This window comes from Vicia villosa, unplaced genomic scaffold, assembly GCF_029867415.1.
Source record: "Vicia villosa cultivar HV-30 ecotype Madison, WI unplaced genomic scaffold, Vvil1.0 ctg.000685F_1_1, whole genome shotgun sequence".
Lineage (NCBI taxonomy): Eukaryota > Viridiplantae > Streptophyta > Magnoliopsida > Fabales > Fabaceae > Vicia > Vicia villosa.
Genome location: NW_026705307.1, coordinates 42,304 through 114,392, shown reverse-complemented (window position 1 = coordinate 114,392; position 72,089 = coordinate 42,304). Strand labels below are relative to the sequence as shown.

The 72,089-nt window shown below is 32.2% G+C and overlaps 3 protein-coding genes across 6 annotated transcripts; all 3 read right to left on the bottom strand.

The window, feature by feature from the left end:
* Positions 1-4,076: 4,076 nt before the first annotated feature.
* On the bottom strand, positions 4,077-13,022 carry LOC131630471 (uncharacterized). 4 transcript variants are annotated; one of them, XM_058901236.1, is made up of 3 exons: positions 12,758-13,022; positions 11,256-12,522; positions 8,957-9,095 (listed from the first exon to the last, which is right to left on the bottom strand). In XM_058901236.1, exon 2 carries the CDS (start codon positions 12,509-12,511, stop codon positions 11,285-11,287), a length of 1,227 nt encoding a protein of 408 aa, XP_058757219.1. In that variant the 5' UTR covers positions 12,512-12,522; positions 12,758-13,022; the 3' UTR covers positions 8,957-9,095; positions 11,256-11,284. The 4 variants fall into 4 exon arrangements, with proteins under 4 accessions (XP_058757223.1, XP_058757219.1, XP_058757222.1 ...); XM_058901239.1 differs by having other exon boundaries at positions 8,960-9,095; positions 11,336-12,522; XM_058901237.1 differs by having other exon boundaries at positions 8,964-9,095; positions 11,273-12,522.
* A 4,027-nt stretch (positions 13,023-17,049) lies between these two features.
* Positions 17,050-19,372, bottom strand: LOC131630501 (probable protein S-acyltransferase 6). The gene is made up of 5 exons (XM_058901278.1): positions 19,183-19,372; positions 18,916-19,098; positions 18,351-18,653; positions 17,981-18,214; positions 17,050-17,843 (listed from the first exon to the last, which is right to left on the bottom strand). The coding sequence occupies exons 1-5, from the start codon at positions 19,279-19,281 to the stop codon at positions 17,337-17,339; spliced, it is 1,326 nt and encodes a 441-aa protein (XP_058757261.1). The 5' UTR covers positions 19,282-19,372; the 3' UTR covers positions 17,050-17,336.
* Positions 19,373-30,309: 10,937 nt separating this feature from the next.
* LOC131630489 (uncharacterized) lies at positions 30,310-66,733 on the bottom strand. Its single transcript, XM_058901264.1, has 6 exons — positions 66,602-66,733; positions 33,291-33,321; positions 32,451-32,511; positions 32,142-32,370; positions 31,296-32,064; positions 30,310-31,142 (listed from the first exon to the last, which is right to left on the bottom strand). The coding sequence occupies exons 1-6, from the start codon at positions 66,731-66,733 to the stop codon at positions 30,310-30,312; spliced, it is 2,055 nt and encodes a 684-aa protein (XP_058757247.1).
* Positions 66,734-72,089: the final 5,356 nt, after the last annotated feature.

Genomic DNA, 72,089 nt, shown 5'->3' with positions numbered 1-72,089 from the left:
CCCTGACTTCGGAAATGAACTTCCGAAATGCATGAAAAATGTGTTTTCGGAAGTTCATCTCCGAAAGCGCCTTTTTTTTTGAAAAAAATGTCTTATTTCGGAAGTTCATTTCCGAAACTACAATTTCGGAAATGAACTTCCGAAATAAGACGCGTTCTGCAGATTAAGCAGAACTCTCCCCCTCCCCCAAATCATTTACCCTAATCATCATCAAACACTTCCATAGGCGAAATTTCTGCAGAAGCAAGTGTGAAGTAGCCAAACTCTTCTTCCAAACTCAACCAAACTCATCATTAAACACTAATTGGTAAGTTTATCATTGTTTTTTCAAGTTTTAGATCTATTTGATTAAACTATATTAGGGTGTTTAGAATCTGAAAAAATGACATTAAGATAGCTTAGTACTGATATTAGGATGTTTAGTAGGCAAAAAAATGGATTTGGTTTAGGTTTTTGGGTCTGCCATTGGAGGTTGCAGAGAAGCTCTGCGTGGGGGTGTTTCGGAAGTTCATTTCCGAAAACACCTCCATCCCAGTTTTCGGAAATGAACTTCCGAACTGTACCAGAAGTTCATTTTTTTTTGTTTTTTCATTTGTCTCGCATATTAATCGATTTCGATTGTTTACAGGATCATGTCAGACCAGCCAGCACGCATCAGACAGGGGAGAGAGTCCTAGACTGCGTCGGCTAGACGCGAGCGGGCGGCGGCGCATCTGGCGTCGACCCAGGGACGGGGGCAGGGACGGGGACGCCGTGTCCGCGTTCCACAGGACTTGGTGGAGAGTTCATCTGCTTCAGGCTCTAGGAGTAGGCTGGCTCGGGTATCTTCTTCCCGCCAGCGAGAGGAGGAGGATGAGGATGAGGAGGAGGAGGAGGTCATACCGGATGTTGACCCTCCAGTCGGGGAGGAGGAGGAGCAGGAGGAGCAGGAGGTGGATAGCTTTCCGGGAGGGCCTTTTGACACTTCCCTGCTGATTCACTACCAGGATCACGTCGCTCGGCGGATCTGGGAGGGAGAGGTATTTTTTTTTAACTTAGCCGTTTATTTGTCACCATTTTTTATAATTTTACCGTTTATTTCTCGCTTATTTGTTTTTTTTTGTAACAGGAGAGAGAGCCATTGAAAATGGTGAACCACTCCAGGAAGATTTTCGGTCTGTTTAAACCAGCAGCTCAGTGGTTTAACGACCATGTGCGAGGTTCAGGGCTTTGCGGGCTCTGCATGACCGGGTACACCACCATCAGCACCGGCATGCAGGGGGCATTTGTGGAGCGCTGGCACAAGGAGACGTCTTCTTTCCACTTGTCGGTGGGGGAGTTGACGATCACCTTGCATGACGTCCAGTGTCTTCTCCACCTGCCTATTAGGGGGCCGCTGTTGGACCACTCCCGGATCCAGAGGGTCGAGGCCATCGAGTGGATGACGCTTTATCTGGGCATGGAGGAGGAGGTTGCTCACTATGAGTGCGTCACGACATCTGGGCCTCACATCCGGTTCACCACACTGAGCGCTTATTTTGAGCACCACCTGGACGCGGCGGCCGATGCCGGGCAGGAGGGTGACGAGCTATTCACACAGTACCACCGCGGCTGCGCTCTCCGGTGCTGGTACATGCATGTGGTAGGCGCTGCATGCTTTGTGGACAAGAGTGCCAGGTACGTCGACGTGGCCTACCTCCGCTATTTCATGGACCTAGATACCGTTCACCAGTGGAACTGGGGGTCAGCTACTCTGGCATATCTCTACCAGAAGCTGAATGAGGCCTCCAACAAGAGGACGAGGCAGTTGGTCGGATCCTGCACACTGCTTACGGTACGTTTTATTTTAATACATTATCGTATTTATTTATTTATATATGTTTCGTATTTAATTTTAATACATTATCTTGTTTCTGTTTCAGAGCTGGATCATCTTCTACTTCTCCCGCATCCACGGCTTTCACATCGATCCTGCGTACGTGGACGCCATGCCCAGGGCCGCCAGATACGCTCTCCAGAGGGGGAACGATGCGGTGGGACCATACCGTCTGTACTTGGACCGCACGATGCACGACGACGTCACCTGGAGGCCGTTCGTCGACTACGCTCAGATTGTCCCCTTTGACGGCATTGCTCTATATTCAGGCTGGTTGGCATGCGGGACCGGCATCATGGTTCGATATCTCCCTGAGCGGTGCATGCGTCAGTTCGGATTCGTGCAGCGGATACCCAGGTCACCCTTTGAGGCTGCTCCCGACACTGTGACCCGAGTGCAGCTCACTGCCATATGGGCGGAGTGGCAGCAGCATGTGGTACCGCAGGAGTACCGTCTCACTCGGGTCACACAGGACTGGCACAGTGAGGAGGGGTACGTCACATGGTTCTACCGGGTGTCACATGCTCTTCTGAGACCCGACATTCCCGGCGCTCCTAGGCCAGCACACGAGGAGATCTTGGAGAACCAGCAGGCCGAGGATGATCACGCCATTGATCTCATGCCGATCTGCCAGCGGATATCGATGCTTGGGCGGGACGCGTTGGATCGAGGTATCGTGGAGCGGGGCGGTCCAGAGGCAGTCGCCGTGATGGAGATGATCGTCACTGATGCGGACCGTGCGGCGACATACAGGCGGCAGAGGAGGTCTCAGGGGGAGAGGTTTAGGCACACCCAGTAGTGGTCGGGTTTATATATTTTTTGTTATCGGATTGTATCTTTAGCACACTATTTTTATTTTTTTTGGTTTGTATATATTATTTTCATCGGATTAGGATTTTTTTTTGTTTATTTATCATATTAGTGTTTTCAGTCTATCTATTGTTTATTTTATTTGCCGGTAACGTTTAATTAAAATGCGGTTGCGTTTAAGAAAAAACATTAAAAAAAAAACACAGTTTCTGCATAATTCGGAAATGAACTTCCGAATTCACCCCCCATGAGGTGTTTTCGGATGTTCATCTCCGAACGCACCCCCCATGAGGTGTTTTCGAAGATGAACTTCCGAATCAAGGAAATTTTTTTAAAAAAAAAGCGCTTCGGAAGTTCATTTCCGAAGCAGGGGTAGTTTGGGAATTTCGCTGGGGTGACCCCCCATAGGGAGGTGGGTAAAGAAATTTTCTTAAATATATTAGTTAGGGTTTCGGTCCAACCGGTTGAACCGGCTAGTCCGGTCCAATTTTATTACCATAATTGATAAAGAGTGATTGTGTAAATATTTAAAATGTTTGACTTTTATATTAAGTGGCAGTGGATTAACTTAAAAAATTATCATCCACGTTAGAAACTGCATTAACTTAAAAAACTGTCATCCACGTTAAAAACTCTGATACCGTATGTCTAGAGGATTTAGTTATATGTCATTTCTCTCATATTGTATTGGTATTTTAACTGCTATCTATAAGGATAACCAACTTGGAGAAGTTTTTTTTTCCAAATTATAAATCACTATACAATTCCAATGAAACATTGATATAATTTTTTTCTAATATACCCTTTATTATTATTATTATTATTATTCTTTTTTTATACTCTATAAATTTTGTTTTCCAATATAATTATTAAACAACATTTTTGTAAAATTATACATCATTCCACTTTTTCATAAAATAATAATTGCATTTCTTAATTTCTGTAAAATATTCAAAACGTCTTATAATTTGAGACAAATGTAGTAGTATTTTCATTTCTTTTCCATTAAGATAATGAATGGTTATGTATTTTTAATATGTGCATTTCAAACATTTATATCTTATTAATGAATTCTATATATATATAAAAAAAAAAAAACAATATTGCTAACTAAGAATAAGATCAAATGATATCAAAATTTTTTTAAAAAAATGTTAATTTGACATAAAATTATAATCGTTAATTTTATTTAATCTAACCGAATACTGTTGTATATCTATGATACGTCGTCAATTCATCAATTTCAACACTGTATCTAAAGCAAAGTCAAAATTTACCCTGTGATGCATCTTGGGTTAATTTATGTCAAAAGACGGTTCAATGAAGAATGCATGGATATATATGAAGTGGTTTTGAATATACATCTTTAAACTAAATTTTGAAAACAAAATCCTGTATATAACTTTTTCAAAGTCAACCGAAATTTTTTAAATTTTCATTTCCAATATTTTAAGTGATATAAGCAATTCCCTTCTTCTAAAAAATCAATTAAGTCATTTAAAATAGTAGCACACAGATTAAAAAATAATAGTTTTACGGTTGACTATTCACTCTATTTTAAAAATAAATATCATTTAAAATTGTAGCAAAAAGATTAAATATAATACTCCCCTGGTCCTATTTATAACAAAAGATTCCCTTTCTATATACATTGAATAAATAATGTATTTGAACAACATATTGTCCGGATACATTACTTATTCAATATATCTAAAAAGAGAATCTTTTCTTATAAATGAGACAAGAGGTAGTAGTGATCAAAAGAAAAAAAAATCTTTGACTAAACTAACCTTATAACCTACTCCCTCCGTCCCAAAATATAAGAGAAAAAATAAAAAACACACTTATTAAGAAAAAGTAAAAACACAATAATTTAGATGATGATTTTTTTATAACTTTCTTGTAATAATTGTCTTGGAAATATGTAAAAACAATTCTAATTGGTGGTTGCCTATAGAAAAAATGAGAGAGAAAATAAATTAAATGCAATTTGTATTTAATTTCATCTTGAAAAGATGAAAGTTAATTTTTTTCCCTTATATTTTGGGATAAGAAAAATGTCTTTTTTTCTCTTATAGTTTGGGACGGAGGGAGTATTCATGAACTCTAGAAATGTAAAACTGAGAAAAAAAATGCATTCTTTCTTAACAAATAATAAAAAATAAAAATAAAAACTAATTAAAGGGTCAGCATTCAGATATCATAACAATTTGGGTGCTAATTAATTTTAGGTGATGGTAACAAAACCACATGAAAGACTCTCGGTCAGTGTGTCTCTGTGACCAATCTATGCAATTAGAAGGAATCATAGAAACAAGTATATGAAAGATATACAAGACATGATATAGAAAATTATACGTTTCATTAAGAATTTTTGTCTTGAAAGGCTATGTAGCTATTATATCAAAGTAGGTGTTAAATAAAGATACAAAAACATAAAAATTTAGAATAGTTTACTTTGCTTACGATTTGCAAATTGCTGCACATTGGCACTGCCAACAGTAGCAGGTTTCAAAGATGGTTTTTTTTCTTATAAGGTCCAAAAAGGCAACCGACTTCAAAGATGGTTTACTCCTTATAGGGTCCAAGTTCTAGATTATCAGCTGCCTCGAGATTATGCGGTCCACATTGACACATTGACACTGCAGTAGCTTTCAAAGATGGTTCCTAAAGGACAACAGGTGTCACGGATTCCAAATTGGAAGCATGATCAACAATCGCAGCCTTCAGCCTTCATATTAGAAGCAAGATCAACAATCTCATCATCCTTAAAATTGGAGGCATGGTCAACATTTGTAGCTAGTCCCAAGCTGCTGATTTTGTTGTCATCGTACTCCAAATTGAAGGCATGTTCAACATTCAAAGTTAGTCCCACATTTGTAGCATGTTCAACATTCCGATCTTGTTGAACATATTTGCATCTAGTTCGACAAAAAGAGGGGTAGGTTTTGTCATTCTACTAGATCTCCTTTTCTTAGGTCTGCCAACAGTTTTGATTTTCACTTTTGTTTGTTCACCGACAGTTTGTTCAACATCTTCGGCTTATTCAACGGCAGCTTGTTCAATCTCTTCGGTTTGTTCAACGGCACCTTGTTCCAAATTTGAAACAGTAACATCATTGCATAATTATTGTTTGTCACGAATCATATTCCAAATTGCAGTAGACATTTTGTGATTCATATTTTTTTACTTCTTGAAAGAGATGGCTAGTAGATCTTGAGATATTCGACGATTTCTTAAGTTCATGTGACGAGCCATCCAAACAAAGAATGGTAGATGAAGTGAAGTTGGCACGGAATCTAGTTTTCTTGAGACAAGTTGGTATGAACATGATATCGCCATTCATTGAATTATAACATTCATTGAATTATAGTTGGTATGAACATTATCTTTTTTAAGATGATATTTTTTGTTTGTATTTTTTTGCAAATTTCGTACGGGCATCTAATGGTTATAAGTTGATCGACAAAAAAACATAGTTATAAGCTGATCGACAAAAAAGCAAAAAGCAAGAGAAAAATTAAAAGCTCAAAGATCCTTGCAAATTGCTAAGAATAATGCAAAAAAATCCACGCAAATTCGCGAATTCGTAAAAACATCAAACAATTTTCTGCATCTCAAATTGATTTTTTTGGGAAGCCTAAAAAAATGATACTTGGTAGCCTTCCATTGATACCGAAGACATTACCCACAATAACATCTTCGGTATCATTTTTTCTACTACCAAATATCATTTTCTTAGGCTTCCCAAAAGATTTTTTTTGAAATGCAGAAAATCGTTCGATGTTTTTACGAATTAATGTGAATTTCCTCAAATTATTTTTAGCAATTCGCAAGGATCTTCAAACTTTTAGTTTTTATCTTGGTTGCCTTTTTTTTGTCGGCCAGCCTATAAACATTGGATGCTCGTACGAAATCAAAAAAAAAAAATACAAAAAATTAATATTCATACCAACTATAATTCAATGAAGGTTAATATCATGTTCATACCAACTTGCCCTGAGAAAACTAGATTCAATGTCAACTTCACTCCATCTACAATTCTTTGTTTGAATGGCTCGTTACATGAACTCAAGAGGTCGTCAAATATCTCAGATCTACTAGCAATCTATTTCAAAAAGTAAAAAAATATGAATTACTAAATGCATTACAATTTGGAATATGATCAGTGAGAAACAATCCTTTTATGCAATTTGGAATACGATTCGTAACAAACAATCATTTTATTCATATGATAGCCGATAGTGACAGCTAACTAAATGAACCAGATGCATAAATGCAGAGACATACTTAATCCATCCTTCCCATATAGAAGAAAGAGGTAACACTGTTCTGAACTTTCTGAACTACAAGCAGTGTTATCAAATAGTGGCTTCATGGATAAATAGAAACATAAATACTTATTGTACCCAACAAAGATAAATATTAAGATTACCAATGAATATATTGTACCAAGAAACCTAACTATGTTGGAGTACTTGGCAATGAAATTAGACCGTTGGTGTGAGGCCTTACTTGATCACCCATGGAAATGCCCTCAATCTTTAGTTTTCTAGTCTTGACATTGTAACTAAAATGCAAGTTGTTTATTATCCTGGCTAGATGCCACTTTCTTTCTTTAGAGAAGAGACTAAAGAAGATTTGGTCGTGGATCTGGCAACAAATATCATAAATAATAAACTCATGACCAGAAGCAACCACACAATCAAAATGTCCCACATCATGATAAAGAGACCATTTTCCGACTCAAAATCCAAAAGGTAGATTTTAAATGTTATCAAATCTTTAATCACAATGCAAGAAAGCTGATTTCCCATCCATAAGAGCTATGTATTCAATTTCGTGAAGAATGTCTCAACATCCTCAACAGCACAATACATGGGCACAGGGGGAAGTGAAAAAATTTCGGCGGTAATTTCCTTGTCAACATCCACCACGGTTACTCCATGGTCTCCGCCAGTTATCCAGTAAAGATAATTGCCTCCTCCATAAAGTGGTTGCCAATAACCATTACCATTTAATAGATTCGTTAACCTTTTTGAAATATTCATAATTTTAGGAACCAATTTGGTGGTTTACTCGATGATAAAATACACCTTCGATTCAATATAAGTTTTTCTAATTCCCAACTCAAAAAGAATAGAAACTTGCCTAGCCTCACACAAAGTGGAACAAGAAAGATAAGTGGTTCGGGAAAAAATAAGTTATTAACAAAATAGAGTTATGGACTTTTCAAATTATTTATACAACTCAATATGATAAGAGAATACTAGAAACTGAAAAAATGCCTCTACATTTGGTTGGAAAAAGGGGGTGACCAGAGAACTAGATGTTGAATGTTTTCCCTCTCAATCCCTGGACTTTTGAAGTAATTAAATGACATGTACTTGTGTCAATTTAACAGTGTTGTCGATGGCGGTCTATGGCGGAGAGCCAAAATCCCGCCATACCAGCCGCTTTGTGGCGCCGCTATTGCGGATTATGGCGGAAAAAACTGCAATGGCGCCCTATATTTATCATTGCGGCGAACCCAAAAACCGCCATGTATATCCGCCATAGCGGCCATGGCGGGGCAATTTGATAACACTGCAATTTAAAATAGCGGTTCAAAAGTTTGCAACAAGATTCTCCTTCATGCATAACAATGATTCACATAGGATATCATTATCACAAAACTAAGAATTAATCTGTGAACAAATGAACATATACAAAAACAATATAACTTCCATGTCAATGTCTGCAAGTAAATTAATGTTCGAGGCAAAACAAAATTACTTCAACTAAAAGTTCCCAATTTACTCTCATCAGATATTGGCGCTAACTTAACATCTAAGACAAAATTCTTTCATCTCAGCTAAAATTCACATATCACTATGCTCACGAGATTGCACTTTTGTTATCTTCTGATGATAGAATGGTCAAACAAGACAGGAAATATGAGTATTAGAGAGAAAATTATTGTAGCTACAATTGTAATAAAACGATAAAAACATGTCTTTTTGGTGCAGGCACTGTGACCTGAATTTAGTGATGATAACGGCATAAAGTTTCTTATCAAGGTGCATCGTATTCTATATTTTAAGGCATGAAAATCAGTCTGATATACGAAACAATTACCTGACTTTCTTGATCATAATAGCCTTGAGTTTCCTAGCAAGATCCTGTGATCGAAGCCTACGCTGCAAATTCTTTTGTGCCAACACGCGCTTCTCCGAGTTTTTTATATGAAACCTCTGTTCAATCTTTATCATCCTCTCGATCCCACTCGATGTCATCTTACGTTGCATCAATGCCAATGCCCCTTCCAGATTTCTATTATACACCTGCACTCGTATGCCTCTGCTTTGCTGACGCTGAGCAGTAAGAGGCTCAGTTCCGTAACCTGACTGCCTGAATAACCTCGATATGCGTCTCGCAACTGAGTTCATATCTAGTGAAATTAAAATGAAGCGAACACAATTACAAACTCTTCTGATTCTGAGAACAGCTACAACAGCAGAAAAAGAAAACTCATTTCTCTAAAAACACAGGCAAATATTAATGCTTAGTTTGCTCTAGAAGAAGTTGCATTGCAACGAAAAAAGGAAGGTCATTTATAGTTTGTATCCGTGATAACTACATTAGAGTTCGCCTACAAATAGTTATTAGAAAGTTGTTCAAACCATGATGGCACTGCTATAGCGCCGCCATAGCGCCACTATGAAAGCGCTATTAGGAGCACGGATAATATACCAGACAAATTATAATTATAATTCAAAATGTCAGATTCGAATTGACCAAGTGTCAACGAGATATTTCCACTTTCAACCAAAGCAAAGACCATCTTATTATCCAACTCGATTGCACGGCCATAAGACTTATGGAGAATCAAAGTAGAGAAGTAGTTGAGGGATCAATCATCTAAACATCAATTCTTATATATAAAGGTAATAGAGCTGCGCAGCCGCTGATAAGCAACTTCATGTTGATATCGTGTATAAACCCTGTGTACCACTACTTAAAAAAGGGAACCTAATGTGTGTACCGTATCCACACCACCTACCACATAGTATTGCAAATGCGGTAATTATGTTGCAAGTGTTTGACAAATTCCATTGTCTTCCCAACTTCAAGAATATGGAAATGGGATATTCCTTTTGAAGTTGATATCCTATAACATTTAATTTTTAGATAAACAAGACTTGTTATTATTAGATTAAGTTCCCTCCCTCCGATTTTAGAAACTAAACCTTCCCTTACATACGTACTATTCATAGATCATATTTACGATCTTATTTATCTTCCAGCAGTGCCACACTATATTGACTGATTTTACTTAAACATTCTTCTATGAACCCATTCCTCAAATATACATCTACAATTCGTTAAAATTGGGTTTCCTAGGCTGGAAAATAATATAATTCAATCCAACTGTTAATTTATAATATGACTATTAAATATGAAGGTTATAATGAATATGCATGTGATTTCTCTTCATTCATAAGGCAGTTGTTGGCATTATAGTTAACCAATCATTTATATTCTTAAACCTTACCAGCACAAAACATTCTCCAAACTTAATAGATGGTGGTGTGGTAATGTTCACAATTTTTGTCCTTGTCAAAACCATTATCATGATTCTTAGAAACTCAGGTCTTACAAAAACAACACAAATCAAATTTCAGAAACAGTTTGGTACTACTATTCACTATTGCAGTTGCAGAGATAAAATTATTGAGTTATGATAACATTACTACGATGTTTTGTTTCTTCAACATAAGCATACTTTCTAAGTAGAATAAAATGATCACTGCTAACACTAATTGAATTCTCTCAGTTCATGCAAGATAACAAATAGTAGCAGATTGCCTCTCAAGCCACAATATTCCTCTGAATTTCAAATAAATTTATTTGCTTTGTAGGGCCAACAAATTTCAGAGGGCATGAAAACTTAATGAGATGTAAGTAGGGAGCTCTCTACTTAGTGCATGTATGGAATTTAGAGTTGGCCAATTTGACAGTTGTACAGGACCCGCGACACCCCATTTATTCATCTTTAAAGATGAATTCCAACCACATGGCTATTTGACCCAAAAAACATTATTCCAAATTATAAAATTGTCTACCATTACAATTTACAAGGAATCAAACACTAGCATAACACTTGCATACATATGATGAATAATAATAAAAATAACCTTGAGCAAATACCAAACTCCCACATTGTGATTTAAATTATATTCTAGGCTTTTGCAGAAAAGAAAAGAAATAGAGAGCCCAACTAAGTCATCATCAAACAGAATAAGCAAGGCTAAAGAATAATAATAATAATAATAATAATAATAATAATAATAATAATAATAATAATAATAATAATAATGATAATAATAATAATAATAATAATAATAATAATAATAATAATAATAATAATAATAATAATAATAATAATAAGTAGACTAACTAGGTAAACACCTATGTAATATTTCCATCTTCAAGTTAGATAAATAAATTAAAATAACCATCTTAAAAATTAATCTGGCCAAAGCCAACATTCATAACTAAACATAAATACTTGTTGTACCCAACAAAGATAAATAAATATTAAGATTACCGGTGAATATATTGTACCAAGAAACCTAACTATGTTGGAGTACTTGGCAATGAAATTAGACTGTTGGTGTGAAGCCTTACTTGATCACCCATGGAAATGCCCTCAATCTTTGTTAGTTTTCTAGTTTTGACACTGTAACTAAAATGCAAGTTGTTTATTATCCTGTCTAGATGCCTCTTTCTTTCTTTAGAGAAGAGACTAAAGATGATTTGATCGTGGATCCAGCAACAAATATCACAAATAATAAACTCATGACCAGAAGCAGCCACACAATCAAAATGTCCCATATCATGATAAAGAGACCATTTTCCAGACTCAAAATCCAAAAGGTAGATTTTAAATGTTTTAAAATCTTTAATCACAATGCAAGAAAGCTGATTTCCCATCCATAAGAACTTTGTATTCATGTTCGTGAAGAATGTCTCAACATCCTCAACAGCACAATACATGGGCACAGGGGGAAGTGAAAATTTTCCAGCGGTAATTTCCTTGTCAACATCCACGACAGTTACTGCATGGTCTCCACCAGTTATCCAGTAAAGATAATTGCCTCCTCCATAAAGTGGTTGCCAATAACTACCCCCGTAAGGAACTTTTTTTCTATCTATTTCTCTCCATGAGTTACCTATTCCAATTGTTAGGACATAGAAAACATAATAATCAACACCTGAAACATCTTGGATGTCTAGGAAGAAGAGCTTGAATTTGGCAGTATAGGGGACACACACTAAAGTCGATTCAAAAAAAAGTCGAAAAGGTCTTTGTGGCGTCCTGGGTAAAGGAGGAGTTCTAAAGCAAGACTTGGTGATGGGGTTGACGAGACAAGGTTGTATTTGCTTAAGACGCTCGTTCGGTAGTAGAAGCAACAATATGCCATTACAAGAATCGTAAATGACAACTTTTCCCAAAATTGTTACCATACCAGTCCTTTCAAATTCAAACTGACCATTCACACAATCTTTAATATCCAAGAAATAAGCAGTACGATGTTGATGATTTTGAACGAAAAGACCGGGTTTAGAATGTGTTAGGCATGCTAGAGCAAATTGGGAGGTTCGAATAGTAGTGGCCCAAGATTTGCAAACATACCTTGCAGAGTTAATAAGAGATTTGAGAGGAAGCAAAGTAAGAATATGAAGCAGCAAGTCTTGAGGAAGCAGCACCTTTGAAATCACTTTACATCTCTTGGAATTTGAATCGTCATTGCAACTGGTTAATAATTTAAGTCTCTGGCTCCTAGTAACTACTCTTCCCATTATCAGTGATCCTGCACGGATAATATAACAGACAAATTATAATTATAATTCAAAATGTCAGATTTGAAAATCTGAAACAGCCAATTGGTCGTTGTCTTCCTAGTATGTAAAATTGAAAAAATAAACACAAAATCGAGGATTTGAAGTGATGTTTTAGTAGCATTACTAGGTAATTTTGTTGAGATCTATACACATAACAGAAATCGAATCACGAGTAAACAGATTGCAACAACAATTTGCAGTTACCTTGGTTGATTTGGAAGGAGAGGAATGAAAGAATTTGAAGTTACTCCGGTTGATTTGGAGATTTTTCTTTGGAGAGGGATATATTCTGATGCCCTAGCCGCCGTCACAACCGCACTTTTGAGTATGTTCCCGGCGTTGCTGTTTTTTACCAATTTATATCTGTTGGGCTCAAAGTCCATCATAATTGGACTGTTTTTTCTTATATCAACGTTAAAATGTTGAATAAAATTCGCTGCAATTCTAGAAATGTCATTGAGAAATTGGAAATGCATTTTCGGAACGGCATAAGTTTTTTATGTTAAATTTTAGTAATTATTTTTGGGAATGCATTTTCGATTTGAAATCGAAAATATATTTTTGATTTTGCAGCATATACATTTCAGTCAACAAAATTTAATTTTTGTAACTTACAAATTTACCATTAAAGATCAAAAAGATAAAAAATAATAATTTTATGTTCTTATTTTATTTTTTCTACTCCTCTAACAACTATTAAACCTATTTTATTAACCCCATTAGCTTTTACCTCACAAATTACCTGCCCATTAAACCTTCAAAAAGCTTTCCCGTCTAAATTAGCCTATTATACTCCTCCTCCTTCTTTATCAAAGTCAATTACCAATCGTTAGTTGGTCTAGTGGTAATTGGCGCTGGATTCAGTAGGGACAACCACGGTTCGATCCTCGCAATTGTGATCGGAGGGGGCTGGAACCACTTGATGTCAGAACTGACCCAAACCAAAAAAAAAAGTCAACTTTCATTACTAAAGATTTGTGCTTACCAATATTACTTTTAGAATTGTACTCCAAATTCGTCCTTATTACAATTGTCCTTATTACAAAATATTTCAAGAATGGACCAGAAAATTCTACGAATTTATCTTTGTTGATTATGAGTATATTACTTTTACCCATCAAACATATCAAGTTAATAAATCTAAAATTAAGTTATCTAAATTCAAAATTAATAAGGTTTTATCTCCTTCTGAGTGGAAATAACCTCCGTCAGAATTAATTTTTTTTCTAGAACTTTTATTCCACGGTACTATTCTTACTTTGATTACATGGATACTTGGTTTGATTTTTTGTTTGTTGAACCTTTTAACCACACTTGGTTTATATGCTTTAACAAAGATATTAAACAAAGCTTCTCTAATTGGTATATTTAGTGATTCCAATTTGTTGGGTCAATTTTATAAAGAGGAGGGATCAAATTACACCCGAAGAGTTACACCACGAGTTACACTCGTTCAATAACTACATCTCGAATTAATATTTTATAAATTCAACCGTTGGATTGAAACATAATATCATATAGATCATACCTATAAAGTTTGAGCTTAATCTATAATGATTTACTATGTCATTGAATTACATTAAAATTAACGTTATATGAAAGCTCTTTTTGACGTTAATCTTTGGATATCTTGATGATATAGTAAATCATTATAGATTAAGCTCAAAATTTATAGGTATGATCTATATGATATTATGTTTCAATCCAACGGTTGAATTTAAAAAATATTAATTCGAGATGTAGTTATTGAACGAGTGTAACTCGTGGTGTAACTCTTCGGGTGTAATTTGATCCCGCCTCTTTTATAAATATTTCCTGATTATGCCTCTAAGGCCTTCAACAGTTTTACAGAAAAAAACTATTTGTCCTCATTATAAGTCTATTATCTTTTTGTGCTGTTTTTGGAATTACATGGATTTCATCATGGACCTTTTCAACTGAACCATTATAGAAAGGGTCCTCTTCCACCCAATTAGTAAATAAATGTTCTGTTAAATGGTAGTCAAAGTTTAACCCAGAATTACTTTCTCCATCAAGATTAGATACTTGGTTCAAGTTTCATCCTAGTCTTTATAAAGAAAAGGCCATCTCTCCAGAAGATACATCTTTCTTGTTAGATCGATCAAAATTACTTGCCTCGTTATTTGTTGCTTCGAGTCATAAAGAATTTCTAAGCAAGATTAAGGAGGTTATGATTGTATTATCTAAAAGTGATAGTGCTCTTCTAAAAATATTAATAAAGATGACTGTTATGGAATTATAGACCTTTAATAATTCTGATTCCATAAAGCATTCAATTATTTCGAAGATAAGTTCAAGATAAGATTATGAAGATCACCCTTGTCAACATTAATTGAAGATAAGATCAATTATATTGAATATAAAATCAAAAGGACAACTTTGCCCCCCTTGTTGGCCTCCATTATCTCCCATTCAGACTCACATTTGAATTATTGTCTTTACTTTATTAAAGTTTTTTGTTTTATTTGAATTATTCAGGCCATGTGGGTCATTATCTGTTTTAAAATATTATGCTTAAGTTTATAATAGTTTCAAGTCCGTGTGGGTCCTCCTTGCTTATAAAAGGATCATTTGTATGTTGTAATAGGCATTCGAGTTTTCAGTCTCAGAACTTGGAATGCTTGATTTGTCATCTGCTTTGCTACACCATTCTGCTGAGGTGTATGAGCAAATGTAAATGGTCTCATTATACCTTATTCCTTGCAGAATTCCAGAAACTCACCGTTTGTATATTCTCTTCCATTGTCTGTCCTCAAGCACTTAATTTCAGTTTCAAGCCTAACTAGTGCTTTGAAATGCTTAAATATTGATAACACGTCTGACTTCTCGATTGGGCATACCCATAATCTTCTGGAGTAATCATCAATGAAATAAAATATGTTGCTCCTTCCAGGGACATTTGCAGTGACTGCCACACATCAGAATGAATCCAGTCAAGTATGAGTTTGCTCTTAGTAGTTAATCTATCAAACTTCAACCTATGTTGTTTGCTTATCACGCAATACTCACAGAAAATGTAAACTTACCGATTTGAGTCCGAGTAAGAGATCACGTTCCACAAGAACTTTTAAGCCTCGTTCTGACATATGGCCTAGTTTGGGATGCCACATTGTCGTTGAGTTTTTTCGATTAGTTGATGAAACTGACACATCACCCTCTTGCAACGTCTCTCCCATAAGTATGTATAGATTTCCTCAGCTATATCTTCAATTACTGCTAAACAATTATCCTTCCTCAGGATTGTCTTTATCTTCAGTTTCCACAGGGAGAAATTACTCCCATCGAACTTCCTAATCTCAAATTTTGCTGTCATGGTAATTTCAGTTGAACCGACTTGCACAATTACACCGTGAATAACAAAGTATACGTGGGCAATTTGTATTATATAACAAATTTAGTATACGTTAACAATCATTGTAAAAGTATACAATAACACATATGAATAGTAACTGTGAATAATATTCGCATCGAAAATATGGATCAACACCAAATGCTCTGATACTATTGTTGGGTACCAAAATAATATGAAATAACACGGCTAAAATATGATAAAAAAGTATAGGAATGAAAAGAAGTACAATTAATTCAAACTCTTGGATTATTATAGGATGATTGTAAAAATTACATTATGAGCACTCTATTTATAAGAATCTCATGTACTATAAATATTTAGTGAATTCTACGAAAAATTCTCTTCGTCTTAGAAACCAATGATTCTTATTACATTGAGATTTATTTTACAAAATAAATATGACTTGATGTCTTCACAATCTCCCCAATAATACGTAATAATCTTAAGATGAAGCTCATTCATTGCACAAATCAACTATCAGCATATAGTTGTGTTTGAAGCAAGAGTAAGTTTAAATAATTAACTGTAATTCAGTGTTATTTAGACACGCTGCATTTTAAAATCCCAACAAATTACTTTCTTACTATAATTTCATCAAACTCAGTGATTTCAAAACACACAGAATAGGTAATTAACTATCAACCCAATGCACTTGACTTGCATACTCTTGTACATTCACCTCAATTTAATGGTTAATAATTCAGAGCCAATTTTTGCATTTCTTTTCAAAGTAATCACAGTCAAATTCTTTATCATTGAAAATCTATGGAGTTGCCTCAAAGCAAGAAAATCTGTGAAACTAACATATAATGTTATTACATGTGAAACTGAGAAAGTAAATATACGCACTACACAACTCTCCTTGGCAAGTTATCAATAAAGCATCAGAGTTTAAAGCTCCCAAAGTCAAAATTCAAACCCTCCCTACGACTATGAATAAAACAAAACATACAACAATCTTACAAACAATGGGGACATCAAATGTTACTATAAATAAATAAATAAGAAACATGATATACAACATTGCAAACAATGCTCAAATGTTATCAGCAATGACATTCTCAGAGCAATATAAGGACAGAAACAAAAGAAATGAAGGGAAAAAAAAGGAAGTAACTGAACATATTGGAAGGATCACTTTCTACAATTTCTATTCATCATCAAAAGTAAATGAACACAGTGGAAGGATCACTTTTCACAATTTCTATTAATCTTCTTCTTTACACAAATGCCACATTTAAAAGAATTGTATGTATAACCACAGAATAACTCAGAAGAAAAACTAAGCTGCAATCAATGAACAAGATCCAAGGACAGTTTTTAACCAAAACAATAAAACACAAGCCATTCCGCCCTACCAAATCCCAGCCTAACTAACTCTGTCCCTCACCCCTTTTTCTTTTTGTAATTTTATTGTTCTTCTTTGAGTTTTTCTGCAAGTGTAGATGTTTTTGCTGAGTTGTCACCAGGCTCATTACTACTATCACCGGTGATCCGATTTGATTCCATATCGTGTATCTCGTCGAGAACTTCAGGATTTACTTCCCATTTTTTGCTACTTCGTTCCCACAAGGAGTGCTTTAGAAAGGAAGCAACTTGTCTCTGCCCACTTTCGGTGTGAAGCATCCTGCTTAAATCCACGGATGTTTCACTTAAATCACTACCCTTTCCATATTGCTCATCTCTATAATTTTTTTCCATCTCATCAACCTCATTGTAAGCTGGAATCATAACGGTATCAACACCCTTTCTTCTTGATGATTCCGAAAGTTCTTTAGGAATTGGAACTTTAGACCTGAAACTGTTTTTGGATGGTGGAATGGAAGAGAAGAACACTTCTTTGAAGTTCTGAATTACCCCTTTGTTATAAGGGTTGACTTGTCGATCATAACGGTATCTAAAATTCTCATAAGTAGACTGCAAATTAAACAAAAAGAACTAGCATCAACAATCGTTATAAAACAAACTAGAAAAGAACATTAGTATTTTACAGATGAAATAACGAAAAAGTCACATTTAAGGTAAAGAGATTACGAGTTAAATAGTGTTCCAACCTGGTTTGTACTGATTAGATATGTGTGAAAAACAGTGAGCCCTCCGACAAACCAGACAGCAATGAAGGAGTATATTATCAGTGCAATTGAAGCAGGGGTTTTGATCATTGCTTTCCAAATCGATATATCCTCCGAGTTCTGGATCCTCTTGATGTAGACCCAGCAAAATCCATGAACATATAGGCAAAGAAGCGTTGCAGAGAAAACAAACATGTAGTAGAACCGATAATTTCTCTGTCGCCACGTACATACAAGAAAAAAAGGGAAAAATAAGCAGAAAATTCTACTAAAATTGCTTGTGCAAGAAGGTTTAAAACATAACACAGATAACAAAATACTGATACTATATGAACTAGTTAATGGCCATTACCAATCCAATACACTGACCCACCCACGGGCAGTGATGATCAAACCGCTCCACGCAATTATCGCACACCGAGCAATGAGAACAGCGCGGAGGTCTATATAGCATACAGGTATCACAATATTTCACTTTAACAGTTATTCCATTGATAATCAGTTCCTTGAACCGTGGTAAATGCGGCGGTAGATTATGTTCACCAACACTGTTGATACTGACACTTCCATCATAATCTTCCGGCACCGGAGGATGAGAATTGCGAGGCACTATGCCAGGATCTCTTCCTGAGGTCAGTACAAGCGCAATCAGAACCTGACAATACGCGTTACAAGTTTAGGAATAAAGCAGCAAACATTAAACATAGTGCTGCAACCGATTTTTTTTTACGAAAACAAACTCAAATTCATATCATGAGAAGTAAGAATAACTGATATATTAAATGACAACTCATTTATAATCATGATCTAGTATAAATAAAACATTAATTAGGGACCATAAACAATTAATGAATACTAATAAGGTTTAATTAAAAAACAAACAAAAAAATCAGCAAAAATAAAAATGAATTACTTACAAAGATTGTGTGAAGAATAACTAGAATCAAAATTGAATATCCAGAGTGATGAGGAAAATCATCCATCAATTTTCTAGCTACTAAAGCGCAGAAAACAGCAACAGGAGCAACGACGAGAAACACTGTTGTAATTATAGATTTCACATCAGGTCCAAATATTAACCTTCCTCCAAGAAAAAATACCTGAAAAAATTGCAGTAGAGAGCTGAATTGAATTGAAACAATAGAAATAAGATTGAAAATTGAAATTGATTAAAGTTGACTTACGTTATTGCCTTTCCAAGCTCGATAGGTTCTGACCAGAGAGGGATCAGTGGTGTTTCCGGGAGTATCTCCGACGGAGTTCACCGTCGCCGGAGGACGCATTTTTTCGGGTTTGAATCAAGTTGAACGACTCTTAATAAAATGAATGAAAACTTCCACTTTTAATTTTTTTTTTTTTAATTTTAAAATAGGTGGTTTTTTTTAAAGGAGGAATCAAATTTTAATAATTCATATAAAAAAAAGCTAAATAAAGAAAGAGAGTAAAAAATAAAAGGAGGAGTTTGTTGACTTTAGTTATAAATTGGTTGAAACGTCAGACATCGATTGAGAGAGATAGTATTAAATGGGAATTAGGCCTCGCTGCTGTAGTTTGTTGAGCCGCCAGTCAACTATAATTATTTAAGGATAAACTTAGTCAATACCTTGTGAGTTGCGATATCATCCCAAATAGTACTTTAGTAAATTATGAAGAAAAAAAAAAGTAAGGATATATTCTATTTCCTAAAAATTTATTATTATAGTTTTGTGTACATAAAATTAAATAGATAGTAAATATGTATCACATATCTTAAAAATACAAGTAATATATACACAAAATTATAATAGTGGGAAAGAAATAAATTTAACAAATGGAGGAGATCCTTACTCGAAAAAAAAGTTTCAGAACTCAATATCCTCTCCATTTTTTACCTTCTCCATTTTGTATATTACTATTAAAATTTTAAGAATATAAATGTAATAATGTAATATTTAATGGGTCACTTTATTTTTATACACTACAAATGTCTTCAAAACCATAATAATGGAGAGAATAAATAGAGACATAAATGGAGAGGATTAGGTGCACTATGAAATAACTTTACAATGTTGATCAATAAACTATGTATATTTTACCAAATCACCTATATATTTTTAAAAGGTTTAAAATAAATAGTTTTTTTATCCTGATAAGTTGACGAGTTTTTTATTTTAATCCATAAATATTTTTGTATGAGTCCCTATATATTACTTTCTTGTCGGTGTTGGTCTCTGATGTCAAAGTTCTATTATAAAAAGTCTATGTGGCTGACTTGGCGTTTGTTTTTTCATTTCTGTATATTTGACTCATTAATACACGTGGAATTGCAACATGAGGGTTAATAAAAGGAGGGATGAAATCCAGAAAAATTATCATTTTACTGACTCACTCTCTCTCTCTCTCTCTCTATCTGTCTCTCCATTACCATTACTTTCCTCCTCCTCTTCCTCCTCTGCAGCTCCATCCTCCATTCATCCATATTTTCTTTATCAACTACAGACATTAATCTGTTTCAAGTGTCAGTCTGTGATTGCAACCAATCAATGAAATTGTTTATATCAAACTCAAGTGAAAACCCTAAACGTAGATATCAGAAGTATCAAAATTCAGGATTAATGTTTAGTTACAAGTTGTTCATATGGGATGATGAACTTGGACGAAACACGTCAAGTGAACCTAGAACTTCAAGTGGACGCAATTGCTCATAGGTGTTGAAGGATTTATGTTGCATTGTTAAGAATCTTGAGATTATGAAAACAAGCAAAGATGAAGATGAAGTTGGAAAAGGAAAGGAGAAAAGTCAATTTGTTCAAGTTTTTGTTGATTATGTCACGAGGTTTGTTCATTGTGTACCAAAATAGGTGGTGATTCCTATTTGAATGTGTTTGTACTTTTTTTTTTCCATCTTTATAACAAGCAGTCATTATGAATTTCTTCCCTGTACTATTTAATGAATGAATATTATGTTTTGATTTTGGTCCCTATATGTTTGTGATTTTATTGTTATCCTTGTTTATTAATGATCTAAAATAAGATAAGAGGTAAAAAGACATAACAAAGATACAACAAAGGTACATCATAAAGAAAAAAAAGCCGGATATTACCAAACCATAATGATGGTTAATGTATCTAAAATACATATAATCAAATGGCATAATACATCATAAGAAGGTCATGTGTTGAAATTGTTCATGACTTAAAATACAACATAACATAAATATATAAATCCAAAAAAAGCATAACAGAAATACATCATTGTAGCAACCTGCCCTAAAAAATATAGATTAGAGTCGCCACCTATTCTACCAAGGCGAATAGGAAACCTCGCGCAGTTAAGAGATCAGGGTAAGATACTATATTCAGGTCGAGGGAAGGTGTTAGGCACCCTCAACCCTTTCCTATGTCTTGCATTTTAATGATCAGGGTTTGTGGCAAAAGATAAAGAAAGATGACAGACAGTAAATAGAGTTAAAGGCTAATTATTTGAACATGATTAGAGTTTGGAAGAGGGGGACTCGCCTTGTTGCCAAGTGCCTACGTACCTCCTTATGGAGGATCAGAGTCAACGTAGTTCGGGGAAGGGTTGTACGCCTTAGGATTAGAATTGAAAGTGTTTGAAATTGTTTGTGCTTTGAAAAGCGTTTTTGAATTGTCTAATTGATAAGGATGAAAATCCATAGTTTAGTACCAGTAGTTTGAAAAGGTTTGGGAAATGTTTTAGGATTTGGGCGTACAACCCTGATTTTAGTATGCACTATTAACCGCAATAATCGATTGATTCAATTACCATAGTTAACAGATTTGAAGTTGTATCGTTACCAATTTTAATCAATTGATTTGATTATCACTAATAACGAATAATAGTATTTTTTATAATTTTTGATAATTGATTTGCATCGTTACCCCTCGCAATCGATTGATTCGACTAAAAAGAATAACGAATTGGAATGAGGAATAAAAGATTAATCATCGCGACTAATAAGATAGTCGAAACCATTTAATCGAATAGAAATTAATTATATTTCAATTAAATAATCATTTTAATTAAAATTGTCATTGACCATAGCGATTAATTGATTTAATCGGAACGAACAACGAATTAAAATTTTAATATAAATATTATATACTAATTTATTTAAAAAAAATAATTATTATATAATAAATAACATATTAAAAGACATTTTAATTTAAATAAACAAATAATCAAAATTATTTAAAATTATTAGAGGTTATGATCATGTGTAGCTGCTATTAGGGTATATAGTATGGGTATTCAATCTGGGGTGTTGGATCAAGCTGAGTGGTGATTTAATGGTTCAGATCAGAGGGTGTATGGTGGACATTATGGTTGGCAGCGCATGGGATAAAGGACATAAATCCAGAAAAATAAATGAAAGGGCCAGGGATCGAACCCTGGACCCTTGGGATACAAACCACACACGCTTGCCATCCCAACTAAGCTAGTTAGTCGTTTGTCAATTTCGCCCAAGATATTATATAGATAATCAAGAAAGACCAAATAAAACAGGCGCCAAATTCAAACACGCCAATAACGCCCTGACACCTCATCGTCTTCCTCAAAGAAGACCTGAGTTTCCGGCAACAGTTTGCTACGATTTCGCTACAAAAAATCCTTCGTAGCAACAACACCAAAAAATAGCGAATAGCCCACGTTTGAATGTAAACCTTTCGCGACCTATCGATCTTCCTCGTCTCTCTCACGCGAACTTAGCTGTACCCCTTATTCGTCCTAATTTAACCCTAAGAGAAAACCCCCAACTTGTAAACCCTAGAGCTTGACTCGGCCTCCCATGGCCGATCCCATCATGATGCACAGAAACCAAATTAATACACCATGAACGTGCCAGACAATTAGACAAAGCCAAATATGTGATCAAAACATCATAATTATGCGTGTATCATGCAAACCGATTCAAGTTTCAAGGTAACTTACTTTGGCTTATGGGAGAGTATTCTGGGGGTGCTGATGAAGCGTTTTGATCCAGACACGTTCAGAATTCTTCAGTGAATCTTTTGCAATCCTTAAAACTCCTTGAGATGCCCTTAATCCTTGAAACCGAATTTGGTTTTTTTTGGTGATTTTTTGTGTTCTTGATGATGGTTTTCTCTTCAGAATTTCGTCCCCTAATTCTATGCCATCTATTCACTACTTATAGAAGAGTGAATTAGGTTAAATATTGAAGCCCAAGGCCCTTTGAATCCACCCTTGCCAATTTGAGAAAATTTGATTTTATTCTTTTATGGAAGCTTGCTATTTTGGCCAAAATTTGTATAAATCTTTTCCCATTTGGTTATGCACGAAAATTGCAATATATTTTACCATTTATGTTGATTGGGATTGGCCTATATGAGCATTTTAACATAATATTTGATTTTTCACTTAATTAAATCATTAAGATGAAATAAAAAATTATATTAAATCAAACAATATGTTAAATTTCGTGGCTTTTTGTTATGGGCATGCTAATGACTTGTGGACTAAGTTTGTATCATAAAACCATGGGCCCATTTGCAAGATTTCTCAATTTGAACCCTCTTTATTTCACATTTTGCCTCCAAAAATTGCTCAACTTTGATCAAGCATATCTCACTCAATTTTTAAGCTATGAGGGAGTTCTAAGACTTTTTGGAAACCTCAAGAGGTCCTCTATAAGCCACTTTGGAATATATTTTTCATTTGGAGCTTTTATCTTGATCATATACTCTTTGACAAAAACTGCTTTTGGAGGATGCCTGAAAATGACCTGTAATCTTTTGCACTGTATCTCTCAAATGAATCATTTCTAGCCCTGGCTTGTGAGAGACAAAGTTGTAGGGAGTCCAATTTACTCCAAAATAGGCTTTGAGTGGGGAATTTTTGATGTTCCATGTAAAAGTTATGCCCAGTCAAAGTTGGGTTGACTTTCTCCTAAGAAACCCTAATTTGAACCTTTTTGTACTTGTTCATCTCTGAGTTTCTATTAATGGAATCATGATCATTCTTTGATCAAATTATGGTTATGCACCTCTATACTTGATGTTTGACTAATGATCATAGGTTTGAATCATGCTTTGATTGTAGTTGGCCTTTAGGATTGGATCAGTTGACTGTGGATCTTGGGATTGTTTGAGCCAAGCTTTGGGATTGAATCTTGAACTTTGAATCATTGTAAATGGAATATGGAAGACAAATTTTGGGGTATGACAATCATTTGAATTCATATTTGGGGTATGACAATCATTTGAATTCATATAAATCACTACCACCATTACATACCAATCTCAACCGACATCTAGATCAAACACAACATATTCCTCCCATTTACCAACCCACTTTGAGTTTAGAAACTAAACCTGTCATGTGGAGCCAACATAGTATTTTCAAACAAAACCATTAACACTACGACCTTCACATACATGTTACAAAATATCTCATACCTTGTAACCCAGTGTTTTCACTCAAAGAATTAGAAAAGGTCTAAGGGTGATGGATACAATTCTCTTATTAAAAATAATACACGAGAATTAGTGCCAAATACACCGTATGTTAATGTTATTTGATCGATGTGAATTTTTACACAAAGAAAAATCAATCAATTATTTTGATAGGTATAAATCCTGACTTTTAGGTGATAGTGCAAGTCAACAGGTTGACATAGATTGTGGAGATGTGTTCATCCCAATTGATAAAACATAAACCATTTGATATGTGCTCAGTCTTAATTTCTATAAAGCATGACTCATTCATTAGTTAAGTGTTAAAATTAATTTCCTACATGGTGAATTTGAAGAAATAATTTATTATATCATTTCCTAGCTATGAATTTTTTTTGAAAGATTTGGGACCCCTTAGTTATTTTTGGGGCATTGATATCACTCGACATGGTGATGGTTTAGTCCTATCTATTAAAAGTATGCATATTAAGTTATTGAACATGCTGATATATACTCATATAAGCCACACCTTACCCCAATTGATACAAACATAAACTTAACACAAAAACCAACACTTCATATGAAGATCATCTCTTTATCAGAGTCTTGCAAATGCTCTACAATATCTTATATTCACAAGACCAAACATCTCATATGTGGTCAACTGGTTTATTTATTTATGCATAATCTGATAAATGTTCACATGCACACTCTTAGGTGTATATTATGCTACATTAAAGATACTAATTAATTGGGACCACATCTTTATGCATCATCCATTCCATATTTAATTTGATCTCTTACATAGATTTAAATTGAGGAGGCTTCCCAAATACTGGGAGATCCACTTCTGATTTCTGCATGCTTCATGATGACAACTTACTTTTATGGTCCTCTAAGTGCTAATCTACATTGTTCCAATCTAGTGCTAAAGCATAATACAATGGTGTTGCAAACATGATATTTGAATCTTGTTGGTTAAGTAACTAGAATCTAGAGTTGCATTGTCTTACTTACAATTTTTTTTTGTCAAAACGAAGAGTTTCTATGAGATTTTAAGAGTGGAGGAAAAACAATCCAAACTTTGTTGCTTCAATGGGCATTGGATAATAACAAAGCACCAAGTGCACATTTGGTTTGACGAGTTTTATCAAAAGGCAGGAAGCGTTGCACTTTTTATCCCTGTTTTAAACTATTACAATTATAAAAGTAGAAAAATGTTCAAAACAATATTAATATTTTAAATATTTGGATTGTAGAGAAATTTTCACTCATGAGCAGTGTCGTCTTTGAAGGCATACAGGGGGAACTATCGTACTGGATTCAAAATTTATCACAGTTAAACAATGACTTAATAGGACCTCATAAAATATTGTCATGGTTGAATCGTAGTTGATTAGAATATCTATTTATTTTTTTATGGCTAAACTGCAACTAATTTACACACAATTTTTAAAAATTTGAGACGACTATTTAATTTAATTTTTTTTGTAACGAGAAAAGAGAGGAATAACAGTGTCTTCTTTTTAGAATTTAGGTGAAAATACTGAAAATGAAATTGGAACTTTGACATCATAGTAGAGTGACTACGTGATAACTTAACTAAGTTTGAGGGAGATAGATACAGGTTTATGTGAGGGTATCCAAGAGGAATTTCTAATTCAAAACTGTAAGGGTCGTATGGCCCATTCAATTGTGCTCACTGAGAAATGGCCCAACAATACTGTTTTTTGTTTTAAAATTAGAGTTCATACTTCTCCCTTTTTTTACCTATACTCCCAAGATTCTATCTTCAAAATACCCTTCATTTCACTTAAAAATCAAGTCTAACTTTTTATTTCTAAAAAACACATAACCCGAAAACCTCAATTTGGACGTGATCGGGAGAAAGTATCATACAACCATGTTCTCTACTTCAATTCACTATTAGAAAAAAACCAAAAAAATAATTTAAAAATAACTTAAAAGTTCTTTTTTTAGAGTTCTAGTTTAGATAATCAAATCGAAAATATTAAAACTTTCTATTTGCATATTCAAATCAGAAAATATGCATATTAAAACATTTAGTAAGAAAAGAAAAACTCACTTGAAATTTTAAAACTTTGATTATTAAATTTTGGAAGAAAAATATTGTGACAAAATACTTAAATTTTAACAATTTCTTTATAGACCTCACCGACTTCTTAACAACCCGTGGAGAAAACCCCAAAATACTATATATTTTGTTTTTAGAAAAAAATGATTATTTCGAAAGTGTATATCCGAAGAGACAAAAAATGTGACTTCGGAGATGTATTTCCGAAAACATTTTTTTTGGGAAAAGAGTGTTTTCGAATATACATATGAAAGAACTTAATACTTATTAAATATTTTTTAAGTAAACAAAATATTCGAAAAACACTCATAATTTAAATTTATTATTTATTATAAATTTATTGAGCTGATATAAAATTTATAGTAAGCAAATATTTAGAAAATCGTAATAATGATTATATTTTATTAGAAATATTAATGCATTATCTTTTAAATAGAAATTCAAAATTTTGAGCATAAAAAGACGATAGTAAATTAGTAAGATGGAGTTTTAATAATTAGTACAATAAATATTTTATTCTCTTATAATATAGTAAATTAGTAAGATAGAGTTTTAATAATTAGTACAATAAGTATTTTATTCTCTTATCATATTTGATTATTATAACTGGAATAAAATCTCATATAATTTCGAAAATTAAATAAAGATATTATCATCGTATATTAACTAAATGATGTGTTTTAAAAAATTCATAATGAAAGTGAGAATGTATTTAATTTAATTTTTTATTTATTAATTAAAAAATATTTCAAAAGTAGTAAGAATAAATAATACAGTGGTTCAAATTCAAATAATACTGTGATTACAAATTCGATATAGTTCATTCCTTCCCGCCTAAATAACAAAACTTAAAATTTAATAAATAAATGTGACAACTTTATATTTTAAAAAGTAAATAAAATCCAAATAATAATATAAATATCTAAGATAGTCACGTGCTTTTCGTGATGAAAAATGTGGGAAAGCAAAAATTCTAAGCTTTATTTTCACATGTCTAACTTATTAGCATGAGAAATCAGTCCAGTCATCCTATGACAAAAAGATTACCTAAAATAGAAAATTTAAAATAGTAAGGTGTCTAAAATACTAACACTTGACAAACTTACCCAAATTCTCATTTTACTTTATTATATTGTATGATTTCAATTTTCCATATATTATCTTAAAAATAAAAATATTAGTAACATAACTAATTAAAAAATAATACATTTTTCTCGTGTTTGAATTCATATATTATGTTAAATATTTTTATTTTTATTTTTTTCAATTGAAAAAAAATGCAATAACCCGTAAGTTCGCACAAATTATGATCTGGAAAAATGTTTAACTAAAAAAGTTTATTATTTAAAAAAAATATTTTTTATTTATTTATATTTAGAGCATAAATATAATTTTTCCATATATACAAATATTTGGATCAACCGTATATTTTCTCATATGTAACATAAATAAATACATTTTACTCGTGTTTGGATTCATACATTATTTAAAATATTTTTATTTTTATTTTCTTTAATTATACAAAAAAATATAATAACCCGTTGGTTCGCACGGATTCTAGTAAGGATATTTGTGCGTTCGTACGGATACTGGTGCGTTACGCGCATATGTTTCTAAAATATAATAAATTATTTAACCAATAAAGTTTATTATTTTTAAGAGAAAACATATTTTTATTTATATTTTGAGCATAAATATAGTTTTTCCATATACACAAATATTTGGATCAACCGTATATTTTCCAATATGTAAATATTAAATTTGTTTTGAAATTATTTATAAAAATATTTATAAAAATATTTATGCAATCAGTTAGTTTTATAAATATCAACTAATAACATATTATTTTAAAATATTATATTAATTAAATAATTAAATATTAGTAACATAAATAAATACGTTTTCTCCGTGTTCGGATTCATATATTTTTTAAAATATATTTACTTTTATTTTCTTTAATTGCAAAATAATTACAATAACCCGTGGGTTCGAATAGATTTTGGTATGGATACACATGCGTTACTACGAATTCTTATGAATTACGCGCATACGTTTCTAAAATGTAATAAAAATAAAATATGTTTTCAATCTCTCTAAAATATTAGAACTTTTATTTTTAATTTACATAAACTTATAAAATTATAAACTAAACATATAATAAATTTTTATTAATGATATATCATAAAAAAATGTCATTAAAAATATGCAACATAAAATTTATTATTCAATCTAAATAATTTATTCTTTGTTATATGCATAAAAAAAATTGTTTCAACAATACACTTTTTTTCGTTTATAAAAACAATTGTATTAACAATATATTTTTTCCCGTTTATAATTTGTATCAACAATACACGAACTTTTCCTGTTTATCAAAATATTTGTATCAACAATACATTTTTTCTGTTTATAAAAAGATTTATATCAATAATTTTTTTCCTGTTCATAAAAATATTTATAACAAACAAATATTAAAATTATATTATCTCATTCACTAAAATAAAAACTACATTAGCCTTTAAAATCATTTACTACCATAATCAAAAAATTACTCTTATGATATTTGATGATAAAAAATTAAACGATAATAAAATAGATCAAATTAATTGATTATTCTTTACTAGGCATAGTAAGAAAATAAAAATTGTCCAAATTTTACCATATCAAAACAAATATTGTAGACTTTACTTATTTCAGTTATACTTTTTTTAGTTTACTATTAAGTAATTAGAAGATTTCAATTCACTTAATTAAAATATTCGAATTTGATAATATATAATTAAATACTTATTTAAAAATATTTTGATTTTTCCCATGAAAAACAAAAATAATTTTTATGAAAAATTTGTTTGATCCAAAAAATTAATCATAGTGAAAAATGTTAATTTTTTTGATTTTATTTATTTCTCTAAATTTCCTAATATACTTGTCTACATGTACATGTAATAATTAATCTTTGTTATTTAATTAATGCATATAAAAAACTTTTAAATCTTATTATTCATTATTAAAGGTCAATTTTCATCTATCAATTCATATCATATCTTAAGTTAAAACTATCAATTTCTCTAAATTTAGATTTTTTTTACTATTTATACCAATGGATAACTAATTAAGTTAAAACTCTATGATTAATGCATATAAGCAAAAAATAAATTTCTTCCTATTTATAATGAGTAATTATCTATCTTTTCAAATTCTTACTTTGTCATTAATATCATATTAATATAAAAGTTAATATAAAAAGTTTTACTTTTTTTTTAACCATAAGAAGATAATATTAAATAAAAAGGAGAACAAGAAACACAAGAGGGAGACCAAGGCAAAACCTCTTAAGAACAAAGCCTAAGCCTAGGGGTTCTTTCTTGCCTAACAAGTAATCCTTACTAATGTCCTTATGCACATAACTAAACCAAGATACCGTTTTGCTCTTAAACCCGATATTAGCCAGAAAATCCGCATAAAAATTGACTTCACGAAAAATGTGTGTGATCCTAAAATCAATGATGAGAGTGTAAGTCTAACACTAAGCCAACGAGATTTGATTTTCCACGACACCAAATTAATATTAGCAAAAGCCTTCACCACCAATTTACAATCTGTCTCAATCCAGATTTTAGTCCACTTCAACTGCATAGCTTTTTCAATCGCATAAACTGACACAGTGAACTTGGCCATAACCGGAGATCCATCACCAAGAAAAGCACTGAAACTTAGAATGTGGTTAGCTTGGGAATCACGAAAAATCCCTCCACAGGCTGACATAGAAGGAGACCCGATAGCCATGTCGTCAATATTACATTTAATCCAACCATTGAGAGGAGGGCACCTTATAACATCCATGGTAAGTAAAAGGCACACGAGGCTCCACAGAAACGCGCAAGCACTTAAGGAAGGAGAAACTTAGCATACAATCATCATTCTTCTTCTTAGTTAAATTTCCCACAAGTTTAGCTCTAACCATGATGTTAATATTGTAGTTCTTCCAATGTGTGCTTTTGTTTTCAAACCTCTGCAGATTACGCGCCTGCCAAATCAGGTAAAAAGTGTAAACCAAACTAGCCTTCACCACAACCCTAGCTTGGGGATTCCAGGCCTTCTTCAACACAAGGCAGCAGTCAGAGAAACAATTGATAGGCATGGGAAGTGATATAATTGCACTTAGCCAATTCCAAATGGAGACAGCAAACTGACACTCAAAGAACAGATGTGTAGAGGTTTCAATATGTCCACAACATAGAGAGTAATGCGAAGGGAAGAAGAAACCTCTTAGCTGTAAATTCTCATATGTGGGCATTTTGTTGTGTAGGAGTCTCCAGCAAATCATTGAATGAGCTGGGGCAGAGTCAATGTCCCAAGGGAAGGAATCCCATTTTTCAGTGACAGCATGTTTCAAGAAACTATAGGCATGTTTGATTGTGAGAATGCCATTTTCCAAATTCTTCCAAACCAAGGTATCCTCCTTGTCTAACTCAGAAATGTAAAATCCTGAAGTTGAAGCAAGTAGATTAGGCCTTGCAAGGAGAATGTTATCATGAAAAGTCCATTGGTTGTTCATCCAAAAGTCAGCCACCTTAGGAGTGAGGGTGGCATGAAATTTCTCAGGAATATTAAACTTACAAGCCAGAGGCTCTCCTGTCCAATCATCAAGCCAAAAATTCACTTTTTTGCCATTGCCTAGGGTCCAGCATGTGTTGTCCTTCACTATGTGATACTGCTCTTTGAAGCCTTTTCAAAGGGAAGATTTGATGTAATATTTGACCATCTTGCCATTTTTGAACATTCTACCAATTAACATATTAGACCAAGCTTTATCCTTGTTAAGAAACTGCCAGCAAAGGTAAAGGTTGGTGGCTTTGTTATAGTGATTCAAAGAGATGATACCAAGACCTCCTTCAGTTGTTTTACTGCAACACTTCTTCCAAGACACAATAACTAGCTTATTTTGATCCACATTTTCACTCCATATGAAATTCCTTGAGCTGGCTTCAATGCTTTTGATGACACTAGATGGCCAGTCATAAATGGCAATATTGTGCACCATCATGCTTTGGATTATAGTCTTCACCAATAGCACCCTGCCTGCCATAGAAAGGAGCTTGGCCTTCCAAGAAGCTACCTTCATCCTGATTTTACCTGCAAGAGAAAGAAAATGAATTGCTTTAGGTTTGCCTACAAAGATAGGAAATCCCAGATAAACAAAGGGAGGATAAGCTATGGTAAAACCAACTATCTCAGCAAGTCTGCAATGCCTTGCCAAAGAGAGTCCACCAGCATGAATAATGGACTTAGAACTGTTGCAAATCTGGCCAGAATTGATGTCATAGTCTTTTAGAAGAGAAGAAATAGAGTTAAGAGACTTAATGTCCCCTCTGTAGAAGATCATTATATCATCTGCAAAGAAGGTATGAGAAGGAACACAACAATTTCTGTTAGCTTGGATGAGATTCAACTTGTTGTTGGAGACAAGCTCAGTTAAGCCTCTACTGAGAACATCTTCAGCAAGGCAGAATAGGAGGGGTGAGAGAGGATCTCCTTGTCTCACCCCATTAGAGCACTTAAAATAACCAACAACTCTGTCATTAAAGCTTATAGAGAGAGATGCAGAGGCAAGAATAGTTTTAATCCATTGACATAATTTGTTATTAAATCCAAGCAGTCCAAGGTCTTGAGGATAAAGTCCCAGTTGAGGGTGTCAAAAGCTTTGGCTATATCTATTTTGAGAGTCACATTCCCACTAAAGCTTTTATTACCAAGAATGTTTATGACCTCAGAAGTGAGACAAATTCCATCCTTGATGTTTCTGCCAGCAATAAAATCTTTTTGCTCTTTAGAAATAAGAGAGGGAAGAATAGTAGCTAACCTGTCATATAGAATTTTGGAAATGATTTTAAATTTAAAGTTAGCCATAGCAATGGGCCTAAACTGATCAATGCTATTTACAAATCATGCTTCTTAGGGATCAACACAACATTGCTAGCATTGAAGTCAGGAAGAATCCAACCTTGCAAGAAAAATTGAGTAATAGCATTGATAACATCTACTTTGATGACATTCCAATAATGAACATAGAAAAAAAGCCCCAAATGTAAAAATTAAAATAACAATAAACTCTATTGGTCGTATTTTGTTAACGAATATCTAAGTAAAAAATTTAAACTTCATTATTTACCATTTATAATAAATAATTATTTATAATCCAAGTTTTTACTATAATTAATTTCCAATTCTAATTCTACATTAGTGTATATTAAAAAATTTGTTTACTACTTAGTGTCAAAGATTATATATCAGTACAGTTCTAACTAAATCAAAACATGCCAAATAATTTTTTTGATCATTTCAAATGTGATATCTAAATAGATAAATCGATCATGCTCATAAATAAATAAATAAATAAATAAATCTACCTATTGTGTTCTTCCATATTATTATTGAATGTCGTGCAAGTATTATACCTTACATTAGTAATTTAAACATGAAAGTCATACAAAAAATTATATAATAGGTGAATTTATATATTTATGAGAATTAAAAATTCCAAATAAAAATATAGATAAATTGTACATAAAAAACATAAAATTACATCAACAACATTACTTATAATGTCCTCAAAAAAACTTTCATATTACTTATAACATCCTCAAAAAACTTTCATAATAGTTGTATCAGCGTATAGAATCTGAAATATACACCAATTTTACTTCTACTAAAGTTTAAAGTAGCCATATTCTTCAAATAAAATAATGACCGGTGAAGTCCAAAGCAAGCATCTTAACTAACTTTCAGCAAGTTTTACATTGATTCCATCGACCTGGAAGAAAACATAAAAACAAATATTAACGAAACTTTAATTCTTTACAACCACTTCTTACTTGCTCCTCTCTCGATCTGCATACTTGAATTTCTAGGTACGTGGGTGTTAGCCTGTCGGATATAACTCAATCGATGCGGTTCGTCCCCTTCCTCCAGCCCCCCCTTCCAGCACTTCAGGATGACCCTTCGTACCCGTATTCAGAATTCTACCTCTGCGGATCTCCCCTCCTTCTCCAAAAGCTTTACGAATCAGACAGGGCAATTCCTTAATTTCACTTCAGAATCTGGTACTTCACCTGGGGTTAGGCTTTTCAACTGGGCCAAGGGGAGAATGAAAACTTTAACTTCGGAAGGAGGAATGGCAAGTAGAGTTCCCACTGCAGCAGTTTCCGAATCAGGGATGTGAAATTACTTTTGTCTCAAAATTAGACCCATTTGTTACCCTTTTTGGAATAGTTGGGACAGAAATGTAAGAAATAATAGGCTGCTCTTCAGATGCATTTAAATAAAATTATAAAAAAGCATAACACATTTTAACTAAATAGAATGAATATAGTACATGAAGACTACATGTATTGTGAAAAATAGATAGATCATTATAACAAATACATGGTGTATTTACCCACATGTCAACTCTTAATTAAGATGTGCATTTATGTCTAATTGAATAGCATACATAATTAAAAAACAAATTGGAAAATCATCAGAAGTCAAAACCATGGCCATTCATCTCTTCCTTTCTCTTAAGATCCACTCTTGAAAAGCAACAAATAAATGCAACATAAGGAGCCTTCTCATATCTAATTACTGCAGAAGACACATGGTAACTGATACAAAAATAATCTAACACAACAGTTGATTTATGTAGCATCAAAAAGGTTTTCTATAGTCGGTCCCCCGGTTCGAGCAAATAACTCCATAGAAGTACCAATAAATAACCATCAACAACCCTGCTAACCAACAATAATAACGATCAAACTGCCTAGCCACGCCGATACAAAAGCAGGTATTTCCAACACTGAAATCCATCGCCAAAATTGCATTCATGGAAGCCGATATATGGTTATTTTAAACGAATCTAAAAACGATGCTTACTACAACCTGCACTAAAAAAAAGAAAAACACGAGTTAGCAGAGTGACAGCGAAATTAGAAATCAAGGACAATATTGAAATTGAAACTAAAAGAAGATAAATTAGGGATTGAAAACAACAAATAACTCAAAAACAAAGAGATATTGGAAATAACGAAAAAATATTAGGGGTTAAGGTTTATCAATTTCATCTCTATAAATTAAAAGAGCAATAAACCATAAACCATACCTAAACAAAACATAAACATTAGGGATTTGCGAATCTGAGTGTGATAGTAGCCAAAGGATATGCAAAAAGCTTAATGGTGTGATAACATAAGAGATAGGATTTTATAGGAGATGTGTGATATTTGAAATCACCATAAACATGCTTATATTTGTTGGAGAATGAATCCATACATTGCATATGAGCACATGATATGAAAAATTTAACATTGAAAATAAAAGAAGCAATAAATAGCCGTACACAAAAATAATTAGTAGGGTTAACATTTTTAGTACTTGTTTTACCCCAAAAAAGATAATTGACCAATCAGAAAAAAGGACTCAACATCTCTAAAGATAAATATTGAGTTCTTCAATAAATTTATTTGGTCATAATAATTAATTAAATATTAAATAATAAAAATTAATTAAAGATATTAATAAAAACTATTCTATTATATTAATTCCCTTTTATAGCATAAATAAAAATAGCAGAATGCAAGAGAGGCTGACACGTGTCAAACTTGCCAAAAAACTCATCTTTCTTTTTTCTATTGTATGATATATATCACTATAATCAGTGTTTTACAAACCGGACCGGACATCAAACCGTTGAGGGTACTGGGTAACTAGTTTATTGGTCGAACCACTAGGTCACTGGTCGAATCGCGTGACTAAACCGGGTTAAATCAGATAACTCGGTTGAGTAGATCGGTCGTTATAACAAAATTATATAGGTATAAAACCTATCAAACCGGATGATTCAGTCTTTACAAAATATAATTATACTTAAATTTTTTGAAAATATCATATTATAAATTAATTTACAAGTTCATAATCTAAATTCAAATTTTAAACATAGGTATCACACATAATAAAATTGTACAAAATTACAAAGTATAATTGCAAACAAAGTTTAATCGCAATATAATCTAATTGAATAATCAATAACAAAATAATTCAATTGTCTACTAAATTTAATTTCAAGAAAGGAAAAATTGTTTCAATGTTGGGATCTCTTTCTTTAATATTAAAATCATTAATAACAAAATCGACCGAATCTACAACATTTTTTTTCTTTTATTTTTTATTTGTATTTTTCAGTAAAATAATCAAAACAACGTCATTTTAATTTTTTAAATTAAAAAATTAAAAAATGCAGTTAAACCGCTGGTTCAGAAAAACAGTCGGTTTTAGCGGTTTACACCAGTTTTGACCGGTTCACACCGGTTCAATGACATATCCGATACAGCTATTGAACCATATCGGTTATCTGACCGTAATAAATATTAGCCTAATAAATATTTAAATCAACACCTTATTTTTATAATCAAGATATAATAATAATAATAATAATAATATTAGCCTAATAAATATTTAAATCAACATCTTATTTTTATATATATAAGTGATAATAATAATAATAATATAGATATTTATTTATTTATCATTTTATTATTTTTTATGATATAAAAAAAAATAATTTCATAAACTAATTTTCAAATACAATTTTATAGTTAAAAAAATTCATTTTATAAACAAAATTTCCAAAACAATTTTAAAGTTAAAAATCATTTTATCAATAAATAATTTTTATCATAATTAGTTATTAAAATAATTTTTATATTTGTAATTTTTATTTATTATTTTGAAAAACTATGTAATTTAAAATTTATATTAAATAATAAATAAAGTAGTAAATAATTTTATTCGTACTTGATCTCTTTTATTTTAAATTTCTGTTGAATAATTATTAATGTATTTATTTTTATATAATCATGTATTAGTTATAATTTTAGTAATTATTAATATAAAATTTATAAAAAAAATAATAAATTTTTTTATGAATTTTATTTTTATATTTATAATAGGAATTAGAATAGAAATATGAATAGTATAATTATCATTATTATTTCGTAACTTATAAATTATATCAATTTTAAGATATCCGAATTAATCAATATTTCAAAATTTTCAATTTTTTAAGAATTTTTTCGGATATGCAAATCCGAAAAAACCTCTGACAATTTTTTTGGGGTTTTTTCGGATATGTATATCCGAATTAACCAAAATTCTAATTTTTTGGGGTGTTTTCGGAGATGTATCCCTGAATTAACCAAAATCATAATTTTTTTTGATGTTTTTAGAGATACATCTCTTAAGGATATTTTGAGATTTTGAACATGAATTTTCACTACATAGAAATCTATAAAGAAATTGTCTAAATCTTAGGGATAATTTTAGAAGAGTTGGCTATAAAAGATGGGCCCGAAAATTCCGCAAAAAGCTCAAATCTATCACGGACCAAGTTGAATTGGGTCTGATAGCCCGTTCTACTAAATTTTAGTTGAGGTCCAAGTTTTGGGATTGATTATTACACCATATATATTTGCATATCATATAATAACTTGATTTTGATGATTACACCATATAAATTTGTATATCATATAATAACTTGTATTTTTTTTTAAATTATCTTTGGGAAACGTCTTTATTTTTAATTGGATTCGTTTGAATATATGTCAAATTCCTTTAGGCTATGTTTGGGAGTTTGGAGGGGAGGGGAGGGGAGGGGAAGGCTTTCGAAAACGAATTTTTAAAAAAATATAGAAAAATATTTGACATTTTTTGAAAAATTGATTTTGTTTAGAATGATAAAAGAGTTATTATCATTACAAAATTTTTAATTTTCAAAATAGTATAACAACCTAAAAGATATTTGAATAATTTATGTAAGCCCTCCAAAACCCTCTAAAACCCTCCTTCAATATAATTTTTGAGTTCCCTCATTTTATGGGGTTTTTGGTGTTATGAATAAAACCAAACCCTCCAAAACCCTCCTACCCAAAATCATTTTATTCTTTTCACCTAATTCTTCCTATTTTCCAAAACCCCCTCCCTTCCCCTCCAAACTCCCAAACATAACTAGTAAAGTCAAATGAACAAGAAAGACTAATGGGTGTATCTAGAAATTAGTTTGGAAAAACTCCTTTTACTACCAAATGAAAAACAAAAGATATTGTGTTCGTCAGAAAGTTATTTTTATAATGAAAGTTATCTTCTAAACACTATTTAAAAAATAATTTTCAAATACACCTTTTTCACTTTTACTACATGAGACCAAAAGAACGTCAATATAAAGGTGCGGCCAAAATATAATCACTAACTTACTTTAAATTATAGTTTATGGCATATATATTAGATATAATTAAACCTTTTAAGAATTCCTTAAAAAACCCTAAGCATTTCCTTTAGAGTGTGTTTGGATGAAGCATTTTAATGAGGGAAAGTAATTTTTTGAGGGAATTTAAAATGATTTGACCAAAATCCATTGTTTGGATACAAAAATGAAGAATTGTTAAAATGATGAAAATTTATGAAGTATTTCATCTAAGTTAAATTTAATCATTTTGAAATGACACTAAAAATCAAAGAATTTGAAATTCCTCTCATGTTTCATAGAATGTATTTGTTATTATTATTTCTTCAAATTTTACAAATTGGTCCTCATATTTTCCAAAATTATAAAATTGACCCCAAAAAGTTCAAAAAATTGCAAATTGGTCCTTAATAATTTTTGAAATTTACAATTTGATAACACGAAAACGTATCACATATTTGGCTTGATTTACATACATTATTTCCCTATTTTATCTTAATTATGTTGCTTTATATTGGTATTATGCTGGTATTTTCATTGTTTTAGGTTTTATGTTCGTTTTGAGGACTATTTGTGAAAAGGAAAGAAATGGAGCTAAAATCACTACTATTTGTGCCTAAAAGATGAAAAATAGTGCTGAAATGAAAAGGGGGTGCAAATAAGGCTCAACCATGCTAAAGGAGACCCAAAGGCCCAAAGACACAAAGTCAGCCCACGAAGTAATAAATTGTGCGTGGCCCAAATCACACAAGCAAGTGGAGACGCACGTCTCCAACGATCCATGCCACGTCACCAATGAGGAGACGCACGTCTCCAAGCCCTCCTACATTTCCTCCACTTGAGACGCACGTCTCAAGTCGTGTGCTGGGTCACCCTGAAGAAGTGGAGACGCACGTCTCCAAGGAGTTCCCTATTTCCACGCATTCCAACGGCAGAAGCTCCCCTATAAATAGAAGCAGTCACATCAGTTCTCGGTGTGCAATTTCCGGCCAACGAAGTGCTGCCGGAATTGTACCGTGCTTATTATTTTCTTCCTGCTTTCATTCAAATAGTTTATTTTCTCACAACAATTTCTACACCGGAAATTGTTGTGAACCTTTTATAAATCTACCCTTACGTTAGATTTATCGCTTTTACTTCCTTGTTTTAATTACCGTTTAAATTCTGAAGAACGATCCAGCCAACTTGTGGTGGAAGTTCAGTACTCGAAGATTCAATTGCAATTTACATTATTCAGGTTTATTATTTACCGCCTTCATTTATATTTATTTGCATGATATATTATATGCCAATTAATATGCCTATCATTATGAACCAATTTTATTTATGCATGTTTAACCATATTAATATGTCTGGCTAATTTATTTAGATGTCAGTATGTAAAATAATTTAACCGTAGGGATCCGAAATAAATTGGCTTAATTATGGTTGATTAAATATCACTTGTTTTTGGTTTGTATGCCTAATTTAATCAGTAAGTCTTAAAACCAATAGAGCGAAAGTTTGAGGGCTTAAGACGGTCAAAGGTTAAAATCAATAGAGCGAAAGTTTGAGATCTTTAACTGGATAGTAGACATAGGACATTGGTTTTAAGGATGGCGAAAGCGTATTAGAACTAATTAGAACTTATTTACTTTCAAAAAGTGTTTTTATACCCGCGCGGGATGGCGAAAGCGTACGTTAGGGATATTAGCATGTTCCGAGTCAACAGAGCGAGAGTTTGAGATTAGGAGATTTAAGTAGATAACGACTTCATAAAACAAGCATTTTATTAACTATGTTGTTTTCAAAAAGCGTTTCTAAATCTGGTGGGATGGCGAAAGCGTACATTAAGAGTTAGGATCGTAGTCTGAATCAATAGAGCGAGAGTTTGAGAGGAGGACTTTTAAATAACATAGTTAGTAAAGATCTTTGATTTAATTAGAATCTGGCCAATGGAACTTCGGATCACCTAAGTTAGATGAAATACATACTGATATCCGCTTGTTATTATATTTTACCTAGATTTAAGATTTTAGTTTCCCCATTTATAAAAAACCCAAATATCATTAGCCTTAGCTTTACATAGTAACTTTAGATAACGGTAGGTCGATTTATAGTCCCTGTGGATTCGATATCTTTTAAAACTACACGACACGACTGTGCACTTGCAGTTATCCCGACTAATAGACACGTAAAGTCGCGATCAAGTTTTTGGCGCCGTTGCCAGGGACTATTCAAGTCGATATCGTAACTCGCTGTTACACCGTAGAGACTAAGGCATTTTTTTTTTCTTTCTTTTCATTTACTACTATGTATCACCCAAACTTTTTCTATAACCCCCACTCCCAGTATTTCGAGGAATCACCTGGATCCTATAAATCCGATCTCGAAATACTATTGGAGAATTTCAATGCTGCGCCACCAATTCATTCTCACCCAAATTACCTCTGCAACTCCCAATCTCAACATTTCGAGGAACCACAAGAAACCTACAATCCAAACCTCGAAACATTAATTGGGGATTACAATTCGACACTAGCTTATCCTCAACCGAATTCCCTCTACAATCACCAATCCCAACATTTTGAGGAACCACAAGAATTTTATAATCCCAACCATACCTATCCTCAACCGAATTTCCTCTACGATCACCATAATCAATATTTTGAGGAGTCTCCAGAACCCCATAAATCCGACCTCGAAATAATAATGGAAAATTTTAACGAAACATCTATGATGACAAGGAACTTTGTGGAAACACAAAATGCGACGCTAACCTACTTCGAGGAACCACAAGAATCCTATAACTCTAACCTTGAAGCATCAATAGAGGATTTCAATGCAACGCAAACTTATCATCAACCAAATTTCCTCTACGATCACCATGCCCAACATTTTGAGGAGTCTAAAGATTATCCTAAATCCAACCTCGAAATCATAATGGAGGAATTCATTGAAGCACAAACTCTCTCTAGGCTAGAATCTATGATGACGAAGCACTTTGAGGAAACGCAAAATGGAACGCAAGATCCCTTTGAAGAACCTCAAGAATCCCATAATTTTAACTTCGAAACATCAATGGAGGATCCCGACGAGACGCTAACTCACTCTAGATTAGAAGCCATGATGGAGCACTTTGTAGAGACACAAACCGTCCAAAACCAAGAGTTTATCAAACAAAGTCTTCAAAACAATGAAACCCTTAGGCAACTGACCACTATGGTTGAGTCCCTCGCAACTCACAACATGGCATTAGAGACTCAAATCTCCCAACTTGAACAAAAGCCATTAGGAGACTTACTTGAGGAGTATATTGACACAACCATTAGTGAAGAACAAATTGAAATTCATGAGGAGAGTGATAATGAGATTGAGGAGAGTGATTATCAGATTGAGAAGAGTGATAATGTGGTTGAGAAGAGTTCTAGCGAGAAAAGAGTGGAGATTGAGAAAAATCCACCAACACCAACTGAAAGGGAGGTTGTAGAAGAGGTAGAGAAGGAAACACCTATTGTTATTCCTCTTCTCTATACCCCACCGATTTCTTTCCCGCAAAGTTTTGTGGAAGCTAAGGTAGACTCCAAATCCATAATGTATGTGAAGATATTGGAAAATATCCACACTAATGCACCCTTATTTGAAGTCTTGCATAAAAAGAGAAATTTAGACGACCATGAAACTAAGGATATCATTAGTGATAAGAGGGTAAGGTTAATCTTTGAGGTGGTGGATAATATCACTAAGCCCGAACTTGAAAAGCTGATACTTAGGATCGACCCAGAACCGCCACCACGATTTCAAAAGAATGAACCACCCCACAGAAGAAAGAAAAGAAAAGGTGAGGGATATGTGAGATGGCTTGATAAGTGGCCATGGAAAATGAGGTTTGCTAAAAGTTTAACCGAGGATTCATTCTCGAGAGAACCACCTTGAGTGCTTGCACTCTTAAGCCGTCGAGCTATCGACGTTAAACAAAGCGCTGTGTGGGAGGCAACCCACGAGTTTTCAGTTTAATGTTTTCCTTTTTATCGTTTGAATTTGCAGATAATAAAGATATGGATCGCCTGTCACGTCTCGATCATATCTAGGCGAAAAACCTATAGATGATCATCTCAAAGATGAGAGGGTCTCCACGCACATTCCTACGAGTGTTGCTGCTGGTGGTGACATAAATTGATGAGTATGATAAGAGAAGGTATTTCCTCCGGACGCGGAGTGGATTTGGTCGTGATAGCCCGCCGGTAGCATCCATACAGGTTCTGTTTTTCCTTCTCCACTTTGGATCGAAACATTGAGGACAATGTTTGGTTTAAGTGTGGGGGAGAAGCTTTACCGCTTTCATTTGTTTCTTTATTGTTTTCTAGTTATGTAGTCAAGTATTTATATATGATTTTCTGTTGTTATCAAATTCCCCAAAAATTTGAAAAATTTCAACCTCCAACAAAAATTTGAATTTTGACGCATGGCATACACACTCTGAAAGTATATAGGTTGTCACATTTTAGGCATTGTTAGAAAGACTTGGAGATGTTTCAACAACATCGATACCGTCTTGACACCCTAAACCTCCTCATTATGTGATATCAATTTGGATGCCCATTATGCCGAGACCTTAGGCTCAAGTTTTCAAAGTAGCTCTTAAGTAGTTTATATTAGCAGTCGGCACCATCTTAAGCACAAACTACGTAGGGAGTCGATGAATATAAGTGAATGATCCTGTTTTTAATATATAAATGTTTTGATTGAAAAATAACCTTCTAAGTTAGGTGACCCTCACCCGGTCATTTAGCCCAACGGTTGTTAAGCCAATAAGGATTTAATAATTAGCACCCACTGTTGGTTGGCCTAGAGGTCACTGGTACTGGGCTTGGTAGGGTGGACTACGGTCCGATCCCCCGCAACCGCAGTTGGGAAAGATGGGGCTTCGCCATTTAAAAAAACCAGAACCCCGTGCTAAAGAAAAGAAAAGGATCATAGTCGCTAACCGATTTCCCCTACTATGTGAGTGTACGGATAACGGGCTTAATGTGATTGCGCTTGAATGAAAAGGAGCGAAAGAAAAACGAGAGATATAGGTTGAGTTATAATGGCATAATTCGAATTGGTTTGTATAAGGAGGGAGTTTTTGAACATTGTGTCGTTACGGTATCCTTGGTGTTGATATCTATTACCTATCGATGTAACATTTGCCTAACACAAATATGATTAGGAGTTGTGTCATGCCCTTGTTTCGAATCTTGCTTAATCATTTTCTTTTACCGTGTGGTTGATTGCTTGAGGACAAGCAATGGTTTAAGTGTGGGGGTATTTGATAACACGAAAACGTATCACATATTTGGCTTGATTTACATACATTATTTCCCTATTTTATCTTAATTATGTTGCTTTATATTGGTATTATGCTGGTATTTTCATTGTTTTAGGTTTTATGTTCGTTTTGAGGACTATTTGTGAAAAGGAAAGAAATGGAGCTAAAATCACTACTATTTGTGCCTAAAAGATGAAAAATAGTGCTGAAATGAAAAGGGGGTGCAAATAAGGCTCAACCATGCTAAAGGAGACCCAAAGGCCCAAAGACACAAAGTCAGCCCACGAAGTAATAAATTGTGCGTGGCCCAAATCACACAAGCAAGTGGAGACGCACGTCTCCAACGATCCATGCCACGTCACCAATGAGGAGACGCACGTCTCCAAGCCCTCCTACATTTCCTCCACTTGAGACGCACGTCTCAAGTCGTGTGCTGGGTCACCCTGAAGAAGTGGAGACGCACGTCTCCAAGGAGTTCCCTATTTCCACGCATTCCAACGGCAGAAGCTCCCCTATAAATAGAAGCAGTCACATCAGTTCTCGGTGTGCAATTTCCGGCCAACGAAGTGCTGCCGGAATTGTACCGTGCTTATTATTTTCTTCCTGCTTTCATTCAAATAGTTTATTTTCTCACAACAATTTCTACACCGGAAATTGTTGTGAACCTTTTATAAATCTACCCTTACGTTAGATTTATCGCTTTTACTTCCTTGTTTTAATTACCGTTTAAATTCTGAAGAACGATCCAGCCAACTTGTGGTGGAAGTTCAGTACTCGAAGATTCAATTGCAATTTACATTATTCAGGTTTATTATTTACCGCCTTCATTTATATTTATTTGCATGATATATTATATGCCAATTAATATGCCTATCATTATGAACCAATTTTATTTATGCATGTTTAACCATATTAATATGTCTGGCTAATTTATTTAGATGTCAGTATGTAAAATAATTTAACCGTAGGGATCCGAAATAAATTGGCTTAATTATGGTTGATTAAATATCACTTGTTTTTGGTTTGTATGCCTAATTTAATCAGTAAGTCTTAAAACCAATAGAGCGAAAGTTTGAGGGCTTAAGACGGTCAAAGGTTAAAATCAATAGAGCGAAAGTTTGAGATCTTTAACTGGATAGTAGACATAGGACATTGGTTTTAAGGATGGCGAAAGCGTATTAGAACTAATTAGAACTTATTTACTTTCAAAAAGTGTTTTTATACCCGCGCGGGATGGCGAAAGCGTACGTTAGGGATATTAGCATGTTCCGAGTCAACAGAGCGAGAGTTTGAGATTAGGAGATTTAAGTAGATAACGACTTCATAAAACAAGCATTTTATTAACTATGTTGTTTTCAAAAAGCGTTTCTAAATCTGGTGGGATGGCGAAAGCGTACATTAAGAGTTAGGATCGTAGTCTGAATCAATAGAGCGAGAGTTTGAGAGGAGGACTTTTAAATAACATAGTTAGTAAAGATCTTTGATTTAATTAGAATCTGGCCAATGGAACTTCGGATCACCTAAGTTAGATGAAATACATACTGATATCCGCTTGTTATTATATTTTACCTAGATTTAAGATTTTAGTTTCCCCATTTATAAAAAACCCAAATATCATTAGCCTTAGCTTTACATAGTAACTTTAGATAACGGTAGGTCGATTTATAGTCCCTGTGGATTCGATATCTTTTAAAACTACACGACACGACTGTGCACTTGCAGTTATCCCGACTAATAGACACGTAAAGTCGCGATCACAATTTGGTCCTTCAAATTTTTAAAAATTGCAAATTAGTCCCTACTTTTTTATTTTTTAATTTGGTACAAAAAATTTAAATTTTATAAAAAATGACACCAAAAGTCTAACAATGAATTATCTTAATACTCCATCCAAACAAAATAATTTAAAAATGAATGGATTTGAATTATTAAAATTTCAAATTACCCCATCCAAACACACTCTTATACTAGTGAAAAATCAAAACTATTCCTAAACTTCAGAAATGTATCTCTGGACGTACCACAAACATATTCGTTTTTGAGCCAGATTATAAGACTATGCCAAAAAAAAATACAAAAATGCATTTATGTGGAGTTTAAGAATATACATCTCTAGAGCCAGTTTTAATAAAAAAGGCTTCATACCTTTGTCTTTCCTCACTTCTCAAAATACACTATCAAAATCCAAACTCTCCAAACCCCTAAACTCCCCAACTCTCTCAACTCACTTTAAAATTCCTACCATCAACATTCAATCGATCAAACAATTCTCTCAATATCAAACTAAAATCACATTTGGTAAAAAAAATTATTTTCCTATACTTTTTAATTTCTATACATTTGTAGAAATTGCGTATTAGGTTATGTAATAGATAACTTAGATATGTTATTTAAATGAGCAGTGTGTATGATAGATAGTTTAAATGATTAATGCATTACTTTGGATGTTGGAATGGGCTGCATTCCGCCATATTCGTGATTTTTAGTTACAAAAATTTACGAATATGCATCTCTTGATTATATGGAGGAGATGCCGAGGGCTGCCATATATCTCCCCCATAGAGGGAATCAAGATGTGCTTTCGTTCCGGGTGTATCTTGATCGAACTGTTCATGATGACATCCTATGGACGTCGTTCGAGGACGACAAAGAGATTATTTCATTCGACTCCATCTCTTTGTACTCCAGGTGGCTGACATGTGGGACCGACACTATGGTCAGGTATCTGCCGGAGCGATGCATGTGGTAGTTTGGCTATGTCAAGACCATACCCAAATCTCTATCTCAAGCTGCTCCCGACACCATTTTTCAATGGGATCTCAATGATATCTTTGAGGATTGGGAGCATCATTTGGTGCCACAGGACTACCAGTTGATGCATGCATCTAGCAGTTGGCATTGTGTAAAGGGATACATTACATGGTTCTACACAATGTCGCACCCTATAATGACACTGGATGCTCCTGGACGTCCATCTAAGCTAGCTCATGAGGAGATTTTGGAGAACCAATAGATTGAGGATGACCATGCCACTGATATCTTGCCGATCTGTCAGCGGATACAAGCGAATGGGCAGGATGTTTTGGACTTATGGATCATTGAGAGGGGATGACCCGAGGCGCTGGCCATCATGGAGAGGGTGGTTAGTGAGGCAGCGACTGCGGTGGAATACAGAAAGCAGGGGAGAGACCAGAGGTGAGGATTATGCATACGAAGTAGACTATTTTTATTTTTTATTCCAGAATAATTTATGAACAATTTATGTATTATATTTTGCTATTTTCAAAACAACATTTTGTGCTTGTTATCACTTTTTATTTCTTATCATATTATCGTTTAAATCTAATTCCATATCGAAACTTTGTTGAATTTAAAAAAAATTACTGTCAGGAGTGATTTAAGAGTTCTCCGAAACATATTTCTCACGCATTAAAGGTGACTTATGAGATGTATTTCTGAAAAAATAATTTTTGTGGTGCGTTCGGAGATGTATATACGAAGAACATTTTAAAAAATTTCAAAATTTTTTCACTCCTATAAGGCGGAAATTTTTTTCCCAAAAGAATCATGGAGTTTTTTACACCATGCATATAGTTTTTTTTTTCCTGTTTATGTTTTCAATTAAAAAGAAAAGAAAATATAATAGCAGCATTGTTATATATCGTAGTCACTACCTAAATGATGATCCATGAAAATTGAAAGCAATAGTTCGGGAAAAATGGAGAAAGAACACAAAGAACAACACTATCTAACAATTTGTCTTACTTTTTTGTAACAACAATTTTCCTTAATATTAATAAACAATATTATGATAGGAATCGCCTAGATCCATATTTTGGCTTATTATACTCAAAATAGAAAAACGCCATTAAATATTTGTCTCTAAATTTCAAAGACTAGCCACGAATGCAAAGAAAATATGTGGACTTGATTGTACTTAGAGTTATCATATACATTAACATTATATCATACAATGTGTTAGCCTCATCACCATCTACATGGAAAGATAAGATCAATAGATTTCATGCATAATCGAACGTGGCATATTTATTAATTCCCTCTGAATGTGACTGCTATTCAACTCTCTTTCTGAATTTCAACCATGGAAGAAACCAAGAGTCCACAATTTATGCTGAGAATGAAAAAGATGTACTACAAATTGCATGCATCGTCCTTGAAGGATTTGAACTAGCGGTTATAGTAAATTGCCTCTGCCTTATGCCAAAAGTAATCTAATTTATTAAATGCTACCATCACTCTCTACCAACTATTACTCACTCAGCTAACTCCTATCCTATGAACTACATATATAAGCAACCGTATTTATTCTTCATATGGTGGATATCTCTATCTAATTAATGAATACTAGCATGTTGGAGTATTATATGTATATATATAATATTAATGTAGGGTATGTAGACATTATATGTTGAATGTTCAAGAGGAATTGAGAAGCAGCAAAATGATAGTGGTTCTTCTGGACGTGGTGGGCTTCAAACTACGTAGTTAGAAGGAAAAAAGTATTGGATATGATGATCTTGAAACTTGAAAGAAAGTGATATGAAGAAACAAGTTGTGATGGATTGTGTATACATATACGCGCGTATTCTAGACGTACTTTTAACATTTTTATATATTTTTGTCGTTTAGTGTTATTTGAATATTCTTTTAATATTGAATCATAATCGAGCTCATCAACATTTTATAGAATGAAAATAAATATAAGTAGTAACTAGTAATATGTTAATTTTTCAAAATAATATATCGTTAAAACATATGTTCAAGTTGTTAGTCTAGACAAGACTAGATTATTTTAAATAAATAAAAATTAACATTTTTTTTATAAATTTATTTAATTAAAGATTGAAAATTTCTTTACCCACCTCTCTATGGGGTCACCCCAGCGAAAACCCCATTTTACCCCGCTTCGGAAATGTATTTCCGGAATATTTTTTTTCTAAATTTTTCCAGACTTCGGAAGTGCATTTCCGAAAAAATCCCAAAAATTGAGATTTTGACTAATTCGAAGATGCATCTCCGAAACAACAAAAAAAATCTAAAAAAATCCCAAAAATTAATTTTAGAATATTAATTAATTCACATATCATAAATTTGATATAATTTATGAGTAATGAATAATAATAATTATATATTTTGATATAATTTATTAGTTATGAATAATAGTTATTATATATTTCTATCCTGATTCATCTTTTAAAATTTAAAATAATTTTAATTAAAAAAATTAAAATAATTTCACTTACAAAATAAATTATAATTTTTTATTTATATATTTATAATAATTGTTATATATTTATAAAAAAATTAAAAAAATGAGTGTTTTAATTTATATATTTATATAATAATTATAAAAATTAAAAAAATGAGTGTTTTAATTTATAATAATTATTATATATTTATATATTTATATAATAATTATTATATATTTATATATTATATATTTATATATTTCACTTATAAAATTAATAATTATGATTATATATTTATATATTTCTATTCTGATTCATAATTAAAAATGAGTTATAATTTTTTATTTAGTTTAAAAAAATAAAAAAAAAGATTTTGTCTTAATTTTATTTAATGAATAAATTTTATATTTAAATTCATATAATTTAAAATTTACTTATGAAATTAAGATGTTTTTTTATTTATATAAGTTAGTAAAATAATTTTAAACTTTAAAATTGTTTAGGAAATTTTGATTCACCTTGATTTTATTGATTCACCTTCATTTTATTGATTCACTTTCATTTTATACCTATTAATTGTATTGATTCACCTTGATTTTAATTTTTTAATAATTATTGAATTCTTTCGAAAGTGTATATCCGAAACATTCCAAGACCAATTTGGTCTTGGAATATTTCAGATATGCATCTCCGAAAACACCCCCTCTCCCAAAAAGGGGTTTTCGGAAATGCATCTCGGAAAACTCAAAAAAGGGGGTGCATTTCCGAAAACACATTTTTTTCGTGTTTTCGGAAGTGCATTTCCGAAAACACATTTTTTTTCAATAAAAGTACATTTTCAGAAATGTATTTCCGAAACAAGGGGTATTTTGAGAATTTCGCCTGGTGTGACCAAAAAGGTTAGGAGGTTTGTTAAGAAATTTCCTAAAGATTTCATTTTTCAAGCCACTACATCTTTTACAACTGACAAACGGGTTTATTAATCTTCAAAAGCTGGATTGTGTAGTGTCTTAGTTGGTGGTAACAAAAGTTTAGGAGTGGATGATTTCAACTTTCTACTTCCTAAAAAGGTTATGAAATTTGTTTAGAGAAGATTTAAGCTTATATTTGAACAATTCCATTGTTTTGCATCTCTATCGTGTAGTTTTGTATTATATTTTGTGACTATGATTCTTAAGGTGAATTTTTCATTTTATTTAAGAGACTTTAGCCAATTTTTTTGTTGGTTCTTGTACAAACTTCTGGTTAAGGTGTTAACTATTAAACTTAAAGCAATGATGGATAAGCTCATTTTCACTAATTAATCGGTTTTTTAAAAATAGAGAATGTTGGTTGATGGAGGGATAACTGTCAATGAGATGGTTCATTTTAGGGGTGACAAATGGGCATGTCTTCCCTGCAAATGACCGCAAAAAGTGGGACAAGGTGGACATAGTTAAGGATGCGGATCTAAAATCATGATCCACCCCGCAAAAAAGTGACAGCAGGATGGGGAATGCCCGTGGACTTTGAACCTTTTCGGCCTAAAAATATAAAATTTTATGTTAATGCACGTGCCTGCAAAAGTCCGAAAAAAATAGAGCGGAGCAGGACTTGCATATTAGAGATTGCGAGCCTATATTCTTGGTCCGCCCCACAAGAAAGTGAGGGCAAAACAGACATGTTTAACGGGCCGGACCCGTTTTGCCACCCTAGTCCATTTGGCTAAGAAATCTAAGAGAGTTTGTCTCATTTTTAAAGTTAATTTTGAGAAAGCGTATGATTCAGTTAGTTGGAGCTTTTTGGATTATATGCTTATCATATTCGAATTTGGTGAATAATGAAAGTCTCTGATGAGAGTTTGTGGTAATCTTGCAATGCTAGTAAATTGATCTCCAACTCAAGAGATCAACATCAAAAAGGGTTTAAAAAGAGGGGATCATTTATCTCTCTTTCTTTTTCTTCTTGTGGATGAGGGGCTAAGTAGTTTAGTCACTAGAGTTGAAGAGATATGTCTTTACTTTAGATTTAAGGAGTGCGCATTTGGGGTTGGTGGCACTACTACAAAATATACCTTTGGTAACATCATAGTAGTACGACCATTTGTCAACTATAGTAATATCTCATTTTTACTTGCTTAATTTTTTTTATTTTATTAAAAGACTTTTCATCACGGTTCCTAATAACAATCGTGGTGATAAATTAAGGGTTACAAGCTTAGAATCCCAACATCAACATTTTTTTAAAATATTTTTTCTATAAAAAAAGCATGTGTTCCTTAACTTGTATTATGATCTAAAAATTAAAAAACAATTAACTATAGTTGTTTTTATCAATCGTAATTATATGTAGGGGTGTTCAAAACCAAACCGGCCCAATAGAAAACCGCAAAACCGAATCGAATCGAACCAAACCAAAACCGTAAAAAAACGTATTTGGTTCGGATGTGTTTGGGCCATTTTTATCAAACCGCGCGGTTCGGTTCGGTTTGCGGTTTGTATTTTACAAACCGAACCAAACTGCATTATATTACAACCCTCCAAACTTCAATTAACTTATATCTAACCCAAACTCAAACCTATTATGCCTTAGCCTTACGATTACGAATGATTTTCTCTTCCTCACACTTAAGGTTTTAGTTTAAGTCTTCTTAAATCTCTCCTAGAGGTATTGCACCTTCTTCTCATCTTCTTTTCCAAATACATATCACATATTCTTTTCTAGTCTTTAATCTATTAAGTTCTTTCTTTTTCATCCTATTATTTTTATTCTAATGTTATCTCTTCCAATTACTTTTTTAAGGTTCCTCTTCTTATCTAATCGCATTTCTTCTGCTCTTTCTTTTTCATCTTCTCTAATATTTCATCTCCTTTTTTTTTCTATTTCATTATAATATTTTTGATATTATTTTATGCTACTATTTTATATTTTTATTCCACTTTTATCTAATATTATTTTTGTATATTAAATGGAAAGTTCTTATTCAAATATGGTGAATTTTGTTGTTATTCGATATCGCATAAATGACTAAATACAAAGTTATATTGTCATCAATATGTGTATGTATGGCTCAATAAATTTTTGTAAAAAAAACCGAACCAATCCAAACCGCATTGGTTTGGTTTGGTTTGGTTTTATTGCTAAAAGTCAACCGAACCAAACCGAACCGCACACTTTTTCCTCTTGCGGTTCGGATGATTTTTTACGTCAAAACCGCCCAAACCGCACCACGAACACCCCTAATTATATGTGTCATATTTCACTACAGTTGGTATTTGCAACCGTGGTAAAATTCTTTCCTGCAAAATTAAAATATAACATGTTCTTTATTTCATTCATAACACATGCCCCAACAAACCAGGCGATAGCGATAGCAAAATCGTCATCTTCACCATCTTCATTCATTTGTTGGAATGTCCAATCTTTACCATCTTCATTCATTCGGAACGTCCAATATTCTTTCTCTTCATTCATTTCTTGGAACAAAAATTATTTCTTGGTTTCTTCCTCCTCTTCAAAGTACGGTACATTACCTTTTTGTGTTCATTGTTCACTGTTCATTTCTTGGTCTCTCTCTTGTGGTGTGGTGAGGTTTTCCTTTATCCAGTGTGGATTTGTTGCTGAAAATTATCGATGACTTTGTGTTTTGGTTTTATTTAGATTTTGTGATGTTTTTTTTCTTATAAGGCTATGTACATGATGTGTCATGTTCATGTTGCAAACTCTAGTGGTGTTTTTTGTTGTTTTTATTTAGATTTTGTGGTGTTCATGTGATGAATTTGTTGATATAAGGCAAGTTTTTGTGGTGTTTTTGTTGTTATAAACTCTATTGTCTTAATATAAAATAAAGAAAGAAATGTGTAGTTGCAAACGAAATTGTTGGGTTGTTGATTGATGTCATGAATTGTATTTGTGGTTATGAACATGCTTTAGGTTTTGGTGTTATTAAATTTTATATTGTTGTGATGGATATGCATATGCATATAGCCATATTAGTGTGTTGTGTATGTAGAATTAGTGTGACATTCACATTATTCTTTTTATATAAATTCCATAATTTATTATCGATTGTAGTTTGATGAAAACTGATAGATTAGGTCTTGTGTATGAGAAAGGAGGTCTTGAATTCCTTGAATTTGTGGAACAAAATATTCTCGAAAATAATGGTCTCTTTTATTATCCTTGTGTTAATTGCAGAAATATAAAAAAAGGTACAAAGGAAGAAAGATTAAATTATCTATGTTGTGATAGAATATATCAAAATTATACAATATGGACGTGGCATGGAGAAGTGAATAAAATTTGAAATGCGGCGTTGTAAATGCATGAAGTTGATGAAAATATGGATGATCAACTAGAAGATATGATTTGTGATATTGGATAATCATCTTTTATGAAAGCTAATATTTATGGTAATAAGGATGCACCTTTATATAAGGGGTGCGCAAGTTTTACACGACTGTCTGCGTTGTTAAAATTGTTTAATCTAAAAGCAAAACGTGGGTGGTCGAATAAAATTTTCACAAAATTGCTTGATTTGTGGAAAAAAAATGCTACTAGAAGATAATAATTTGTCAGATCTTTGTTATGAGGCCACAAAGATATTGTGTCCAATGAGTTTGGAGTATATTAAAATACATGCATGCCCTAATGATTGCATATTATACATGAAAGACTATGAAAAAATTGGATCAATTCCCCGAATATGATGAGTCGTGCAACAAGGTGAAGATCAATAATGGTAATGACAATGAAAATGTTAATAAGAAGCGTCCTCCTGCTAAAGTGTTATGGTACTTACCAATAATTTCAAAGTTCATGAGACTTTTTGCTATGCGAATGGCGCAAAGAATATTAGATGGAATGCAAATAAAAGAAAATGTGATGAAAAAATTTGCCATGTAGCTGATTCTTTGCAATGGAATAAAACTGGTTCGTTTTTTTCTTCCATATTTTTGCCTTGAGCCAAGAAACCTTAGGCTTGGATTTGCCATGGATTGAATGAACCCCTTTGGTAATCTGAGTACTAACGAAGACACCAAGATACTATTATTTGATGTAATGATGTGTAAATTGGAGGTTTTGTTGTGCCATTTTGGTTTTGATGTAATATACATTTTTTTGGTTTTTAATGCAATTTTGGCTTTGATGTAATAATTTTTTTGGTATGACATGATTCATAATTGGGTGTGTTGTTGTTTCCAGTCCGATACGATTCAAAAAAATTTAGATTAAAAAATTGGGAATTATGTAAAATAAGAAAATGTATATTTTAAAAGCAAATAGTTTCACAACAGTTGTATAATACAACCGTTATTATAGGTAGAGCGCTACCTAGAATAATACACGCCAAAAATGACATTGTTGGGTATCGAACCCAAGACATATAAATATTTCACTAAGGTTGTTAAATACAACTGTGATTATAGGTAGCATACTTTCCAGTTTACTAAAACGGGCAATATACCGTGGTTGTAAATAACACACTTACAATCACATGATACCTTACAACGGACATACAACTGTCATTATATGTCTTTCACAACCGTTGTCATATGTGTTTTTCGTAGTAGTGTGGTGTCTCATCTTCAGTATGATAATGGTACCCTCTTGGTGGCTCACCTAACACTAGAGAATTTGTGGAGTATTAAAGCAATCCTTAGAAGTTTTAAGCAGACTTTGAGGCTGCGAGTGGATTTCTTTAAGAGTAGTCTTATAGAAGTTAATATGGATCCAGTCTTTTTATCCTTTACATGAGATTTCCTCCATTATGAGATTGATAATCTTCCTTTTAAGCACCTCATTTTACTAGTGAGGGGCTAATCCTCGGCTTGAAGATACTTAGGATCCTTTAGCTAACCTCTTCAATAATAGGCTCTATTCTTGGAAGCATAAATATGTTAGTTTAGGTAGTTTATTGATTCTTCTTAATTATGCGTTTAATGTTATCTACATCTTCTTCTTTTATTTTTTAAATATTTTGTAAATGTGTGGAATAAGATTGTCAAGTTACAAAGAAGGTTTCTTTGGGGTGTGGATGAAGGGTGCTTCAAAAATATCCTAGATTAAGTGGGATGATGTCTGTAAGCCAAAGAATAAAAGATGAGTTAGGAGTAAGGGGCCTTATGTTGGTTAATATTTTTCTTCTAGGAAAGTGGATATGGAAGTTGCTTACTAGGGCACCAAATCTTTTAAGAAATATTCTTGTAGCTAGACATGGAGCTCTCATTGCCTTATCTCTTTACGAAGGGAGGACAAAAGGTTTATCTTCTACTTCTTCTTGGTGGAAATGAGTGTCTTTTCTTGGGTTCAAAGAGAATGATGAAGGTAAAGGAAAACACAAGAAATGAGGGGGGGGGGGGGTTGAATTAGGTTCTCAAATCTTTTCCCTTTTATAAAAATATTTGTTTAAGATAAATATTAACATATGCAATAAAGAGAAAGATGACACATTCATTTATCCAGGTTCCCCTTAGAAAAGGTTAGTCCTGTCCACCCGCCAAGGTGATTTTGCCTTAGAAAATGACTTAATCCACTAATCATAGAAATTATTACAATTGCACGGGCCAACTGCCGGTAAATAACAACCAAACATTAATCAATTTTGTTAGCAATCCCTTAAGAATTCTGACCCAACTGGTCCCCTAAGAGATATAACAATTAACGACTTCTTTAAGAATTCTGACCCATCTGGTTCCCTAAAGAAGAATTCCCACAATGACAACCAGCCACTGTCTTCTTGAGTATACAGACTAAGACTAGTCACTCTAGGAACAATCAATAGAAATTGAATATCAGTTTTATTTACAAGATTGCTTCTTAAAAGCATATTACACAGAAGATTTAAGTACAAATACAACATAAAAGTGTTGAGAAAGATATGAGAAGAAACTCCTTGCTTTTATAAGATTCTACAAAGATGTTCTTGATATGTTGTTGAGTTGCATCTTGTAGTAATCTTCTTTCTATGCTTTCGTTGTCCTTTCCAGCTTCAGCTTCATGATTTTGCAACAACTTTTTCTTTGCTTTGATTGAACTTAGACTTCTTTGCATTGTTGTAGCATTGTAGCTTTAGAATTTGTGACAGATAACATCTTCAACTTTGGCATTTGCACTAGCAACATCTTTGGTTCTTGTAGTAGCAATTTGCAACTTTGGCTATATGGGTAACAACATATTTTGTTGTTCATCTTCCAACAACTTTTCTTCTGAAGTCTTGATCTTCATTTATAGTCTTCAGAGAAAGATACTTTGTGAGGATAAAAGAGTCTTTTCTTAAAAGACAAAGGTTACTTTCCAACGGATATAAGTGATATGTTGGATAGCAGAACACATTACTTCCTTAGCTTGTAGCTTGCAGCTTTGACATGATGGTGTAGAAGACAACTTTTGAATAGTATGAACGTCTTGATATTTGAGAGTTGTTGAGAAGACCTTTGTATTGAATCTTCTTAAGAAAGTTTCTTGATCTTATCTTCAAATGATGTCCTTCTGATTCTGAAGTAGTAAGCTTGTAAGAGATCACTTTCTTTTCTTTGTTCTTCTGATGACGTATCTGATGAGTAGTTCAGAAACTACTTTGTTATGATAGCATGAGAACATTAGAACCAATATGAACAAAACTTTGTCTTTAATAAATTATGACAGAAGCCTTTCTAAAGTATGACGCATGACTTCATAAATCAAATATGTATATGAAGAGATAACTGATTTGAGAAATGGACACCACGAACAATACGAGCAGAAGTATTAGATTCCTTCATAATAGAAAATGTCTTCAGATAATAGTGCAACAACATATACGAGGAACACGTCTTAATATCTGGACAAGAGTTCTAACCACTAATCCGTATTTATGATGTGTATCAATTGATCTTGACTATGTCTTCAGAATAGCGAGCAACAGTTCTTGTGACAAACATATCTTGACATGTGATCTTTGAAGCAACATTTTGTATCTGATGTAGACTTTGTTTGTGATATGAAACAACAAGTTCTTGTAGGTCATGTTTCTTCTAGAGACACTTGAGACTTCTAAAGCAGCATCTTGTTGAGAAGTACATTGGAGGTCCTCTTTCTGATTAACATTCAACATTCCATAGAACTACTAATGTTCTTTCAGAATTGAAAGAAAGTAGTCTTTCTGACGATAGCATTTCTGATAATTCTTTAGGCAACAGTCCTAAATCATACACAACTTTTGATCTACACACTCAAGAAAACATTAGAAACAAAATTGTTTACATATAAAATATATGTGTTATTATCATCAAAACTTAGAGATAAAGTGTATAACCAAATCTTGTTCTAACAAATGATATCTCATATTGGTTTATCGATGGTATATTTAGGAAAGTATGATCGGGCACCCAAACTTTCTTTTGGAAGGACCCTTTGTTATGGGAAATTCACCTAAAAACTAAGTTTTCTGATTTATTCTCTAATTAAGTTCAGTTTAATGAATTAGTGAGAGAGATTAATTTGATGGTTAATAGAGTCTTGGTTTGGAATCTTCAGGTGGCAAATGTCTTTTCTCCTTAGAGAGATACCTATGTTTGAAGAGCTTGTCTCTCTACTTTAAAACGTCACTCTTTCCCTAAAGAGCGATAAGTGGATTTAAAAGCATTATAGAAATAGTACATTCTTAGTGGTCTCCACTTACCATATTCAGAGGCATAGCTCTATCTCTTCTTTGGTTTCTCTTACAATAGAAAGTCTCATATTCCCCCCTTATGTGGAAAAGTTGGGCTCCTTCAAATATCTTGATCTTCTCCTATTAACTTTTGCAAGACAGACTCCCATCCAAGGAGAACTTATCTTGAAAAGTGGTGATTATTGTTCCCAACAGGATATCTTATCTCTGATGAAAAGACTTGGTTGAGTTGGTTTTCCACTTTTTTGTTACTTGTGAACTTGTCTTGTATGTGGGGTAAAGGATTTTCAAATGGTTGGATTGGCATGTGGTTATTTCTAATGATCCTAGGCTTCTTTTTTAGTTTTTCTTTCTTTAGGGGGCATGATTAAGTTTATGGGTAATTATCTTATGATTTAGCACACTGTAGTCTGATCCATTTAGAAAACTCGTAATGATTTCATCTTTAAAGGAGTAACAAAAATAGTAAAAGAGGTGCAAGAGAAGAGTATTTTTTTTGGCTTGGAAGTGGTTTCTAAGTAGATCAAGAGTGAACTCTTGCACCTCCTATAAATGCCTTCAAAATTCTATCTTCTACCTACACCAATAGAGAATATAATATTTGTCTTGGTACTGAGGTAAGTATATTGGTTTCAAAATATGGTATTTGAACATATTGATTGGATCATAAGTCATCCACCATTAATATAAACAAATCAAGCTAAATAATGTTGGTCGTCAGGAAATGTATTGGAAATTTTTTTAAGTCCCACATGGATAAAAGATGAAGCTTGAAAGAAGTTTATATAGAGTGATACTCTCATTTTACAATCCTGTTTTGTAAGGATGTGTTAGGTCAGTCTAATATGGTATCAGAGTCTATCGATCGAATCATGAGTTGTCCACTATCTATATCCACGCACCAAACTTAAAAGAATGTTGGGTGAGAGGAATGTAACGGAAAGATTTCAAGTCTCATATTTGTTAGTCATAAAGCTTGAAATGAATTTATATAGAATGACATCCTCACTTTATAAGTCAGTTTTATAAAAATGAGTTAGGTTGAACTCTAATTCTAATAATATTTAAAATAAAAAAAATTATATGATTCAATGAATCTTGACGTGAGTTTTGAAGCAGGAGACTCTTTGTCTTCATTCCTTTTGTCAATATTGGCTAAATAGTTGAATTCATGCTTAATGTATCTATTTAAATAAAAAATGTTTTGTGGGTATAAAGTGGGTCAGGAGGAACAGAGGAGTTTAGAATCTATTATTTGGAATTTGATGATGATACATTAATAATAGAAAGAGAAGTATATATTGATTAAATATGTGATCGATAACGACTTATCTCCTAATATTTGAGTTTATTTAAAATTAATCACACGAGTATGTTGATTTAGATTAATGTAAATAATTTTTATATAAATAAAATGCATGATTTTTGAATTGTAAAGTGGGAACAATTTTGTTGAAATATTTTGAAAATTCATTATTAGAATACAACGAATTTAGTGACCAAAATTTAGTGATTGAAATTTAATGATCATTTTTGTAAAATAAAATTAAAAGTTGTGATATCTAAAAATCAAACTCATGACCTCCACATATCTTAATAAGACATTGCTATTACACCAATATTATATTTTATATTTAAACTTATATATACATATATTTTTATATAAATATATTATTTTGTTAAAATAATAAAATAAATAAAAATATTGTAAAAATTAAAAATTAAAAGAGAATTAAATTTTTTTAAAAAAAATAAAAGGAAATAGTAACATAATAAAGAAAATTAAAAATAGAAATAAAAATATATTAGTGACCGAAATTTCGATCTTTAATTTTTATATATAAACTAAATTATATATAAAAACATTTTTTCATGACCGAATGGGTGGTCACAAAATTTTAATTCTAAATCGGTGAATAATTTATTTTAATGACCGATTTTGTGATCCCTTAATATTGACTCATGAATATTATTAAATTTTGGTGACTACTTCAATCACTACAGTTATTAAAATTTTTCGGTCATTGAAAATAAATTTTTTAATATTGATTATTGAAAAAAAAATCAGAACTCACTTGTCTAAATGTAAGACTCACAATTTGTCTTTTGTCTTTTGGAGATTGTCTTGTTTCATTAAAAGCTGCTTTGTTAGCTTTTGCACTAGTAGAATACTCCCTCTGTCCCAAAATAAGTGTCACATTTACTTTTTAGATTCATTGAATATTTAATGTATCTGGTCTCTATACAGACTAGATACATTAAATATTCAATGAACCTAAAAAGTAAATGTGACACTTATTTTGGGACGGAGGGAGTAATGTATATGTTTACCTAAAGAGAAGGGAAATTATGAGTTCATAATTGAGAGGCATTCAACGAATGCTCCATTAATTAGGGTGCGTAAGTAGATCTATCTGGATTTAGCCACACTAGTATCTTGGTATCAAAATAATTTAGGCAACAAATATCTAGTCATTCAGATTCAAGAATGTGTCTTAGAAAGCACGTAAGGTTAGATGAGATCAATGACGATATTTCGAGTATATTAGCTAGTAGTACGGAATAGGTCAATTTTCATTCCACTCATGAACTCATCCAACGGTCACCCTTTTACTAAATTCTAGACTATTCTAGGTATCCGTCCACGTGCTTTGCCCTACATGCAATCATTCATATATACAACCCAATTCTATTTTTTATAGCCTTATCAACCTCACAAAAATAAATATTTTCACATTTTGCATCTTAAAAATATCTATTGTTATACAAAATATCAATCAATCATATATTGTTGGTGAATGATGAAAATATGATAGAGCCAGCTGTGCAGTTCGAACCACAAAATTGAACACACGTATGGATTTCAAATTTTAAAGCATAAATAATTCTGAACTGAGGAAGGTAAGGTAGTGTAGCACTAAGAAAAATCAGGACCTTACGAAACCCTTTTTCTTTTTGCTGCTGTTTTTATGCCAGATAATCATCACATGTCTTTTACGTAGTGCATGATTTGTTGACGACGCGCGTTTGACCCAAGTTGACTCTTTAATCGACATGTTCTGCTCCTAAGACGGCTAGGTTATACGGTAAAAAAAAATTAAAAAGTAAATATACTTTAATTATAATATAAATATATCTGTAATTGTAAATTGCCATGTTATACCAACTTTTTAGATAAAAATATCCAATATAAGACTTCGTTTGATCCAGCTTTTTTATGTCTTAAAAATTACTTTAAAGTTAAAGTTAAAAATAAGAGCTTTTAAAATAAAGTTAAAGTTGTTTGGTTATGATTATTTTTTAAGCTTTAAAATTATATATATATATATATATATATATATATATATATATATATATATATATATATATATATATATATATATATAAAAATGCTCTCATCTCTCATTATAAAATGCACTCACTTGATATGCTCTCATGTATACGTGGGAGCATATCAAGTGAATGCATTTTATAATGAGAGATGAGAGCATTTTATAAATATAAATATAAATATATATATATATATATATATATATATATATATATATATATATATATATATATATATATATATATATATATATATATATATATATATATATATATATGGGAGCATATCAAGTAAAATGTTCTCACTTGATATGCTCCCATGTGTATATATATATATATATATATATATATATATATATATATATATATATATATATATATATATATATATATATATATATATAAATATATAAATACATATATATATATATATATATATAAATATAAATATAAATATAAATATATATATATATATATATAAATATAAATATAAATATAAATATAAATATAAATATAAATATAAATATATATAAATATATATATATATATATATATATATATATATATATATATATATATATATATATATATATGATAAGGATGTTAGAGAAATGATCTTTTGAGTAAACGACATTAGTTTGGTTGTTATAATCAATTAGAAATGTTGTGGTTAAGTATTTTTATCTGTTTTGATATCTGCTGTGTGTGTTATTTTTTTAGACTTGTTGTTGTTTGTTTTGTATTATCTAGATTCTTGTTATTTATATTAAATGCGAAAGATCTTTGTGTTCAAAAAACGACATTTATCTATGGAAAAAACTTAATTAGTAATGATTCAAATAATTGAGAAGCTTGATTGTAATCTGAAAAATGATACTTGACAATAAAATAGAAAGTTAATTATTACTAGTTCCAACACTGGGACACCGACTTCGATTGTGACTAGGAAGACGACAAAATTCACATTTTCTCTCTAATGGTGTCCATTTCTATTCTAATTCCTGTGCTCACTGGACCGTCTTTCTCGTTTTTAGATTTAATTTGGCAAAGTTGATCTCCTTCATAAGTGGGCCAATATTTATCCTATAGTAACATTGGAAAGCTTGTGCCGTAAACACCAAATAATTTGCGACCTTGTACACTTTTGACAAAAGAGCATAGGCGTCTTGGCACATCCTGAAACATACAGCGATAACATGTGAACAAGAAAAATAGTATGCTTGAAACTTTTCGTAGTCACACCAACCATTTAGTAGGTTGACCTTGTAACGTCCCATTTAAAATAAAATTTTAAAAAAATACTAGTAAAACTTAATTATTATTATTATTGGTAGCTGAAAAATATAAGTCAAAATAATTTAAAATTTAGTTTATAGATTAATCATATAAAATTTAATTTAAACTAACTACAGTTTTTTCAAATAAATTAAATATATTTAATATTTCTTTAATATATAAGACATCTACGAGTTAAAGCATATATGTGTGCACGAAATCAATATCCTACAATATTCCACACATGAAACACGATGATTATAAGTATGTTTATGTTTACGGTTGATATTTGTCCTTCTTTTTTGGAAATATTGTGGAACGCACATGCACTTTTTTAACACAACAAAACAAGTCGAGGACTAGATGGAGACTTTGGTTGTATCTTTAAGATCATTTTAAAATTTGAAAACCCGCTTTGCCAAAAGTTTGGATAATTAAGAAAAAAAAAACTTTGTGTAAACTAATGTAGAGCTAAGTTAAAGACACTGTTGTTGAATCCACCTGAGCCTTATTTCATAATTGCATCTACTTTCTAAACACGACAACAAATCACATTCTATCTAGTATCTATATATTATGTTATCATTATGAACAAAAGAAAACTTACTTATATTTTAAATATATATATATATATATATATATATATATATATATATATATATATATATATATATATATATATATATATATATATATATATATATATTTAAATCTAATAAATAAATTTTATTAAAAGTAATATGATTTTCGGTACATTTGTATAAGTTTCAAAAAAAAAAAATATTAAAAAAAATATTGTGATAGTCATATGAAATTATTATTAGTTTTAATATTATTTTTTTAATTAAATTTTAAGTGGAAGAGGAGATTGATTCTTTAATTCTTGAATTAAAATTTTGAATTTTTTTTGAAAAAAACTATTTTATTTTCTAATTTATAATTCATTTTCTTAATTATTTGATCATCTTCAACCATTCATACTTTTATTTGATAAAAAATATTTATATGACATTAATAATGATAGAGAAATTTGTAAAAAAAAAAAATCATTCATAACCAATAGAGAGATTGATCCTGCGGTATACAATTCTCGAACCGTATATTAAATTTTCATAAAAAAGATAACTTATTTTTGAATTTAAATTTCACTATCATTTGTAACTTATCCATATAATTACTAGTAAAATAATATTCATGAAAAATTAATAATGATAGAGAAATAAAATTGTTCAATTTTAAATACTATGCAACACAATTAATTAGTGCTAATCATGGAAGAGACGAAAGTAAATTTTAATTAGTGGTATCAAATTCAAACGGGATAACATATACTCTTAAACTGTTATCTATCCATGAGTTAAAAAAGTGTTATCTATCCTGTTCTGTTTCATATTTAAAATTCTGCATGCGGCCACCACCACAAACCTACTAAAAGATTTTGAATCTTTTCAAATTTAATTCATAAAGGTGACTGAAAATATCTTCATCACTAAATTATATAAATAAACAAAAAAGTTTTCAAAACTTCAATTTTTGTTTTGTTTATATATATATATATATATATATATATATATATATATATATATATATATATATATATATATATGTATATATATATATATGTACATGTATATATATGTACATGTATAAATATGTACATGTATAAATATATACATATATATATATATACATATATATATATATACATATATATATATATATATATATATATATATATATATATATATATATATATATATATATATATATATATGTATATATATATGTATATATATATGTATATATATATGTATATATATATGTATATATATATGTATATATATATATATATATATATATATATATATATATATATATATATATGTACATGTATACATGTATATATATGTACATGTATATATATGTATATACATATATATATATATATATATATATGTATATACATATATATATACATATATATATATATACATATATATATATATATACATATATACATATATATATATATATACATATATATATATATATATACATATATATATATATATATATACATATATATATATATATATATATATATATATATATATATATACTCAAATGGTTAAAACTAATAAGTAATTAAATGTGGAGACAGAAAATTATTACTCATTTTTTTAATCACTAGACTGAAAGGAATTAAGAGTTTTGGACAACGTCCTAGGCTCTGACGATTTTGAAGCACCCTCCCTGACAATGCGCAAAACTTAAACGAAGAAACATGGTCTGTGACGATTTTAAAATTGTCCTCTCTAACGATGCGCAAAACAAACATGGATTGTGATGGTTTATAGAACCATCTGTCTCAAACACATATTTAAGGCTACGATAGTTGAGTAATAAACTGTTGTGATTCATTTTAGTCATATTACCAAACCTTAAACCCACTCAGAAGATTTTCAAGAGGAAATACAAATCTAGGGCTGCGACGGTTGAGGAATAGACCGTCGTCACTCCTTTTAATCTTCCCATCAATCCTGAAAAACCTACTCAAAGGAAATTCAAGTCGAAAAATGAAAAAGCATTAATTTTTTTATTGTTGACTAAAATTCATTAATGCATCTTATTTAGTATGTGATGTTCTCAAAGCTTGGTCTGATTCTTGTTTGTTGACTCATATGTTAACTCAAGGTGTATAGTTTACATGGTTTAACAAGAAAGAAACTAAAGAGTACATTATGATGAGATTGGATAAGCAAGTTTATAACGATCAATGATTTTCTTGTTGGAATGTTGTCTCTTCCTAGAATTCAATCTCACAAATTTTCCTTTATGCTTATCTTTAAAAAAATGTTTAAAGTAGTCTCACGCTTTCTTTTTTTTAAAATTCTTGAAAACATGGTCAAACCATTCTGATTCCATATGCTACATTAGGTCAACTACAAACCATGTCATACATGATGCTTCCAACCCTACTTGAATAGGAAACACTCTTCATCATCTTCTTCTCTTCTTAGGTTTGAGGACAATGCATAACCGAAACCTTAGTCTGATGATTCAAAGGTGTATTGATGGCTTAGCATCTTACATTCTAAATCACTCCATCACTTTCTTCAAGTAACTATATTGAGACAAGAAAATTCACTTTTTTTTTTACAGTTTCTCATTATATCCATCCCTAGGATCCTCTTAGCTTCACCAATATTTTTCATCTCAAATTCTCCTTGAGCTAACACATCTCTCCATTGATAGAGCTTGCCATCAAGATATCATTATCATATATAAGATAGGTAGAGAATGACTTCCTCATTTCTCTTAAATATGTCTACAAAAGTCTCAATGTATAAAAGTCATTTTGACATCCACCTGTCACAATTCAAGATCATATTGATTATAATTTCCAAAAGTAACCTTACAAAAGAATTTTTTACCACAAGTGAAAATATTTCACTATAAGATATTCCTCCACATGATTGAAACCATTTTCTATGATACTTACCGTAAACCTTGATTATTCAAACCCCGTAATACCTTTATTATTCTTGAAATCCCACTTACATATAAGCACCCTTTGTTTCTTAGGTAGTCTTACAAACTTTTATTTTTAGTTCTTCATCAATGAATGCATCACATCATTCACCAACTTAACCTATTTTTTTTACTATCTTTACTTACAAATGCTTTCTTGAAGTCCTTTGGTTCTGATTCTTGCTACCCTTCAACCACATTCAGAGCATAACAACTAAGATCAATGTAAACATATAGTATAGTCTCCCTTCTCCCTTCTAATTTAGAAAATAACAACTTAACCCATTGTATAACCTCCCTTCTCAGTCTATCACGTACCAACTGATAATCTAGAGACACTATAGGTTTCCCCTCTCTAGAACTAAAAGTGAGAGCCTTAACTTCATCATCATCTTTAGTAAAACTAGTAGGAAGCTCCACCTCAAATGAGTTTTCTCTACCATAGTTTATGTTTCTTTAACTTTCCAGGTCTTTTCCTATCGGGCGGATGAAGTAGGTCTCGACGGAAGCAGGATTATCGAAACATGTGTTCAGTTTCTCTTATAGGATCATGTAAGACTTGGTCATGCTCATCATCTCTTGAGTGGTTTGCATATTCTTCCTTCCTATCTTCAATCTGAATGGATGGTCTCTCAGAAGGCCATTTTCGAAGATCCAACCCATAAAGCCTTCTTTGGCTCCCTCGAATTCAATAGCAACTTGCGTATATTGATTAATGTAAGAATGAAACTTTCATACTTCCCTTGGATAATCTCGCTTAAACTAGCTTCGGTATCCGGTAGTCGCTTCTAGACAGTAAAGTGTACGGAGACACTGTCACACAAATCAATCCATGAGTTAATGCACCCATCAGATAAACCATTGAACCATAGTCTGGATGGTCCAACCAGGGTCAGGGTGCACAAATCGAATTTAGATGCTTCATCAGCACTATATAAGTTCAACATCTCATTGACGAACTGCACATGCTCGTTCGAATCTTCCCTTCCATGGTATTCACTTAACTTGGGCGACTTTTCCATGGATTTTGATATTTTGCTTTCCAAAATCCTAGTGCGCGGGGAATGCTTTAGATGAACCTTTGCTGGTCAGTTTTCTATTTGATTTGGGGTAGGGGCATACCTACCTCGGTCCCCCTCACGGCTTTGTGGAGGACTTTGAGGTTTCCTACTCCTATGGTAATTTCTTAATTTATGAGCTTTGTCTTTATTTTTCGCGCTCAGATCAAGGACGACAATATGAGTTCTCCTTAATACGGCCTCCTGAATAATGTTTCCTCATGGAGGATCGTTGTAAATGATTTTTTCAACCCGTAACAAACTTTCCTCTATTGCCCGCGAATTATGATGTTGAACGATGTTGTACATGGGGGTCAACAGCTCATTAGCACCTTGCACTCCAAGGTTTGCTTACCGTAATTAGAACCCAGAAAAGACTTTAGGTTGTGCAATTGGAGTTGGAACTTGAAGTCCTATCGGAAGCAAGCCCAATCAGAAGCAATTGGACAAATCCAATTTCTTAAGGAGGTTGGACTAGATCTGGATGCAACAAAACCTCCACTTTTGGATTTGCAACATTTTTCTTAGAAGGTGGAGGTATAGGTGGTTGATTGATCAATGCTTGAATTGCAGCAACAACGACAACTTCTCGAGCAACAACATAACGAGTAGCTTTGGATCCAGCCATCACTTGGAATAGTAGGAATTAGAGATCGAAAAATTCAAGGAATTTAAATTGAAGTGATGCTTGATTGGATCGAACGTGACAAGTCTTGTGTTCAATACTGAATGCTCTTAATTCGGAAATCTAAGAAGGTTACGAAGTTACGAATCAGAGAGTGAACATGAAATCGTGGAAAGCACAAGAATCAAAAGTCAATTTCCATAGACGATGTCAATGTTCTATATGACTGAATTACATAGAGCTGTTGGATGTGAATGCAGTTGAGATCTTTTGTGATCATCAGGAATAGAATCCTCATATACTGAGAAGATTTTAGAATGATTACAAATTCTTTAGAGTTGTCGGCTGGCTAGCAATGACCAACCCAAAACAAAACCTAATTAATTCGAGACTTTTGTTCCAGTCACATTGAATCACTAATTCATCTATTCCGGACAACAAAAGTTTAGAAGATAGGTCAAACTTTTGATATGCTAAAAAACAATTAAAATTATATTAAAATTAAAAATGTCACATTGTTTATAGTATTTAACTTATTTAAAATATGATTTTTCAAAATAGTATGCATTGACAAAATTCTTCAAACATGTATCACTTTTCTCCTATGTTATTTTCTATTCATTCATTTGTACCATCGAACAAACAAGCTGGAAAAGCAAGTGAAACTCACATATAATATTGTGAATCTAGATACGTTTCATTCTCAAAGATCATAATTTTACACTTGTCACTTGGTTTAGCAGTTAGGAGACCTTTGAACTCCACTGTTCAGCGTGACAGTCAAAAGATATAAGAAATATAGCGCAATAGCTGTTTGATCAAATGTAAGCCATTCTTTTCCTAACTATATATAACATTTTAAATATGAATCACTTGCCATTCAATAAAGATAAAATATGTTACCAGCTAGAACGTGAAAGCAATAGTGCATGACTGTAAACCCATTTTACACGTGTCTTGTTTTCATCTATCAATTATTAGATTTTTAGGGACTTAATAGGTTGCTTTTAATATTAGTGGATGATTAGGTTAGTAAAGTTTTTGCCGGCATGATATTCATCAAATAAAGCAACAATAAACAAATTAAAGACATGTGAAGATTTTTTTTAACAACCAACTTCAAAAAATACATAACAAATACGTATTTCAAAAAAATTATTTCAATAACCATGTTTGATTTGTTTTACACGTAAACGCCATTTCACATGACACCTCTTATATTTTTTTTAAAATTTTTCAGTTACTGACAAATTTACCTACAAATTTATCTGCGGATTTATTGTTACCTACTAATTTACCTGCAGACCAAACATTAAAATATTCTATAGGTTAATTCGCAGGTAACTAAAAAACGTTTTAAAGAAATTTAGAAGCGCCATGTGAGATGGCGCCTACGTGTAAAACACCCCCAAACATAGTTATTAGGGTAATTTTTTTAAAATATGAGTTTGTTTTGTATTTTCTTTTAAAAGTTAGTTATTAAAAAAAATCTTCACAAGCTGGCTAACAAACTAAAATAAATAAATAAATATAGCCTTGCTATCAAACTCGGATAAAAATATGAAAGTTGTGTTAGGTAGTCGATAGTTAACGTAAAATTTAGTCGAATCTTCATGGCATGAATCATATATGATATAATATGAATGTCTGATGATTGCTTCGAAGTGATGTGTGACACTACTACAAAAAACACATGTAACGACGGACGCGAAATGTGTTTGATGTCGGTTACAAAAGCGAGGTAGGTAAGCAAGAGCGTCATAAAAGGATACTACTTATCACCTCAGTTATAAAAACGTCGAGAGCTTAAGTTAACTGCACGTGGATTCGATTCCCAACGTCAGCATTTTTATTATTTTCATAACTGGATGGCGCGCCCAATATTCTTATCTCGATTTATTTTAGAGAGTGATTATGGTTTTATTATTATTTTTTCAACTATCGTCTGCACCTGAATTACAAAACCATATTACATAATACAAAACCATATTTTACAGATTCCTGAAACATAGACATTGTACATTTTACCCATTCCTCAATCTGAAACAGAACTACTCATTGATTAACACCAAATGCAAACTCAAAATGGCACGCACTTTAAAATTTTATATCAAAACTAAAACAATTGATTAAGAAACAAAAGCAAAAAAACTATTTACTTACAGTTTTCCCATATGCCCTCTTCATGATAACGACGAATAGCATGCACATCATCTAAATCATTTTCTTCAGATGATTGACTTTCACGTGTAGCCAAACAAGGAGTATCATAGTTAAAATCTTGATTTTCATCAGTATTATCGGGAATATGTTTTCCTTGAAGAACAATTGACCATCTAGTGTTAGATGGATCAGTGACATTAAAAACTTGTTTTGCTTGATTTGCCATGATGAATGGTTCGTTCTTGTAAGTTGCCTTTCGAAGATCAACCCTTGTGAATCCTAATTCATCAATTTCTACACAAGATAATTGCAGCTTCGTGTTCCAATTCATCTAAATTTCCAGGATCTATAACTTTACTACATATAGCATTGAAGAATAAGCACAATCTGGTTATAGTCACCCTTACATTTCTTGGTACGATGTCAGGATAACCACTGACAGAATTTATTGCATAAAGACATGACAATCATGAGATTTTAAGCCAAATAATTTGTGATTGTTCTCTGACACAAGTTTCTTCATATTTGATGAGTATCATTGGGAAACTTTGATACCCTGCAAACAATCGCAAAAACTTCTTTTTTTTCTTTTTTAGACAGAGTGTGACATGCTAGGGGCAAATAGGTTATATTTCTTACTTCTTTTGGGGCTAATTCTTGCTGTATACCCATTACAAACATATCTTCGCGGGATATTTTAGTATCTTTTGTCTTGCCTTTAATGTTGAAAAGTGTTCCAATCAAACTATCACATACATTTTTTTCCACATGCATCACATCAAGATAATGTCTTGCATCAAGACTTGACCAATATGAAAGATCAAAGAACACCGACCTCTTTTTCCAAGAATTTTTCTCCACGGGTTTTTTTTGTTTCTTTCCAAAAACAACTTTAATGTGTTGTTATCTTCTATAAACTCCCTTTTCGGTTAAAGGTTTTGGAGCGATACCATACTATTGCTCTCCATTAAAAGCCTTGTGCATTCTATGATACAGATGATTAGGTCTTATAAATCTTTGATGCCCAAGATAAACTATATTTTTTCCTTTTGGTAATTGGTGGTGACATGTATCTACTTCACACATAGGGCACATTGTATGACCCTTGACGATGTACCCAGATAAATTACCGTATGCAGGAAAGTCATTGATTGTGCAAAACAACATGACACTCAACTTAAATTTATCACCTGTATACGCATCATTAACATCAACACCTTTCTCCAGCAAATTTCTTAAATCTTCAATCAATAGGGATAAATAAACATTTATATCGTTTCCTGGTTGTTTTGAACCCGAAATCATCATTGATAGCATCATATACTTGCGATTCATGCATAACCATGAAGATAGGTTGTAAATTAAGAGAAGAACAAGAAATGACATAGGATTAGTACTCAAATTACCAAAAGGGTTCATTCCATCAGTGGAAAGTCCAAGCCTAAGGTTCCTCGGTTTATTAGCAAAATTTGGAAACAAGGAATTAATTTTCTTCCATTGCAATGAATCAACTACATGACGAATTTTTCCATTACACACTCTTTCATCTACATGTCATCTAGTATTCTTTGTGTCACTAACATTAGCAAAAAATCTCTTGAACCTTGGAATTATCGGCAGGTACCATATCATCTTGACATGAACACCCTTGCTAGTTACACCATCATCATCATCAACACCGTTGTCCTTTTATTTATAGCGCGGCACCCCATACCTCGGGCACTCCTTCAAGTTTTCAAACTCTTTCTTATATAAGATGCAATCGTTATGACAAGCATGTATTTTGACATTGTCCAAACCCATTTGGACACAATATCTTATTCACCTCATAAGTACGATTTGACAACGTGTTACCTTCAGGAAGCATTTCTTTCAACAATTTAAGCAATTCAGTAAAACTTTTATTCGTCCAGCCACTTCTTGCCTTAAGACTAAACAGTCTTAACACAACTGATAATATTGTAAAACCTTTACATCCCGGGAACAACGAATCTTCCATGTCTCTTCGCAAAGTATTTATCATATTATCTTTCTTGAATGCATCGACTCCAATATCACGAATGATGTTTTCTAGATTATCATTCATTCATTCATTCATCATTTCAATTGTTTGTGACAAATGTCTCTTTTTTATCCCTTCATCATGCCATACCCATTTTGTGTAATTTTTAGTAATTTCATCACAACCACAATGACTGAATATAACATCCCTTGGATGTTTTTGTTTATTATAGCAATTCATACAAGGACGCCAAAAAATCTCATTGTTGTTAGGAAGATTTTTATCCGCGAAATCAATAAATTGTAACAATCCTTTCTCATAATCGCTACTTAATCTATTGGATTTCCTCAAAGTACGATCCATAATCAAATAAAGCTTCTGAAAATAAAATAAAAAAATACAAAAATATAGGTTCTCAACAACAAGAAGAACGACAACAAAAATAAAACAATGCGCAAAGAACAACAAAAACAACAGTAATGGAGAACAACAAGAACAACAAGAATATATCGCGAAGCTCCTTGGAGAAGAAGTGTTATTTCGTTGGCTAAGCTCCTTTGAGAAGAAGTGTTCTTTCGTTGGCTAATCTCCTTGGAGAAAAAGTGTTCTTTCGTTAGGGATCGAAAATTGAATTAGATGGACATGGGAGTCAAAATTAAAAGAAACTTTATGTCGGTTAAACTTAAAAAACCGAGGTAGATTAGCCGACGTAAAATATATAAAAAATGCGCCTTTTTGGTCGTCAAAAGAATAAAAAATGGAGTGAATTTATTTATCTCAGTTTTCATAAAAATCAAGGTAACATATCCGACGTAAAATCTAGAAAACATAATGACGCCTTTTTAGTTCCATATATAACATTAAATATCAGAAGTTGGGAATCAAACCTAAAATCCTTGGCATATATTTATGTCGGATTTATAAATATTTGAGGTAACAATTTTATTAATATTTATTTTTAAATAAAACAATTCGTTTCGTTCATATGTACCCGCTGTTTTGTTTCGTACATTGTGAAAGCTTAGTCATGAACAAGGTTGATCTATCGTCGCTTGTATATGTTAGATAACGCTTCAAAATTGAATGAATTCAGGCTTGAGTCTTGAACGAAACATTTTTCTGATAGTATTTTAAGAACTCTCAAATGTCTTAGAGTTTTGATGCAGGAATACTCAGGATAATTTATCCTTCTTG

What these genes read in the sequence shown, in the direction of transcription:
- LOC131630489 (XM_058901264.1), bottom strand. Translation starts at nt 66,733, where the DNA reads ATGGCTGGATCCAAAGCTACTCGTTATGTTGTTGCTCGAGAAGTTGTC. An exon ending in CAATGTAAAACTTGCTGAAA is followed by an intron (nt 32,512 to 33,290) that starts GTTAGTTAAGAT and finishes TTTTCTTGCAAG; the next exon opens with GTTGGATTCTTCCTGACTTC. An exon ending in TGGATTTAATAACAAATTAT is followed by an intron (nt 32,065 to 32,141) that starts GTCAATGGATTA and finishes GGTTATTTTAAG; the next exon opens with TGCTCTAATGGGGTGAGACA.
- LOC131630501 (XM_058901278.1), bottom strand. Translation starts at nt 19,281, where the DNA reads ATGCGTCCTCCGGCGACGGTGAACTCCGTCGGAGATACTCCCGGAAAC. An exon ending in GAGCTTGGAAAGGCAATAAC is followed by an intron (nt 19,099 to 19,182) that starts GTAAGTCAACTT and finishes CAATTTTTTCAG; the next exon opens with GTATTTTTTCTTGGAGGAAG. An exon ending in ATCTAATCAGTACAAACCAG is followed by an intron (nt 17,844 to 17,980) that starts GTTGGAACACTA and finishes TTTAATTTGCAG; the next exon opens with TCTACTTATGAGAATTTTAG.
- LOC131630471 (XM_058901236.1), bottom strand. Translation starts at nt 12,511, where the DNA reads ATGGGAAGAGTAGTTACTAGGAGCCAGAGACTTAAATTATTAACCAGT.